The 60,948-nt window shown below is 37.6% G+C and overlaps 2 protein-coding genes and 1 long non-coding RNA gene across 4 annotated transcripts; 2 read left to right on the top strand and 1 right to left on the bottom strand.

The window, feature by feature from the left end:
- The first annotated feature begins 4,937 nt into the window (after positions 1-4,937).
- tmem44 (transmembrane protein 44) lies at positions 4,938-13,590 on the top strand. Its single transcript, XM_038301702.1, has 10 exons — positions 4,938-5,190; positions 5,268-5,394; positions 5,468-5,558; positions 5,758-5,939; positions 7,740-7,826; positions 7,919-8,089; positions 8,378-8,524; positions 9,209-9,277; positions 9,365-9,508; positions 13,352-13,590. The coding sequence occupies exons 1-10, from the start codon at positions 4,958-4,960 to the stop codon at positions 13,535-13,537; spliced, it is 1,437 nt and encodes a 478-aa protein (XP_038157630.1). The 5' UTR covers positions 4,938-4,957; the 3' UTR covers positions 13,538-13,590.
- Positions 13,591-17,539: 3,949 nt separating this feature from the next.
- On the top strand, positions 17,540-60,391 carry atp13a3 (ATPase 13A3). Of its 2 annotated transcripts, XM_038301692.1 has the most exons (34): positions 17,540-17,776; positions 29,525-29,604; positions 34,984-35,070; positions 35,156-35,329; positions 35,953-36,159; positions 38,432-38,502; positions 38,702-38,785; positions 39,489-39,558; positions 39,936-40,070; positions 41,177-41,249; positions 41,496-41,627; positions 41,731-41,910; positions 42,874-43,031; positions 43,549-43,737; positions 43,859-43,920; positions 44,125-44,275; positions 44,542-44,661; positions 44,812-44,829; positions 45,875-46,028; positions 46,245-46,365; positions 46,529-46,653; positions 49,681-49,841; positions 52,059-52,187; positions 52,266-52,345; positions 52,503-52,545; positions 52,645-52,754; positions 53,941-54,037; positions 54,117-54,189; positions 54,282-54,459; positions 54,552-54,730; positions 54,818-54,906; positions 57,266-57,346; positions 58,028-58,120; positions 59,695-60,391. In XM_038301692.1, the coding sequence occupies exons 3-34, from the start codon at positions 35,020-35,022 to the stop codon at positions 59,887-59,889; spliced, it is 3,783 nt and encodes a 1,260-aa protein (XP_038157620.1). In that variant the 5' UTR covers positions 17,540-17,776; positions 29,525-29,604; positions 34,984-35,019; the 3' UTR covers positions 59,890-60,391. The 2 variants fall into 2 exon arrangements, with proteins under 2 accessions (XP_038157620.1, XP_038157621.1); XM_038301693.1 differs by lacking the exon at positions 58,028-58,120.
- Positions 34,684-36,980, bottom strand: LOC119794232. The gene is made up of 2 exons (XR_005282198.1): positions 36,691-36,980; positions 34,684-35,367 (listed from the first exon to the last, which is right to left on the bottom strand). It is a non-coding gene; the product is annotated as an uncharacterized LOC119794232 (long non-coding RNA).
- Positions 60,392-60,948: the final 557 nt, after the last annotated feature.

Consider the following 60,948-nt stretch of genomic DNA (forward strand, 5'->3'; position numbering starts at 1 on the left):
CGGTTTAATGATAAAATGAAATCACTGCCATTCCAGACTATACTAACAGCATAAAGAAAATGTCAAATAGATTAGGATGCACCTGCTGCTTCCATAAAAGGCAGAGTCAAAAACAATGTTTCTTTGAATAACTTATGTTGAAGAGGTGATCATGTTGGGAAATTGCTGCATCCCTAAATCAATTAGTCCAACCTCTCAAACGTGACCTGAGTAAACTGATGACAGCATGTGACCAAAACACTTAGTTATCCTTGTTCACAAAAGAAAAGAAAAAAAAAACCCGGAGTGATGTGTTTTTTTTTTTTTCTTACTCTAGAATGGTGCACCCATCAATCCAGTCCTTTTTCTCTTTTCGACTTGCACCCTCCAATTTTATTTTAAGCTAATAATGCAACTTCTCTCAATACTTAGTCTACTTAGATAATAACCTAGATTTTGACTTCTTGTTTCAGTTGTTCACTTTTGGTCCCATATTTGGGTCACTTCCACACGCAAAAAAAACTACTTTCTAAAAGCATTCTATTTGTGATACTTTGGAAAAGATTAAATCCATTTCCAGGAGATGCATACAGTACATGGTCATTAAAGTAATGACATTTCTGTCTATTTTCCCCCCTATCAGTTTGAATCATCCATATTTCTTGGGGATGCATGATCTTATCAGCATGTCAATATTAGCTGTAAAACTTCTGATATAAAAGGTACTTTTTTGTGACAAATGATTGAGGATCATATTTGCATCGCCAGTGGGTCATGCTGCATTAGTCTGCCATTAGAGGGATGTAAACAAGTGAAATTTTTTTTATAAGTTTCAGAAACAGGTAAGTGAACTGCTGTTTGCCATGACTGCACGGTGTCAGTGATGTGGCAAGAACACTGCAAACACCATTAATGATTGCAAGAGCCACTATCTCAACAGTTGGGATTAATTCCTGTTGGCCAGGAAGGAAAACAGGAAAGTGGTTGCTGACAATAAAACCAATTCTCACCAGCGGTCTCTTGTTCAAGCCTTGGAAAAGGGGAAACATAGATTCATGACAACCTGAGTGCAAAATGCATCACTTTTGAAATGGAGTGATCCCAAAAATACAAAAATATGTATTAATTTCCTTTATTATTAAACAAAAAGTAAAGTCATTATATTCATTTTTGAGTAAATTTTGTTTTCAATGACATTTAATTACGTAATTCATTTTAAATGTATGTTTGACTATTTAACGGGACATTTAATTGTGTAACTGTGAATTTTACAACCTAATGATACATATAGTATTTGAGTCATGTATTAAATCAAATAACCATTTACATCTATTTATTCATCTCAGAATATATCTACTATATATCTCAGGGATCACATCGCAATGTTTATTTAAAAAAAACAAAACAAAAAAACACTTCTCTTGAACCTACATGTGTCTCATAATCCTTCAGGGGGTTCCAACCCTGATTTCAGGAACATCTGCTCTAGAGAAGGCAACCAGATATTTTCATATATTGAGAATATTAGATTTCAAACATTTTTGAAATACGGTGGCTCTTACTCCATGGTCCCAGTCTGAGATATTTTCCAGTCTAACCTTATCAGATACATTGAGAAACTAATTTCTAATAGCACTTGGGTGGGTTTTATTACAGATGTTTAGATGTCAGATCTCAGTCTTGTTAGCATATTAACCAATAACAGCACTTTTGATTGAGATACTTTGATCATATAAAGCACAGAATGGAGAAATTAATGTGTTCTGTCGGTATGTTTAGGGGGAAATCACATCACTTATTGGCGAGTTGAGTTGTAAAGTATTAACATTTGCCAAAAACTGTATTATATTGTGCATCCCTTATCTCTATCCACTAACTCAAATGTTTTTTCAAAGTTTAAACTGTTTGAAATAAGTTGAAAACTTGTCTTCTCCTTCTGGATTTATATGAGAAAAATAAAAGCTCTGTAAATCCCATTAGGCTTACATTTTATTCCCCCCCTTAGATTTAGATTGAAATTATCAACACCTAAAAAAGTTAAGATTCCTTTTCAGTTTTTATTTCCAAAATCCAGTTAAGCAGATCAATAAATATCAATGCAGCTTTTCCAAACATCTGTTTTATTTAAGATCCTTATTTTATATCCTTTTTTAACCTAAAACCAAAATTATTTCATAAAAACTTTTAGGGTCAGAATTATCAGCCCTCCTGTTTCTAATGGTCAATTGTATATCCCCTTTGCTGAATAACAGCTTCCAATCTTTTTAAGTAGATTCTAACTCTGACACATTTTAGAGGAATTCGTGCCCATCTTTCCTTAAAAAAACTATTTCAAGCTCTTGCAGATTTGATGGTCTTCTTGGAATTGACCCTGGTCTTTGGTGTACCACTCAGGTTTTCAATGGGACCCAAGTCAGGGCTTTGTGCTCACCATTCAATAACTATACTTCAGTTTTCTGCAGGTGGCTATTCACCAGTGGGGTATTTCATAAATCTCATTCAGAAAAGTTAGACTTGGAAGCCCAGGTCTGACTCAACTTAGACACAATATCTCAATCTGTAATTACTGTTTTCTCCAAAAGGATAACAGTCTCAGCTAGTCACTGTTACATTGCAAATAAGCAGAACAGTAAACATTTGAGGAAGTTATCAGGTCTCAGGAAATCAGTTAAAGGTCTTAGATACCAATAAATGATGGATTTTTCCCCTTTAAATAGTATTTTCAGGGCTTTAAATTCCCAAAGTCTTAATCATATTTTGGGCCGAAAATGTGAACTGTGTAACTTCAAAATATCTGGGAACAAACAACTGAAATTATGACTGACCCTCATTATGAGGGATGGACAGATCAACAAACATTGTGCCTGTTTGTTTGTTTGTTTTTTGTATTGAAAGTCATTTAATAAAGGTTTACAAAATAAAGTACTGTTGTTAAATCTGTCCAAATAGTGGAAAAGCAGCTTCCCAGATTTTGTTAGCTGTTTGAGAAATTGTGTACAGAAAGCTACATCCGTTTACATCCTTTGCATCAAATGAGGACTTAAGTCCCCCCGTCCTTAAACCTTAGTGATGCCTCTGCTCTAATCTAAACCCATTGCCTGTGGTTCTGCTTCTATGTCTAGTGCTGGTGCTCTGTGGCAGCACAAACCCCTGCTACTAATAGTCCCTCTGAATATCTATGACCAAGCTCACTCTCCCTGCAGATGCAAACCAATCAGTGCCTTTCCCTTACAATTAAGCAGTACTTTGTGTTGTTCTGTAAAAAACAAATTTAGAAATCACTCTGATATGAGCCCAGTTCCTTGATTGTGGGACTGTTTGTGAAATCAGGAATGTAAGCATCTCAGCATTCGTCCTTTCATCCACAAGCACCCTGTGTTTCAAAAACTGATTTTCTTCAGGGCAAGCTTCTGCACTGCCATCCTCCTCCACACATGATGACTGTCAGCCTCGACACAGCAAATCTTAGATATGAGAGGTGAAAAGCTGGGACACCTCTGCAGCAACACACAGACCACAGAAAATCATGAGGATTGAACATTTGGTCAATAAAGTTTCCCATCTGGTAAAAAAATAAAAAACATTATTTGCTAGTTCTGTGATAACATCTGATATAAAGCGTTCTGTTTGACTTTTCCTTGTATGATAATATCCAGTTGATAGCGATGTAGAATGTAATTTTCTTTGTATAACCACATAAATGTTCCTATAATTAGTTTTTAAAATATTCCAGTGAAGCATATGCCAGCCTTTATTAAACTGCCTGGGATAAATGCTATACCTTTTAAAGCAAAGTGTGCCATATTTGAGACCTTTGCATCATTAGTGTGATATTTTTGTTCTTGAAAACCCTGAATCACCCAATCAGATCCGTGTACACACTCAAACCTGACAAGTTAACTTAATTAAAATTAATTGGGGAAACTGATTGCACCAATTGATTCAAGTTATGAAACTAGAATTATTTTAGTGTTTTTAATCAATTCATTGGAGTCTAAGAACATAAAGCAATTATTATATGATAACTCTAATGGATGATGTCTATTTACGCATTTTATTTGGTTTGAGTTAACTTAAACCATTTATTTTATACTAAAATTCCTGGATTTATTCTTTTTTTTTAAGTGTGATATGTTCATATTCAAATTGAATTCAATTGCTCTTTTCTAAATAACTTAAAACTGTAGCAAATTTACTCAGTCCAGCTGGGAAACTGATTGCACAAAAAGTTTAAGTCGTGTTAATGCAACAAAAATTTTAAGATTTTTTTCCTTTTTTTTTTTATTAATTTCAACAACAGAAAAAAACTAAATCAAAAAAAGTATGACTTCTGACATCCATTATGGTCTTAAAATTCACTATCAAATAAACAAAAAGACATCAGAAAACCTGACATACACTTTTACAGTGAACTGAAAACGTGCAAATGATTATACAGAAATACCTCATGTATGATAATTGATACCAATAAATTATCTAATTTTAAATTATTATTTTTAAAAATCCAAATATATGCTTTTTATTTCATTTGTCATAAAATTCACTGAAAAAATTTGTATTTTTTGTCAATTATGTCATGGTCCAGGCTTTAAAGGTGTAAAGGTAGATTAAGCACCAAACACGTGCTACCAGTTTTTGCAATCTATCGTCTATCTTTACGTTTTTTGATGTTTTTTCTGTAAAAAAGCAACCCTTTTTAATATATTGGGGGAAACGCATGTCCTTGTCTATAGACTGACATCAAACCACTGCTTTAAAAAAAAAAAAAAAAAAAAGGTTTTAAATGCATTTTAAACTCAATATTCTCTGAAAAGGCCAATAACTGATAGAAAGCTGCATTGGTTTCTAGTCAAACGATTAATCTTCTTTGCTTTTCCCGGTAATTGGTTCAGATCCTTAATGAGCAGGTGCGTCACAGGTAACCAGCCCTTCCTCAGGTTCCTCCTCCTGCTGCCTGTTAGTGGAGCGTCTCAGCTGCATGGAGAAGGGCGACAGTTCGCAGACTGCGGAGCAGTTTGCAGGGAAAATGGATGAAGGTGTTTCGATCACCGATGATCAGCTCAGAGGAAGCTCCGATCACTTCCTCTCCAGCCTCGGTGCTTTCTGGTTTCATTCCATCGCCACCTGTTTGTCTCCAGACGCGCACAAAACGTGCGTCCCCGCTGCTCTCACCCTGCTCTCTGCCTTCCTGCTGCTGCTCTCCTCTCTCCTGTAAGTCTGCCAGGGTTACACCCCGGGGATTTAAAGGGGAGCCAATCTGCCAATGACCCCCCACCTCTCTGTTTCAGGGTCGCGTGCCAGAGTTGTAAATTAAGAGGGGAAAACGCACCTGAAGCCATCATGGTATTCTACTGCTTTCTGGGTAACCTGTGCAACACTGTGGGAGCAGTTCTGTCCAGGCAGCTGCACATACAGGTAACATAGTTTTAGATTAAAACACATGGTCCATGCATGATTTTAATCTGGATTAAATTATATATGTCCTTAGATTTTTATGGGGGCTTTTGCTGCTGTGAAGGATGCTGTGCACTGCATCCTGTGCTGCCTTCCAGTGTTCCTGTGCTGGAGCTCCCAAACACGTAGGTCAAGATAAAGCTCCATCTTTTCCAAGCATTATGACCTGATAACGGTATGCAAAATAAAATTGTGGCTTCATAGCTCAGGATGTGTAAAGTAGGCCAGGCTGTGTAGGGAAAAGCTGAAAGGAAACGTTATCGGTTAACTTCTTGATAAACACACAAATGAATGGATCATCTGTGTCCTGGTGTTCTCCTGCAGAGCGGAGGCTGAGCGCGATGAAGAAGCGCAGGGGACAGCAAATCTTTGCTGTAGGTGTGCTGATGGTGGTTGCTGGAGGGTTTCTGAGGTCCAGAGTTGATGATCCTCCAGCGCTCAGGCCTGTTGGTGGAAGGAGGCTAATGCACAGCTTCATGCAGTTCTCAAGTTGGAACCCTATAATGGTGAAGTTGTAGAGATGGATGTTTGTGACGGTTTGTGCAATCTAACAAGGAAACGCTCAACACACAGGTGCAGACGGTTGTTTTTCTTGTTGCATTCTGAGTAGTTGACGCTTACAGAAAAGAAAACCTGGATGGACAACAGAAGAAAAACTTTGGTGAACAGTATGCAGTTGTTATGCAATGCGCACCAAACATAATTAGAAACCTTGATCTTTGTTCCCATTTTCTGCTTTAAAAATTATAAACTCCTAAGCATTAACTTTTGTTTTCTGTGGTAAGAAAAAAAAAGTAGCACAAATGGAAGGAAAGTAATTTACATTCAAAAACAAAAAAATATGTTAAATACTCAAGTAAAAACCATGCTGTGTATGTGTATTATCCCAATATGTCAAAAGCATTATCTCACCATGATGGAGCAACTTCCATGTTATTTATTAGGGATGATGTGTTAAGGCTGGTTTATGCTTCACTCTGTGATGCATCAAACATAAACAAACTTTAGTGAAATAAGGTGCTTTTGGTCTCGTTTGACCAAAGCACCTTTTTCACCTTATTGTTTAGTCACCACATGAATCGTGGCATATTGCAAAGTGGATTTCTTTCTGCAATTGTTCAGTAATTCAAATTCTTCCCTAAAGGCCCGATTTCTAGACTTAACATACGTTCTTCTGTCAGCAGATTGTACCACCTGTAGCTCCTCAGCCTAAAAGCTGTACTTTATCTTCATATTTTATTTCTAAAACTGTTTGGAAAAAGAAAGTTTGCACCAATTTGAATTGTGTCGTGTGATATATAAAATCCAAAGTAAACACATTGGAGTTTTTGGTTTACATAGAATAGAATGGAAGAGAATAGAATAGAACAGAATACCCATATATTGTCCCACAATGGGGAAAATTGTGGGGTTACAGCTGCAAAATCATTACAGCAAAATTTTTCACACAAATGTGGACCTTAAAAAGTATCTTAAAATAATAGAATAAGTGACAGAGTTGAAAAAATAAACAAATACTGTACTGTACAGGATTTTGTACAATATAAATCCTATATTTATATTTATTTATATTTATACACAACTTTTTACAGTCCCTAACTATTACTTTTTGTGTGTACATACACTTGTAATAATATTTATATCCTGTATAGCACTTCTGGATAGATGCAAACCACATTTCGTTGCTTTGTACTGGTGACAAAGACAATAAAGTTGAATTTTATTCTATTCTCTGCAAATGGAGAATAATCAGTATGCAGCTGTTGATATTTTTAAATTGGTGGATATGTAAAAGTGGCAGCAACCCCATACATAGATGTACAAAATAACATCAGCCTGTTATTTAAGTGACTAAGTAGAAAGCTGTGCAAAAATCAGCATGAATGTAACAACTTATTAAGGTCGTTGAGAACCGTGATGGTTATCAAGTCTTGCAGCTGCTGGGAGGAAGGATCTGTGATCACGTTCCCTGGAGCATTTAGGGTGCAGCAGTAACGTAAAGTCAAGGAAAACACAAGTAAAGAGCTGATACATATTAGGAGAGATGCACCAACTTTTCACCATGAAGTACTCTTTGGGCAAAAGACCTTGATTTAAAATATTTTGTCTAATTAAAATATGTTATTTATGTTTTTTTATGAGACTAAGTTGATGAAATGGGAACTATTCTATTTTTGTGATTGATTGCATGTCAAAAACTAAATTCAAAGCTTGATTAAAATACAAACCTTTTATTCCATCTTTGGAGTTGAGAAGCATTTTATTTGTAGTTTCAATAGGTAATATTTTTCCTCATCTTTCCAAAGGACAACAAAGAAATTCTTGGTTACATCCTGGGTCTGCTGGCCTGTATCATTGCCTGGACCTCCAGGCTCCCTACACTCTCTACAGAAGTAAGTGACAACCCCACTGGTACCAGAGTATATTCTAGAGAATTTCGTTTTTATTAATTATTTTGGTGCAAAAATGTTTTTGTTTCCATTAGAGGAAAGGACAGGAGGTGACTCAGATGTCCGTTTTCTCTGAACTTCTTTCCTCCATATCTGGTGCCCTCTACGCTGCAGCCATCCTCCTCTATGATATACGGTTCGTATTTCTCATCAGAGTTATGCCTTGGCTGCTGTCGTCCATTGGCTGTGCCATCCTGGACCTGCTTGTATCCTTCTGCACAATTGTCTGAAACCCATTTGTAATTTTGTTCATTTTTTGATAATATATTTTTCAGTTCTTTGCCTAAACTATGACTATGACTAAAAACAGGACTACATAGTGGATGGGATTGTTTCATCATGGCACAAACTAAAGCTGTCTGATCCCTAAGAATTACTGAAACAAACTAAATAACCATAACTTTTGTTCATAAATTTAATTTATTATACAGTAGTGGAATAAGGATTTGTATGCATTTGCTGTGATATGTTTGCTTTTAACTCAGAATTGTCAGATTGTAGTCATGCATCAGTTCAAGACCGGAACCAGACAGAAGATGTTGAAACTATCACCTGACACGGAGAGACTGTTAGGCTTGCACCCTGAACATACTTCTGGCACAAAGCAGCAAAAAAAGCAGCAGAAACCATCACAAACAAAAGTAAGTTAAAAAAAATTTCAGCTTTTTATTGTCATTACGCTGCCACAAGTACAGAGCAATGAAATAAACTCTCTGCATTTAACCCATCTCTTTGGGGAGCAGTGGGCTGCCATTGTGCGGCGCCCGGGGAGCAGTGTGGGGTTAAGGGGCTTTGCTCAGGGACCCAGAGTGGCAGTCTGTGGGAGTGGGCCTCGAACTCAGAACCTCTGGATTCCAAGTGCAATGCCCTAATCCCCCCTAATATCTGTAATTCCTTAACCTGCCGCTCTTTTTTTACTATTAGGTTTCCCTTTATCGGTTTAACGGGGTTCGAGGGTACAGTTTTTGAGGGGTATAAAAGCCTATCTTTTCAACTTCCTCTCTCTCCAAAAAGGAATGGGTCAGACTCATTTATGTTTTCTTGATCAAAATGTCTGATTGTGAGTCAGCCTGTGCAAATATCAGTCACAGTTCTGAGCATAAAGCAAGCTTTATAAATAAAAATATAATATAAAAACTTCAGAGCATTTAAATGCATTCCTGTCAAATTAGGTTTCGTCGCATAAAGTAAATGAGAGAGTGGATGCATACATTTAACATTTTCTAAATTCCTGTAAATATATACACATAGTAAAGGTTATTGTGGTGTTAATTCTTTATATGTCTTTTGGAAAATATTAAAGTTTTTATATTGTTTTCAAAAAGACAAGGAACATTCAGAAGCTGATGGAGATGGGCCAGTATATGGATGTCAGTGGTCAGCAGACAACAAAGGTAAATATTCCATTAATACAGAGTTAAGAGCCTAAAATCTAACCTGAAATCCTTGTTACTGTGTGTTTTTGCTTTAAATTTCCTCAGGTACTTTCCCTTAAAGAAGTGACTTTGTCTAAAGACGGATCAGATGGCAAACTTCCTCACAAGATGATGCGAGTGGTCAGAGCTGGTGGCCTTTCCTCCTCTGATACATCCTATAGCTCCTCATCAGACAGCACTGATCTGGAGGTGGGTGGGATTTCTTAACAAAAATAAGCTGTATGATGTAGCCAATCAAAGCTGGCATTTAAGACATCATTCTGTGCCCTCATTGTGTATAACTGAGCCAGCAAGATGCCTTTGCAGATGCCTGGCAACAATGAAAATACCCATGAAACCTTTCCGCATCTCATCATGGTGGAACCACGAACAGTATTTTTTTTTTTTTTTGGAGGGGGGGTGTTTATGATAGACCAACACAAAGTAGTTAACATATTGTGAAATAAGAAAAGTCTAAGTGTTCTTCAGCATTTTTTAGTAAGTTATCTTAAAAGTGTGTTGTGGTTTAGTATTTCTCTAAAATTCACCCCAATTGGATCCTTAAGGGTACATTTCTACCAGATTCTCACATATAGTGACTGGATATTTGTATCTCTCAGAAAACAGAGAATTACCTGAAAATTCAATTCAGTCTTATGATTCAACTGAGAAGGAGCAGGAATGCAGCTAACTATTGTTGCAAAATGGGTCTGGGAGACTGAAGTTGCTGCGTTTGTTTTTTTCACCATTTTTCTTTTTCTTTTCTTTTCTTTTTATTTATTAAATTATCACCCCCATTAAGTCTAATTTTGTAATCCATTCTAAGGGCAGCCAATCCACATGATGCTTCCACCATCATGTCCTCCCAGTGGATACTGTCCAGGGCTTGGTGCACTGCAAAGCACAATTCAAACAGGACCTCAAATTTAAACTTCTTCCTTCTTAGTGTTGTTTTCACGCTACCGTTTAATTTTATGTTTAAAACATTTTGAAAAACTATGTGACCTTTTCTGTCTACCTCTTAGTTATGTACATTTTTGTGCTAACATTGAGCTTAACATGACAAATCTGAAACATGGATGCGGCATAAATACTTTTAGGAGTTGCCATATATCAAAACATCACATTTAATCAAACATTGTCATAATGCGCACTTCTTACAAGGTGCCACAAGGTGGTGGTAGCCTGTGGATATTAGAAATAAAGTCAGGATTGCACCTGAATATAATTGGAAATAATTGTCAGACTGCTAATGATACTGTTATTTCACCTAAGTTAAATTTGAATGGTGTCTCAACCTTACTGCCTTAAGGAAGTAAAAGGTCCAACTTTGATTTTGGTTGGATTTGACCAAATATTTTACCCTTTGAACCATCAAATTTTCTTCTAGATCAGGTTTTTAGTTTCCTAATTATTTTCTTTAGAAAGCATCTGCATTTTTATAAAAAAAAAAAAAAGAAATTTCTTTTCAGAGTTTCAGACTAAGCGATGACTGTGTATCACTCGTGCTCTGTTGCTTTAACATGTGACTTTAGGGGAAGTAAGTCAGAAGGCAGTCATTAAAGGTTCTGGTAAGCAGACCTTGGTCAGCATGTTAAAACCTAGAACACTATTGAGGGATCTGTGCATGTGTTCAAAAAGCAGAGCAGGGTTTTAACTGTTCACTGCAGAAAACCATTATGCAATGAAACTACAACTCTGCTGAGCACTGCTAAGAAAAAAGAACAACACCCCTGTGTCAAATGGCTGACAATATATTTCTGCTCATATTTTGTTGAAATTGCATGACTACAGCTTGCAAGGGGAGTGGAATGTCAAGTTTTTCCATATCAGCTTGATATAAGAAATGTTTACAAAAAAAAAAAAAAAAAAAAAAAAAATATATATATATATAAGCAATAAGTTTTAATTTGCTGTCTAAACAGAAACCACCCAAAGTACATTCAAAGACTTCATCTCCTCCTCTTTAAAACTTTCAGTCACTTGTTAAGCTTAACAGTAGCTGTTTATTTACTAACATAATGTAGAGCAGGTTTCCATAACTCTATGACTTCTTCCAATGTTTAACCCTCTGCCAAATGAACTGGAATAGGATACTGTTTAGTTTCAACATTATGCCCAATTTCAGCCCAAAAAAAGTGGCTATTTATTTTTGCATTTTCCAGCTTTTTTTCAGCTGCCAGCAGCATGAAATTGTTTAATGTCCTGAATGTTTCTGAGATTTCTGCAGAGTGTTGCGTCTTGGCGGGAGTGAGGCTGAAGGCCTCAGCGATGGGTGGAATTGTTTGAGATCTGCTTTGTGGTCCAATTGTTCTGCTGTAACAAATCTTTGATTAAAGACCACCACAGGGCTGGGTCTGTCTGCTTAGGAAGTGGTGCAGAATGGTTGGCTTGTCTATAGGGGGCCAGTGTTACCCCCCTGCTATTTTTGGAGATGTTTATGGTCTCTTGTCTGATGCCTGCATGCCGGGAATTTAACAGTGTTGGAACAATACTTAACCTCCAGTGTTGTAGGTGTTCACCTAGTGCTTCATGATAATAAAAGCATTATTTAAAGTTTATTTTCAAAAGTATCTGAGATTCCAGATCATTTTCAGATATTGTCTGAAAGTTTTTAACCAAAGATTATTTTAGGTTTTACTACCTTCAGACTATGAAATGCCACGTCCTTTTCTAAACTTTCTCCAAAAGCTGAAGAGATTGTATTGATTTTATGATGAGAGAGAAAAGTACAATTAATAGTTTGAGTGTCACTATATATTTTTTTCTCTTTTTTTTTTTTCTTGTTTTGTAATGGAGATCTTTATACAATATGTTTCCAGCTGCTTTCAAGCTTTGCCATAGAAAGTAAAATGCTTCAGGTTCTGTAAGTTCTGGGTTTGGCTGTTGCTAGGAAACCAACATTTACCTATCTGCATTATGACAGGTGCAAGATTTGTTCACAAGACACGAGGTTGAGTTTTTGTCTGCTTCTCAAGCCTCCAGTTTGATGGAAGAAACCTTTAAATGCTTTAACATACTGATAGATTCTCCCAGATTTCCATTTCCAAGGTTTAAGCTTGCTACATTCCTCCCCATGAACTGAGAGGTTTTTTCTTCTGCCTTTAAGCAAGACCTCATCAGTTCCATTTTGATTTCAAATGAAAGAAAGACATGGAGCATGAACGGGTTTATGGATTCTCTTGACTAAACTGCACAAAGTCCTCACCTGAACCTGATAAACATCTCATGGATAATTAGAGCAGAGGCTGCCTTCATGTCCAACATCAGTGTCTAACCTCACCAATGCAAGATGGACCCTAGAAATTATGGAAGGTTCAAAATCAGCATAAATAATAATCATAAACCTTGAGGAAAGCCTTCTCTGAAAGGCTGATGGTGTTTATAATAAAATATCTATTAAAATTTGAATATTCATTAAGTTCAAATGTCCATGGCAACAGATAATTAAACCCTTTTTTACAATATAGTGTATTTGAAGATGAAGCACTAATGTTTTTAAGTCACAACCATTCAGGAATTCAATCATGCTGAAGATGTGATAACTCTTTAAAAAGTATGTTTATAATTATAATTATTTTTCTATGTTTTAGATTGCTTATAATTCCAACTGAAAGGGAAATATCAAGCTATAGTTACTAAAATTTAAATACAAGATTGAAAAAAATGTAACAAATTAACTTTTAGCATTGTTCTGCTTAGCTGAAGAGCTACAATATTCCTAAATGAATGTAGAGTTTTAATTATTCCTCTTCAATGGGTAGACGATAGTGAATTTTCATGAAAAGTAGACAAAATTATTTGAGATTTTCCTTGAGCCTTAATAAATATTTAATAAGACCATTCCTCACAAAATGGATAGGCAGGTTACAAAGGGCAAGGATGGTGCAAAATTGTTCTGTCACTACTTATGTAAGGACATATTTCTAAACGAAGGATTGACGTGTTATTGTCAAACTGTCCGACTAGAACTGCTGTTACTTATTACACTGCATCGTAACTTGGAGGAACATTGCATAACACAACCTTCCTCCTGTAATTCTGTTTTTCCAGTGGGACTTTGAAGCTGCAGTTACACAGTGGAGTAAACCAGCCTCGAAAGCACAGAAAGGGAACGAGTTCACCCTGCAAGACTGGCCTACAAACCCGAAGCCTTTCAGTGTCTGCGTTTGCTCCATGGCTGGACTTCCACAGAAGAGTCTGTGTTCTGCGAAGGAAAGCAGCTCTGCTATGAGCTGAGCTTCTCTACAAACACATCTGGTGTAATCTGCTTGGCATTAATAAAACCAAAAGCAAATGTTGATTATCTGTGATTTTATTGCAGTTTATGGTTCACAACATAACACAAAGTTACCTCAGATTACCTGTTTGAGATCAGTTGTAGTGCCACATCATAAGTTTTTTTTTTTTTTTTTTTTTTTAAGTTCAGCTCATCATTAACCCTCTCATGCATGAACTATGATAAACTCGCAATGTTTTCACTTAGTGTTTTCATACCTCCTTGGGAATGGAAAACACTTTTATTCTATAAAGAAATATTCTACTCCGCTTATGTGTACTTTTTGCATTTTATACTCTAAAAAAATTAAAGTATTTGCATAGATATATTTGTAATTTACTTTTTAGGTTGTAACATGGTATTCTATTGGAACAGTGGTTCCTCTACCCGCCTGTAGAAACTGAAGTAGCAGAGGTGAATGGGATTTTTCTGTATGGGATGATGCAATAGCTTCCACTAGAATGGACAATATGCATAAATGCCCAAAATTGAAGGCATATATATATATAGAAAGAAACACTTTTAAACAGCTGTACACTGTAGTGATCACGATGAATGAAAGGGTTAAAATGTCATGAAAACTTCAAATTCAGCAGAGGAATCCTAAAAGTGAAAGTTGTTTGGAAGATTGTACAGTGATTCGTTTCAGACATGTTTACCCTACTTTGATGGTTATTGTAGAAAAGATTATATATAAATCAATTTTATTTATTTAGCAAATAATGCAAGAAAATGTTAATAGGATTTTTGATACAGAATGTGATCTGGAAGATAGCTGACCTGTTTTGGCCCTAAATTCTGCAGGGAGGATATAGCTGTTGTGTTTTGTCATAAAGTTTAAAAAAGCAAAATTAAATATGAAAAGTAGCTAAATCTAAAAGAGATTTATAACTAAAATGTTAAATTTGAATAATATGTAATTCTTATAACTGAATTACCGGAAGATACTTAACAATTTCCTCTTTTTTGAGACATACATGCAGTGGTAAATGCCGCCACTCTTTAGCTCCTGAGAACTTCAATCTCTTTTTGAAGGATTACATTGAACAACACCCTAATAAACAATTTCTCTCCCTCCTACCGCAGTCTAAGGTTATTCGGTCACATCCTGTATTTTGCCACTGGTCGTGGATTATCGGCGCTGGACTGGGAAAAGGGTCAGAGGAGCAGATAAGGACCAGACTGGATGGCCAGAGCTTATTCATCCTCGCTATTTTTTATCAGGCCTCAGCCTGTCAGTTGGCTCAGAGCCTTTATGTACAAGATGAGAACAACTTAATCTGTCTTTTTTTTTTACTGGGGGAATTTAAAGAGCTGATAACTAAACAATACAAAGAAAAGAGAGGAACCACATAGAACCCCTCCCTGTTTCATTTTTGAAAGTAACTCATCTGTTTGAGGGAAAATAACTTGGAAACAGCTAATGAAATGTAACAAAGCAACTGCTGATATCAGCATTAGATGCTATATTAACCTAAAGCCTTCCTCTGCACAGACACATGACCCAGAGGATCAGCAGGATAAAAAAAAAAAAAAAAAAAATCTTTAATATTCTTGAAAGACTTTAAAATATTCCACCTTTCTTAGAAATCCGCTTAGGACTTAAATAGAATTTTTTCTGAATAATCTTAAATGCATCAGAAATTAAACTGGACCTCAAACCAGTCAGATTCCAGTGTCCAAAATGAAGTTGACATTGCTCAATCCCTGGGCCTCATCTCTGATGCGCCCAAAGCAAAATATTCTGTTTGGGAAAAAGTGGGGAAGCGTCTGGATTAGCACACTGAAAGCAGCAGCGGGGAGCTGGCCTCTCTGTTTGCCTTGGCTCGTGCGTCACTGTTCATCCAACTGAGGAGGACGAGGAAGACGCAGGAACGATTTGAACCTTCCGGACATTTTGTTGTAAGTGTGGGAGAGAGGGTGCTGGGAAGAAGTTCGTAGCCCACATAATTGGAGAGAAAAAAATCAATCAGAAACCAAGCACTCATGAATCAGTAATTAACTGTTGTTGAATAACTTACGGTTATGTAACAGTAAGTGGAAAGGAACACTTCTCAGAATTTACTTTCAAAGATTAAAATATGTTAGATAAAGTTCAACTTTAGAAGCTTTGGCAATTTTTTGTCATTTGAAATGTTTCTATCTTGATCCATTTATATGAAATAAAGGTTTTATCCCAGCAATGAATTCTACTTTTTTAGAGGTAAAAAAAAGAAAGAAAAAATAGGTTCAAATGTATTTAGCTCCCTTATGTCTGATGCCTCCAAATGGAATTCAGTGCAGCCAGCTGGCTTCGGAAGTCACCTTATTAGTAAATTGCATCCTCCTGAGTGTAATATAGTCAAAAAAGAGCATAAAGGATTTGTGCAAGAATGGCTGTAAATACTCAGTATTAAAAAGAGAAAAATCCAAGAGGCCTTGTGTAGCTCTGCAGCTGCAGATCTGCAGCTCAGGGGTAAGAAGCTGTTAATAGGATTGCTGCTAGTCTTAGACTCTGCATATATAGTCTTTATGGAAAAATAGCATGAAATCAAGGGACCAAATCTGTGGTAAGGGCTTCTATGGACAGACGAAAGCAATTTTAATCTAATATCAGAAGTAGCACTGTACATGATTCAAGGCCCAACGTCAACATAAGACCTGGTGGTCGATTCATGCTTTGGGGATGCTCTTCTTTAGCATGAATTGGAAAGTTCATCTCATTTGTAGGAAGCTGAATGGAGCAACAACCTAAAAAAAATCTTTAGTTTGAGGATCACCCCCGTTTCATTACATATATTGTCAGAGGTACATGGTTAAGGACAATGGCTGACAGATTTAAACATGTTTAAACAGAAAAACACTGCAAACAAAAAATGCTGCGATCAAAATAGAAGCAAAAATTACAATCAACGAATCAAATGCAAACAAAAAAGGTGCAACCACAAACAAAATCTGCGAAGCAAAAACAATATTCCACAATCACTGAAAGAAAATGATGCAAATAGTACAAAAAACAGACTAGCTACTTTTAAATATGTACTATCAATAACTGTGGATAAGTATTTTTCTTTTAATTTCTTCATCCAACTTTTTTTTTTTAATCAACGTTAAAGCTTAACTTTGTGTTTGGAGGGTCTGGATCTGTACAGAGGTTTTGTGATCGCAGCATTTTTTGTATGCGGCTGTAGCCTTTTTTTGTTTGCATTTATTTTGTTGATGGTAGTTTTTTACTTGTCTTTTTAATAACTGCAGTATTTTTTTGTTTGCAGCATTTTTCTGTTGCTTTTTTGTTTTTGCATGTTTTAAACTGCATCATATGCATGTTTGCAGCTTATTTTGCCTTTTGCTGTGCGTTTGCACCTGTTTGCAGAACGTTTCTTTTTGTTTGCAGAGTTTTTCTGTTTTTTGTGCATGCGCGATTTGGAGATGGCGTCACATGTTTTTTGCAGCTTGTTCCATCATTTGTTGTCAGTTTGCACCTGTCGGCCACGATAGGTTAATATTAATCCATATTTATGTATTAGAGTAGCCTAGTCAAAGTTATATCCTAAAACAAGATTAGAAAATTGAGCATGCTCACCCCTAATAGAGAATTGCTGCAGCAGAAAAATGTTATTCAGTAACAAAAAAAAATTTATTGCACGCCACACCTTTCAGATTTATTATTGTAAAGCTTATCTTGAATCCACTTATAATGTTCCTTACATTTCCACAGCCACTGCATAGTAAATTATTATTTTAGATAGGCATAATATAATTCTGAATTTCTCTTGGGATTTTTTGTGCATGCATTTCTTCTGCATGCAAGGCACCATTACTTCAGGCTCAACATCAGGTATAGTTTCTGACAGTTCTTATTATCTGCTGCAGTGACACATGTGAGTGAATGAGCCCCCCTGTTTTGACTGTAACAATATTTACTTTGGGCTGCTGATTGCGTGGTTATCCGTGATGTCAGGAAACGTCACTTCCTGCAGTCACACAGCCAGTTCAGTCCAGTTCACCCTGCTGTAGTGTAGTAAAGATCCGGGGTCCGTCTGTCAACACACGGCGAGGCTATACCTCCCTGCGCTCCCGCTGGCTCTCTGCTGCTGTCCAAACACTCTTCTATTTAACTCGAATAGCTTCACGCTTCAGCGACGGTTTCCCCCAGATAACAGAGACTCTCCTCTCAGTATGACACGAAGGTGATCTTCAGAGTTTCCAGGTGGTTCTGGGTGAGTCTGTTAAGCTGAAATCTGCCTCCTTCATCACCACCATGTGTTACCATCTAGCTAAAGCTAAAGCGGCAATGTTAGCTCAGTGATGCTCCTTCTGCTGTCTTTCTCTTTCTCGAGACTCGTTATATAAACCGCGTTTGTTATTGAAATGTTTCATTAATAGAAAAAAGGGAAGAAGCTGAAGCATGGAGGACACATGGAGCAGGTAGACTGCTAACATGTTAGCCATGCTAGCGTTAGCCAGCTAGCACTGTCTGCCAGTCCAGCAAGTCCAAAAGTTTGGCTCCTGACTCGAATATTGGTATTGAAATATTAAGTTTGGAGTGATTTAGAAATGAGAGAAAAAAAAAGAAAAAAAATTTTTAACGGAATAAAAGCTAATATGTGGGCGTATCTTTTATTTCGGATATTTGTAGGTATTTTTGGGTAACATATTGTAGAGAACTTTAACGCGTCTGAATGATTAAAACCATGCTAGCGGTTTTAAGGGGTGGAAAATTACAGCATCTTGGACGATTAACATGTTCTGGATTTATATTACAAGATTGTGACCTAAAAAGAATTTATCCTATTTTCCCCCAGCATTTAACGTGAGCTGAAGCCGATCTGATCATTTTAAAAATAATGTACTTACAGCATTAAAGTATTTTAGCTGATTAGGAATTTTAACACTTTAAAATAGCGATTAGGATTTTTAATTCAGGTTTAAAGTAATTTGTTTTTCCTGACCAAATCATAATAAGAAATATTTTTAAGTAAATATGCCTCCCAAGTTTAATTTAAAAGGCAGTGAAACATGCTTTTTTTATAACAAAAATACACAAAACGTATTGATGTTTCTGATATCAATACGATTTTTAAAACAATAAATTGCCATATTCAAAAAATTATTAATCTATTTCATTAATGATATTTGCAGTCCTATTACAGGTTATTAGGTGGTTTGAAAAACACAACAGCCCTCTTGTCAGCCTAATGTAAACAGAACGTTTCTTCTTATATTTAAATAATTTATAATTTTTTTATATATCTGAAACATTTTGAAAGATAGAGGATATGTAATCTTTGAATTTAACATCTGTTGTTGGATGAGATCAAAGCTGTGTGGGTTAATAAAACTTGTCACAGAACAGGTTAAAAAATTCAGAAATTTTAGCAAATATTCAAAGGGTTGTCTAAAGAAAAAGATTAAATTGGAAGAATGTATTTATACAGCCTTTTTTTTCAAATTTGACTTTTAGATATTAGATGTGTTGACTTGTCACATTAGTAGGTTTTATCACACGAAAACTGTTTGTTTTTTCTACCTTTTTCTGTTATAACGCTATCTTGGGGGAGATTGCTGTTTAAGCTTAGATGTTAGGTTTAGGACTAAAGAGTGAATTTAGTTTTTTAATGGTTAGGTTTAGGGTCAGGGTTGGGCTGTAGAAATAACCTACACATGAATGGAAGTCCATGGAAAGTCCTCACCGGAATAGAGAAACCCGATATATGTGTGTTGGGGGGGGGGGTTGAAATGGCAGGTTTTTGCCTTTGAAAAATTTCCTGCTGACATCAACATGGGGATGTAGCTCCCAGGTTGTGAAATCAAAGATTTGTTGATTGCAGCAAAGATAGTGGCCATATACTCTTATATCGTGATAGGTTAGTAGTTGTTACCGATTTGGAGTATTTATTTGTCTTTGTTTACTTGTTGTATCAGCAGTGCTTGTATCCTGTAAGCATACGTTTAGTACTGAATCTATGCTGTGGTTACTTGGTGGGTCAGATGCTAAAGGGTTTGGGAACCACTGCCCAAATCTATGCTATGAGAAAGCCCCTAGTGGTTTGTGGTTGTGATTCATTAACAACATGCATCTACTGGTGTCATCCTTTATTTCTAAAAATAGTAAAGGTGCAAACATATTGATACAAATGAGAAGTCTTTCTATGATCCTATGATTGCTTGGGAGTTCATGTGTTATCTGGATCTTTAGAGTGATTAATGAACTGATCACTGTTTTACATGCATTTACCTTGCTGTAGGTGTTTTCTCGCAACAATCATTTGATTGATCTTGCCATATATCAGCTTTTGGTACAACTACGAACATCATTATAATTACAGAATATTAGGCTTTTTGTTAAACAGCTAAACTGTTGATATGTAAACTTTGAAAAACCAGTTTCAAATATCTTTCATACCTGCGGTGTACTTACTCTACCCTAAAGGCACGTTTAAAAGTTTCAACAGTTAATAGTTTCATTGTTTGAAATTATATTTATTGCAAAAAAACAAAAAAAAGATTTTGTTTTGCAGTTTTGTTTTAAAAGAGTAGAAAAGGTTTTTCTACTCTTTTAAAATAAATCAAACTTGTAGGCATCAGACTGGTTCATAATTGGACATTTGCCCAGTTAGGCTGAAATCTAAATCATCTCTTGAAGCAGTGTTTTTTTTTTTTTGTTAGGTTAAGATTATCTGTGACTCTCACAAACAGATTTTGGGTTAAACTCTGTAGCCACTTTCCCACTGAAAACCCAGATTTTTCAAAACCAGGTTGACCCTCTAGCAATCGGCTTTTGGCTCTTTTCCCATTTGAATGAAAAGCTGAGTCTGACTGATGTTCACAGTGTGACAGAAATCAGGGAAGTAATTAATGGAGAGCAACATTGACGGGAGCAAGCGTGTAGTCAGTATTCTTTATTATTTTGCTCCTTTATCTTTCCCAAACCCTCTTACTACTTGATGTGTCCTATTTATCAAATGTGAACTGAGTTGCTTTGGCTTGTTGGATCACAAGCGACTGGCATGGTGTGTTGACGTCCATATCTTGCGTTCAGTGGTGTCAAGTAATTTAGCTGGTCTTTTACCACAGCACGCCGATCAGAGCCGAGGTGATTTTAACACGGGTCGCTTGCCAGGTCATTTGACCCAGGTAGACAGACATGAGTAAGCTGTTCCCATTGCTGCTAAAAGCTGATTCTCCCAGGGTTTAAATTAGTTTTTCGGCCAGTTTTGGTAGGGGTTTATATCTATCGCACCTGGAGAGCTTTCAATGGGAAATTTTCCATGACAATTTCGTGGTGAACCTTCCCTTTTAAAATATTGTAAAAGTAACAAAAAAAAAACAAAAAAACAAAAAACTCAAATTGAATGTTAGATTATTTTAATACATGAAATAACCAAGGACATGCTGGGTACAGATAACTCCTTGATTTTGCAGAGAGGTGCTGATACAATACAAACTACCAAATCTTGGTCCAGTTTCAGTTTTTTCATTCATGGTTTTTTTTCTGGTATGAAATGATCCTGTCTAATGTCATTATCTCATTGAGATCAATCTAACCCGGGATTTCACTGGATCTGATAGCGGCACATGTGCGGCACTGTGCAGTTGCTGTTGGCTTCTGTCAACCACTAAACACCAATGGAAGTGTTTTCAGAGCAGAATAACTCTGTCTGGTTGGACTCGGAACACAGTTCAATCATTGTGCTATAGTAGTGTATTTGTAGGTTTTAAATGGAAAGCTGCAGTGAGCTGTATTCAAATTTTCTGCTGTTATGTTCAAATGAGGGCCGACAAGTTTGAGTGAGTTGGCCTTTTGATTTAAGGCCAATTTATGCTTCTGATGCATGACCTCTGCAACCGTCAAATCTGTCTCTGTGTGACTACGCGTCGGACGATCGCAAACCTCTAGTGGAAATTCACAGACAAAAAGCAGCTGTGATTGGTCCTTGGTATGCCTTTCTGGCTGTCTGTGTGGTCGTCCTTCTCGATTCGGTGCCGCAACGCGCCATTTTTAAAAACCGAGGAACACTATAATGGCTAACTACGACAAAATGTCAATCGAGGAGGTTTGGAAGTACAATCCGTCGAAGTTCTTGCGAGTTCTCGAATAGGCTCCCCCTTGCGCTTTGGCGGGAAACTGCTGTGTGTCCCTAGAAATTCCAGACTGAAGGCGCAGAAGCATACCAGAAAAACTGGTTCGCAACTAGACGCAAGCAACATTTGATGTGTGTGGTTGCAGAGGTCTAATCTGCAACCACACACACTCTGGACATCTTCCCTAGTACATATCAGCACAATGAACTTTTCTCAAATCAGGCAAATCCAGCATGTTTGATTTTCTATGGCCAGTATCCAAATGCTTGGTGTCTTAATTTTGCCTCGCTAAGACTGTCATCAGCTCACTGAGGCAGGTGAACATGCTACAGCCTCTACAGAGAGCAAGCTTTGAGAGAGAAAAACGATTGATCGTCCACTCGATGCTGGTTAGGTTAAAACTTTTAGAATTACAGTTGACTTATGTCGATACCTTGACGTTTCAGGAGCGAATGGGTTGCAGGTACAGCGTTTTAAAACACATCTGCCTCCCTATTTGCATGAAAATATGAACCCTGCACCTTTAAGACTGAACGCATTGTTGCCAACTCTGTGACATTGTTGATACACTTAGCCATATTTCACACACCTTTAGCGACAAATGTAAAAACCATTTCCTGTCTTGCTGGAGATTTTGACAACATGAAAGCAGATTTTGGTGTCTTCAACAAAAAGTGAGCGTTCCCTCCCTCCTCCAAAACACAGAGTCAGACGCAGCAGCTGCAGCCCTTTTCTGCAGTCGGAGAATGAACATGAGCCACACATGTGCAAAACTTCCACCGAACACCCCTGAATTACAAAGTGGGAATGTAAAAATAATGCTTTGCATACTTTTTTCATTACACCTGTTACAATAAAATAGATCCTCCTGGGATTTAATTGATACACAACCTCATCCACTGACTGCCTCTTTTAACTCTTTAAATTAAATTAGATTAGATAAAATTGATTTAGCTTCAGTTCAGATTGAAATAAATTTCATGAACTCTAGAAATTGTAAGAAGTTTATATTGAGTTTTAAATGTATCTAGTTTTTATTTTTATTCTCATGTGTGATGTTTTCTAAGTTGTGATAATCAGCTAACAGTTTTAAAATGAAGGAAATCGCCCAAAGTGATCTGCCGATATCCACACATTTTATTTACCTCTGTAAAGGTCTGAAAATAAATGCTCTAAACTTTGATTTATATTTGAGAGCATTAATTTCAGAAGTTTTTATCATTTCACACGTACTGATTAATGCCTATCAGTAAGATAACTTTAAAATATGTTATTTTTTTTTATTTTTTTTTAGATCTTATAGCAACTAACAGTTATTTAAAAAATCTTATTTAAAAAAAAAAATCTGTATAGATCAAAAGCTGCATGTCAGGCTTTTTTATAGATCGGGAATCGGTCAAACCCTGCTATCGATGCACCCCTAATTCTGTTACCTAATTTAGCTTTACAACTGCTGTCATTTTCTGTTGTTTACTCATCCTGCACTGGAAAAAAAATCAAAATCTAGATAAGTAATTTGTTCTTGAAATAAGTGCACTTTTTCTTGGATTGAGGAGGTAAAGAAGACATTTTGCCAATGGAACAAGATAGTTTACACTTGAAATAAGAAAATTCAATTGCATTGTCTGATTTCGAGTGCATATTATCTAATTATCTTATTTTAAGAGTACATAAATCATCATTCCATTGGCAAATCTCATTTACCTACTCAAATTAAGGGGAAATACACTTTAAGAAATTTTTATTTATTTCTAGATCGTTTGTGCTTGCCAAGGGGGTTGCTAAGGTGGGGCTTCAAAGATAAACTGATGTTATAGCTCTGATGGGTAATGATTGTTATCCAGCTATACAGTTTTTTTTTTTTTTTTCCTCTGCAATATCTTAAGTTTATGTCCCTGGAAACTTTTGTCAGTTTAAAAACAAGCTATTACACCCCTGTCTTATAACTGCATTAATATGATTTATTATCTGATAGTGTTCATGATGTCATCCTTAGTAATAGAAACCCTTAGGTTTCAGAGTTGCAATATAGATATACAGTACACAGAGGCATTTCAGTTTTCCCAGTTTAATAAATGTGGCACCGATATGCCTTTGGCCTTTTTAGCCTCAAGACTTTTCACAGTTGATCTCCAACTTATCAACCAGTGAAGGAAGCTCTGGCATGTGGATTCAGAGTAGTGAAGATAAATATCCTTACACGACAGAAGTTCGCTTCACAAACCAACTTTTTTTGATGTGGGAGCCCTGAAGCAGGGTGATGGAGCAACACATCTGTCTTGAGCTGATATAACACTTTGACTCCAGTATTAGCAGGATAGCCCAGGCAGCCTGATCATCAAAGTAAGAACACTTTCAGTAAGGATTCGAGAAACTAGATTTTCACAGAGGTGTTCCAACTTGATATTAGAAGTAACTCAAAGGCTTTTTGTTATGACCTCTTTTTTTTTCAATTATATTCAACAACATTTAATAAATAGAAAATTGTTGTCCTGTACTCTTCTTGAATTGGACTGCTTAAGGTGCCGGTACATAGGAAAAGATCTGCTAGCTTGAGTCTAATGTTCTTTTTGACACCATGTTGGTTCCTCTGTTCGTGGATCTTTTTTTTTTTCTTTTTTTCCTGAGATTGGTTCAAAGTGGTTTTACTTCTGTTTTAAAGCTTTCTGTCTAAGGAAAACCAGCTGAGGGCAACCCCCCACACCAAGCATGATTGTAGCAACGGTGGAGAGGAAAAACTCAATTTTAACAGAAATAAGCCTCCAGTAGAACCAGGCTCAGTGGGAGCGGCCATCTGCTGAGGCCGACTGGGGTTCAAGGAGACAGAAGCAGAGATACAGAAGGCAACTGTCAACCAGCTCCACAGACGGCCCCGTCCAGGAAACACACAGCCAGGCAGACAAGCTCCAAGCCACCTCCCATGTCAGAGGTTGAAATAGAGCACATGCAGGTAGTCACAGTCAGAGAAACAGGACTACACTGGAAAAAAAAGGCCAAAGTCCAGCATCCTAAAACAAAGGTGTTGATGCCAGCAGCACAGCTGATATTTATCACCAGGATGGTGTCACAGCCAAGCCGGATCAGACCAGATCAAACTACTATGAGAAAAAAGCAGGGAGAGCATAATGTTAGAAATTAAGCTAACACATGCTGCAGAATGGGATAATAGAGATAGAATTAGGGCTGGGCGATAATTCAATAACGATATATATCGATCGATAGACGTGTGGCGCAATAGAAAAAAAGAGGGTCGGTAAAAAGTTCGATAAAAAAGAAACGCAGTTTTCCTTCCTTCTCATTGTAGCCTAGCATGTAGGTTTATGCTAGTCACTGCTTCCTCCCAACCAATCACAATCACGGACCCAAGCATGCCGTCACCAAGCGCCGCCCTCTCAAACCACAACACAGAGCACATGAAGCTGTGCAGCAAGGAGAGGTGGAGGAAATTGTTTCAAAGAAGGGTTTTTGTAGTTCGGCAGTATTTCGGTCATGGCAAGTCGGACCAAAAACAAACCACAGTCATCTGGAAAATGTGTCGGGAACCAGTGAAAACCAAGTCTGATAACACAACCAACCTTTTTTTTTTTTTTTATCATCTCAGCCGCTCACACCCGCAGGAGTACGAGCTGTGTAGGCCCCGACGCGGCTCTCCTCCGAGGAATCTTCAGAAAATATATATATATTTTCAGTTCTGGGCAGTTTCCCACGTAGTTCTAACAATTGAGATAAAAATGCTGAGGGGCCAGAAACTTGAAAGTAATAACTCAGGTCAAAGCAGGAAACGGGGGCGGCGGCGGTGGGGCATTTTTTTATTTGTTATATTTATTTTGGTCACTTTAGTTTATTCTTTGTCAGTATTTAATAACATAACTCAGGTCTCTTAAGTTATTTTTCTTTAAAACAATTCTGTTATGGTTAAAAAAGTTGGTTAAATAAAGATTTAATTCGAAGTTTGTGTTTTTTATTAAAATTAAATCCTTTAGCAATATTATAAAAAGTCCAGGCAGAGCTGCACATAAAATATGGTTTCAAATCTTTTCAATAATTATCGATATCGATCAATATGCATTTTTTTTTATCGATAAGCTTTTTTTCTATATCGCCCAGCCCTAGATAGAATGATAAAAAGTGGACATTTAAAGGACCCGTTAGCTGTTAAAGGTCTCTTTTCCAGCTAAGTCTATTTGCACAAAAAACAATGTGGTCAATATTTACCCACTAAATTAGCTTTGTTTGTTTATGGTCCAAAATTTTCCACTGCAGTGAATGGATTATTCTGTCTGATTCTTATGAAAAATATTTAAGCAGTTTCCCCACCATATAAATTCAAAAAAATTATAGGAATGAAATTAGGTTTTCATGCAATACAGTTGCAGTTTTACAAAATTTCTGCAAAAAAAAAAAATGTTTGCACTATAGATGTGTCTGCATATAGTAATTCTCCTCTGACAAAAGTAACAAGGACAGTTATCCTCAAACTTCATGTGTACCCATTTAATCTTTAGTGAGGAGTATTTTTTTTTCTCATGCATGAAAACTAGATTCTTTAAACGATTTAGTCAGTTTGATTTTCAGGCACAGCTTCTCTCACTCAGGTTCAGTTTTCATCAGGAAAACCCCTTTTTGAAATCAAAACATGTTTAATCTCTCACGGTGGGAGAGGAAGGTTTTTATAGATTGCTGAGCGCTTTCCCTTTTAATCCAGAAGCATGTGGTCAGATTTAAAGGTTTTGATCGGTGGGATTAAAATTTTTTCCCTAAAGCCTTTTGCCTGCATCTTTCTTTCTCATAGAGTCAAATGTTAAAAACTCAACATCAATATTAACCTTCCTCTATTTTAAATATTGATAGATGTTGAGATGCAAACCCTGCAATAAGTGGGAACTTTTTGGGGGTGGTGGTGTGGGGGTCTTTCTTTCAGATGTCAGATTATGCTTTTGCTTTGTATTCGTTGAACACATAGGCATTGTTTAATTGATTATTTATTTTTAATGGGGAAAATGCATTCTAAATTTCCTCATAGTTTCAGTAGCCAATGGTGGAAGGACAGATGGTCAGAAACTCTGAAAGAAGAAGTCCAATGGCAACCAAGACAAATATCAGGAGCTCAATGGTTCATGATGGTGAACAAAGCTTGGCTGCAATACTCTATAATCGAGGGGAAGTGATAAAGAAAGAACACAGAGTGCAGAGTATGATGGCAACAAAACACTTTCCTCCAAATGCTTCCATGAATTATAGACTTCTGTCATTAGGTCACAGTTTATTGTTCACTTTTCCCTGTCTCTGAGTTAAAGAGGAAAGGGGAATATATCTGGTTTTTGATTAAGGTATTGTTGACCACACAGTGAGGGCAGATAGGGAACTAATAGATCAGAATGGTATCCTTTTATATCTTTCATTCAGCTGTAGAAAAAACGCTAACTCAAAGTTATGTTTGAGCGGCGTTTGATTTATTTTTATTCAGTGGACCATTTACATTTAGTGAGTTTCTTTCACTAATTGCTTTTCAGGAAAAGTGATACAAATCTTGTTTAGTCTTGCTTGACAGGTTATAAACGGAAGTCTGTTTCTAAATTTGCATCACGCTATCATTGCTTATTAATACAGTAGTAGACTAATCAAACAAGAGTCAACATTATGGCCTTAGGTTTGGCTCTGGGACTATAAATACCACTCAAATCACGCAGACTCCTATAGACCCTAAACAGGGGCCCCAATGTTCCAGTTCAAACAGTGATTCCCTCTGTCTCCTTTTTTTCTTTGCAAAAAAAAAAAAAGAAAGAAAAAAGAAATACATTTTGTTTATTCCTTGGCATTGTAATGAGAGGTTGGGAGGTTTATTGGGATTGAATCACCTGACTACTGCCTCAGTTGTGTTGTAACTGTCCCTTGATTAAGTTCTACGGGCATTATTCATCATCTTTGCAACTGCAGGCCACTAAAGTTCAATTTAGCTTATAGGGAATTAATCACTGAATATCAAATGAAACCTCTAATGTTTAAAGATAAGTAGACCGAAACAACCAGACATGAGCAGGTCTAAGCAGAGATGTTTATCTGCAGTCAAAGAAATGATCTTATCAAGGAGGATGTATGCGGTGAAGGAGGAAGATGGTGACGTTCTCATGATCAACTTAAATAGTCAGACTTCAGAGAACCAAAGGAAGAAACCATAGCGAGTAGTTTGCCATGTTATACATCACAAATGTAACATTACGTTAGAAAGATTTTTCTCTTTTGGGCTGCATATAGCGATTATTTTGTTAATTAATCTGATAACTATGTTTCAGAATCACCAACTATTAATTAGAGCAGTATGTGCTTAATATGTTTATTTTTTTTTCAGCATTTTAACCAGTAAACCTGCTCTATCTTTTGAATTGATCATGAAGGTTTCTCTTTTTAATGCAAAGTACATATATTTTTTTTTATATAGCTTTGGATCAATAACTGCTTTGAGTCTTTATCGAAATGGAATTTGTTAAAGAATCTATTTACTTTACAATTACTAAGTTCAAAATTATTTCAATAATCAATTAATCAGATTAGATTTTCTTTTCTGATACAGTTAAAACAACTATGACTTTTCTTTCTTTATTTCTATACCTTCGCACACAAATGTAAGCAGGTAAACATAAAAGCCATTTTAAATCTTTCAATGTATTCATTTACTCCTGGTTATTTACCAACCTCCTTTTTTGCCGCTTAAAAAAAAAAGTCAATGTTGAGCAAAAAACACTGATAGGTAAGAGGCAGCTGTTTTTCTTCAATATTTTGCTCCTTAGATACAAAAAAGAAAACTGGGCTATTCTTAGATATTTAAAAAAATACATATATATTAAATGTTGTAAAAGGGGAGGGGGATCCAAAGGATATATGTTTATCACTCTTTTTAATCAATAATTCATTATTTTTAACTAAAAAAAAACAAACAATTATTGATGTAAAGAACTAAAGGTAACTTTTTAGATGGACTATGTTCTGATGTCCCACACCATCTCTGTGTTGTCCAGTCTCTCTTTTTTTTTTAACAAGCTAGTTAATTAATTACAGTAATTAACTGTAATTAATTAACTAGTTAACTAGAGTTAACTTGACTAGGGATGACCCAATCGGAGATAGATATCGGAAATTGGTCCAGTATCAGCCCAAGAAACAAATATCGGAATATATCTGCCTCCTTCTGAAATCAATGAGATAAGCTAGAAAAACTGCACTTCAATCCACCCGTTGGTTAGTAGCAAATAGGTCAGTTGTTCTCATCCCTATTGTTCTTTTTTTTAATGAACATCACTTGATCAGGCCTTTTCTAACCCTCCAGCCTAGAAATAGTTAACAAAAGTATGATTTACGCAGGTATTTTATCAAGTCAATATCGGAATCAGTCAAAACTCTAAAGCTGTAGTATTGTAACTTTAGCAGAAATTAATCAGATGTATCAGTGGATCTCTAAACTTATTTTGTTAGCTGTTTGTCCTCGTGTTCTTCTGTAATAAAGTGTCTTTTTGACTCCAATGCTCCAGAAGGACGAGGGGTAGCTATTTGATTTGCATCTGAATTGCAATGTGCTAAAGAGGAAGGACCTCCATGCTGCTTAAATACATCAGAGCTTCAACTAAAGATGTCTCTGCTGTGAGCGGAGAGAATTGACAAAGACTAGGTGTCGAAATGTCTTTAGAAAAACTAAGAGCTTCCCTTCCAATCTAAGCCTGTTTTGTGACTGTATCTGATTGTTTATTCTCTCGTCTTAGATGGCAATAGAATATTTCTTTTGAATGGAAATGTTTATCCCAGTTAAACTCCAGTTTTTCAATTTATTACATGAAATGTTCAAAGCTGTATACATTTATGATGAGCTGTTTTATTTCTCCTCTTCTCAGGGTTCCAGGTTGGTGTTGTGAGAGAGCAGGCTACCTGTGGGGGGTGGACCGCCTGGGACATTGTGTCCCTTGTTCTCAAGGTAGGAGCTAGCCTGTAGCCAAACGTTGTTTTTCTAGGGCTAAATCCACTTGGAGCTGAAGATTTTTTCCACACAGAAGTGTTTGAGAGTGAAAATAAAACCAAAGGGACCATAAATGGTAGTTCTATTGCCACACCAAGGCACGGGCTGGTACTGGTTTCAAACTCTGGTATGAAAAAGTCACGGTTTCAAAATTGCTCAAGTTTTCCATCATGCTGTTTCTGAAGTATAAGCATTTTATTTTTTATACTCTTTAACATTTTTCATTACAATGAAACGTACAAATAACACAGCTCTTGGAGCACTGATTTGTCGTTAAATAGTAAGAAAGAAAGGGGGATAAAAGAGAACATTACAGGATGTTACACCTAGTTATGCTTCTTTGCTCTTGTATGTCAGCCATTTAGACCAGTGTTTGTTGTAGGAATGTCCTTTTCTATGTGAAAGATAAAAAGTGAATCACCACTTCCCACCAGTGGTCCAGCTGGGGAGGGAGTTTCTTTAGCAAAGAGTGTGTAATATCTTTTTTGCTTGCAATTGATGGAACTTTAAAATGATACTTATCTTCTTTCTGAAACACTTCTCCAAATATCAGCCCCAGCAAAAATATTCTGGGGTCTTTGGGGATGATATATCCCAAAATCTTCCCGGTGGTCTGACAGATTGCATCCCAGGAAGTTGCCAACTTTGGGCAGGAAAAATACATGAGAGTGATTGAAATTATCTCCAACATTGCTGTTCCTCTCGAAATATTAGCATATTTGGTTTTAAATCCTATCAGGGGGAGTGTGCTCAGGTTGTGAGCAGCTTCAGCTTCACAAATCCTCCCCCTGCACACCCCTGGGAAAAATGGCTGAATTTAGGGGAGCAGCTCAAACATTTCCCCATTCTTTGGTCCTTTCAGAGAGGGCGCTTCATACACCATACACAGCTCCGCACTCTAAAGCAGGCATCCCCAAACTCGGTCCTCGAGGGCCGCTGTCCTGCAGGTTTTAGAGGCTTCCCTGCTTTAAAACAGCTGATTATAATGATTACAGTAGAGCAAAAAACTGTTAATCAGCTTTCAATTAAAATCAGCTGTGCTGGAGCAGGGAAACCTCTAAAACCTGCAGGACAGCGGCCCTCGAGGAACGAGTTTGGGGATGCCTGCTCTAAAGCTTTCTAATGTCAGATATATGGGAATACTTAAGCTACTGCAAGAAAATAGTTTCCCTACATGCTGTCTGACAGTGGCAACTAGAGGAAGCTAATATGATGGCACGTTTGTGGGAGAATCAGGCGCACTGTTCGCTAAAATAAAGGTGAAGTGTATGCCGGCTAGAAATAGAACAGAATAGAAAATCCCTTTATGCCCCATAACTGGGAAATTCTGGTGTTTACAGCAGCAAAATTATTATAGAAAAAAAATTGAACAAACTATCTTTAGCTGGACATTAGCTGGACCAGCTCTAAGCAAACTACTATTTAGAGACCCTCTATTTCTTCAATCAGTAGCTGCATTATCGTATCTCTCAGAAACCTATAATAACTACCTGACTGTTGTTGAAATTTTCTTAAGATGCAACGTAAATTAACCGTACTTTCTGTAATGTATGAATTGTTATACGCTGCCTAAATCCACACTATATACATCTGATTTTAACAAATAGATGATAGTCGGAGGCAGATACATTATGAGGTGAAAAAGTAGTCCAAGCTGTGTGGTTGCCCATAATTATTTTAGGGAAACAGTGTAACTGAGGGGGGGGAAAAAAGCTTGATTAAAAAAACTATATTTGCATTTTGTTTATATCTGGCTTTGTAATCCAGGGTGGAATCATTGGCAGCTTGGTTATACATTAGCTGTGGGAAAAAGACAGAGCTAGTCTCTTTGCTCTGACTGCATGCAGGGCAGCTGCAGGTGTCTGTGAGACAGCACTTAGAGGAGCCTCTGCAGCTCTCAGTAGTGTGGTTAGAGAGTAAGGGTAGAACTGCAGCTTCCAAGTTTGCTACAAAATACAAATGTCTCCATTTGCTTTTGGAAAAAGTGTTGCTTGAGAGATCTGCATTGTAGCCACCAGTAACCTTCAAACTTTAACCAATTTAACAACAAGACCAACAGGAGCCGGTGATGTTGTTTTTTTAAGATATACATTAACATTTGATGATATTTAAATAAATTTTTAAACTGTTATGATTGGAATAACAGTGACGGCCTAGTTGTTAGGGCATAACCAGTAGGCCTGCTCCCTGGGCGCCCCACGATGGCAGCCCGAGGGGATGGGTTAAATGCAAAGGTAAATTTCTCCAATGTGAGATCAATAAAGTTCAATTATCATTATTAATTTATTATTTTTAATGTGCTTTTTTTTTTTTTATTCAATCTGAAGGTTTCCTGACATATTTGGCTGTGGCTGTGTGCCATGATCAATTCCATGTAGGAAAAACCTTGTGCATTGAACGTACTGCAGCTCTGGCATTACTTGTTACACAATCCAACTTGAATGCATCACCCACTGTTAGAAAGTAACAAAACAAACTCCTGGGTTCTAGTTACTCTGGGGCCCTAAGCTGTTGTCCTGTTCGGCGTTAGTAAAACAAATACCACCACTGGGTTGCTATGGTAGACTGTTTGCTGGTTGTGCTTGTAACAACTTGTCCACTGCTTTTTGGAGTTGCATTGTATATTAAATTACTTTCAACTCGTGGAGAAAGAACCAAATCCCTTCATATCTGTGAATTTGTATACACTTGGTCATACTTGTAATCTCTGTTGCTTCTTTTTGCATTTAACATTTTATAATTCTAGAAGTCAAAAATCATGACTGTGCATTTAAAGTGAGAGCCTGCAAGGGAGGGATTTTTCTGCATGACACCTGTTATCAAAAAAGGTCTACCTCTGATACTTAAAGGCAACTGTGGCTATAGAGATTATGGTGATGAACAGCCCACAATTGGGCAAAGCATTTTATTTTTCTCTTTTCATTAAAAGATTTCAGAAATAGAGATATAATCATGGCATACCAAGGACCAATCACAGCTGCTTTTTGTCTGCGCACTTCCGCTTGAGGTCTGCGCGGGTTTGCGACTGTCCGACACACAGTAATCATTGTTTTATGAATATTTTTAACTGCTCCAATCATCACTGCTTTTTTTACCCAGTGCTGCAGGCTTCTCAGTTCAGTGGTTGTTTGTATTTAGTTTTTTTATTGTTGAAATAAGGAAATATTCTTAAAAAGCAGAATTGTATTTTTTGTATTTGATGGAGGAAAAAACAAAAAAATCCAACAGGCAGCAGCTGGAGAGGTGGGGACACTGTCTATCTCTATAATTCATATGATAAGAGAAAACTCTGGCTGCCCTGATTCGACTCATTTTGATGGCAGTTTTATTTCTAAACCTTTGAATAAATTGATACCAGTAACCGCCCTGATACTTTGAGATCCTTTTAGAGGTTTGCTCTCGTTGTGTTCCTCTCTAAATCTGTCATCCAGGATAGAAATCTCCCAGTGATGTACTGTTGTTGGTATTTCCACTCATTGCAGGATTTTGGGAGGGAATGTTCTGCCTGTGCTGCACCCACTGCATAGCACTGGCCAGGGGAGGGCTGCCATTGGAAAATACAAGGAAGGGCTTGGTCGTAAGTAAAATATCCCAGAGTATATCAGAGAAAGGTTCTCCTGGGTGTAGCTGCCTGATAAGATCTGTGTTTGAGCTCAGCCACACAGAATTTCTGGGTGTTAAAGGGCCAGTGAGCGGTTGACCCTGTAGCAAACATGTCCACAGATATTGTGCTGCCACTTTGCTGCAGTGACGTGGGAGATGGTGTTTTATCATCTTCCTCTATATTCATTTAACTTGGTATCTTCTAAATCTGCTTTTGTGTCATTTTTTTTTACTTGGCATCATTGTAAATTTCTGGTCAAATCTTAAAAGGATTTTATGTTGCTGTTTCTTAAAGGCCCGTATTCACCCCAACTCTACAGAAGAACTAATGTATTTGCCTTGGATTACTCCCATTTTATCTTTCTTTTGCCTCAATCATGGAAACTCTCCATTCTTTTAAGGATTTCTTTTGGCTTGTGTGGATCTATGTTAGCAAATAATCAATCCAGTTCACTTGGGTGTGAAAAACAAAGTTTAACACTAAGACTCCCAGCATCCTGATCCTAACAGAACTCCTACTGGCAGTCAATTTGACGGGGGACATTTTACCCAATGGAATGCAAGCGTAGTGATGAAGTCATCGACTGAATTGGTTCTAGTGTGCGATGTTAATCCATCGGGGATATGTAGACCTTAAAACAGGTCATATATAGAATTTTTTTTTTTTTTGGTCAAAGGCTGTATTATGTGCTATTATTGTTTGTAGTCTTAATGTGTATTGAAAATAAATCCAAAAAAAGTATGATCATGGCATATGGCACAACACCTGAAACCATTCTACATGGCAGCAGAAGAGAGCAAAGAATTTTATAAGAATAATTGAATTCCCAATTTGGACATAAACTAGGCTAGAACTGGCTGGGAAGATGGATGTCTGCCAACAGTGCAAGTTCAGACAAGTAGAAGCATGTCTTATATCTTCATTATTTCAGTTCTTGACCGTAAAAAACTCAGTGTATGAACAATGGAGCAAGAGGCTGATATGAATCTTTTTGCTATTTCCTGCTTTTCTGTTGTGGCATGCTTGGAGGTAACTGGATGACTTTTCTTCAATATTACTTGTTGAGAGTCAGGCTGTAGATATTCTGGGTTTCTTGTAACTCCACACAGCTCTTTAAACACTGACATACGGAGAGCATCCCCTCGTTCTCTGTCATCCCTCCAGTGTTTCTAAGGCTTTGTTTTTCTCTGCTCTTATGATGAATCAATATTCCAGTTAGGTTTTTTAAATAGCTGGTTTTGTACTTAATCCATTGAATCAGTTTCAGTGATCTGTATTAAAACAGAAGAACATAAAGTAGTCATCATATTCAATAGTCAGTCGTAATCCATAATCTATTAGCTAGTAGCTGCAGAACTTAAAGGGCATGTTTTGAAACCTTATCAGTCATAATAGTATTTATTATTATTGTTTTGATTGATATGGTTTAAGCATTTCCCAGTTAAGGGGTTATTCTTCTTTTTTTTTGTGGGGAAACAATAACATCTTCACTTTTATTCCCCAACTAATTGTCAAACACATGCTGAACCCATTCTCCTCCTGAGAGCTCCTATCCGACAAAATACCAGAATCTGATGAGGAAATTCAGCCGATTGAATGTTGATGGATTGTAGCTCTGAAGGACTGGGCGCTGGTGCACCAAATTATCCTTTCATCCATCGTGCGGTGCTCTAGCAGAAAAGAAGCTGAAATGTGTCCATTCTGATTGAGATCTTCTCTGTTAATGTTTACAGTGACTAAGGAAGGGGCTTGGCAATCTGTTCAGCAACATGGAGAAGGGGGAGCTGAAGATACTCAACAAGGGGGAAGAAGAGGAGATGGTAAGTCTCTTTGATTTGATAGCGCTGTCCATAGGAGATTTTACTCTCCATGTTGCAATCCTTTTTTTTTTTTTTTTTTTTAAAGGAACTACAAGGCTACCAGTTCTGCCGTTGGCGGCTGGCCCTTGTAGGCTTCGGGGTACTTTGTACTGGGGGCTTCCTTCTCCTGCTGCTCTATTGGATGCCGGAATGGTGCGTCAAGTCCACCTGCACCCATACCACAGCCCGTGACGCCGAAGTGGTGTTGCTGCGCTCCACGGTAGGAAAAGAGTCAACGCTGCCTTGGAAGGAGGTTTACTAGAATAATGAAAACACAAACACTGAGCCAGGATGACCTTCTAGGAGAAATAAAAACATAATTTTACACCAAGGTAGTAATTACACCTGTAGTAAAATCTGGTTCTATCAGCTGTAGATAAATGTTCTGATAATCACTGAGTCATGTTAGATTAATATTATCGTTCCCTTCTGGTGGCAGCAACACACCCACTGCACAAAGGTTGAAACCTAACCCCCCCAAACTTTACAACAGAATAACACCACTGCTATCATGAACTCTACTGGGATTTAGGAAAAATTGGGTTTTATTTAATCTTTTATTTTTTTTTTACTCTGAAACACAAGTTCTGAAAAATTAAATAAAAAATAAAACCTTAATAGCTGAAGACAGAATCTATGTGCTTTTTCAGTCTTATTTCAGCCTGACTGTGTCCATATTTACATCTCCCACCATCCTGGAGCATTTCTGCTCAGTCCTCTACTATACATAATTCCTTCTGCTCTAAGAACTAAAACAGCAAACTTTAACCCTCTTCTTCCACCATTCTGTCTGCTCTTTGCTAATGTGAGTTTACCGGCTGCTCTCTGTTTGCTGTTCACCAGGATGAGTTCCGGCGCTGGTTCCTGGCCAGGGTACGAGTGATGCTTGCTCCGGGGAGCAACCCCTTCCACAGCCTGGAGACCCAGACCACCTCCCCTCCCTCCTCCCCCTCCTCCACACCTCTGGCCAACGGACACACTCCTCACCCCTCCGATGGCAGCCCTGCTCAGGAGCTCATCAGAAGATTTTCTTATTACCAGCCCACACAGGTGGCTAAATATTCCATCACAGCATGATAATAGTGAAAACTCTGAATATGTAAAGCAAAACCAACAGAGCCTGCAGCTGATAGTGTTTAACTATTAAACTAAAAACAAATGTAAAGTCTTCACCACTGAGGTGATCCTTGAGAAAAAGTTTGTTATTCTCATCTATCAGACATTACTTGATCTTTAAAGGAGCAGCAGGCACTAATTCATTATTTTAGATAAAAAGAACTAAAAATATAGCTTTATGAGAATCTAAATGTATGTTTTAGGTAGAAAATGTTGTGAAGCATCTCACACCATCTGTCTGCCATGTTCTCCGGTCTCTTGTTTAGAAGTGGGGCTGGCCGGGCGGCTCTCTGTAAAAACTGCCACTCAGGGCTTTGACCCCTCCCTGCCCATTAATCGCCACTGAGTAGTATGGGAGTAAAATGGCGGACAGTGTCCAGCCGATGGAAATGTTCACCTAAAGACAATCATTTGCCCAAATTAAGTTGTTTAGCTAACATCATTTTAAATGTATGAGTTCCTTACCTCTTGACTACACTTCCTCCTCTGAAAGTTGCTATGCTTCAGCATCCGACACCAAGATGTTAGAAGCAGATTAATAGGTGAGGGAGGGGGGCTCTGTGTGTAGAATTTAAAGGTCTTGTCAACAGCAGCTCGTGCTAGTTGCTGTGCTGCTAAGCTGGCATACATTCACTGTCTTTATGCCGGTGATGTATTTGGTGACACCTGTGATTTAATGCAAGAGAAACAGTTATAGGAAGTAAAGAGGTGATGAGAAATTACAACGAAGTTGCTTCATTTCCAAAAACATGAAATTTGAGCTCAGGCTTTGGATGAAACCTTGTTTCTTGAATAGAGGTGTTACGGCTCCCCCCCCTTTACTGGGGAGAGAGGGAAGTAACTTGACAGCCACAAAAAAATTCAGAGACCAAGTGAATGTTAGAAAAGAAAAATCGGATTTATTGGTTACAGAAAATCCCAAGCAACTCATACAAATGGTGGGGGAGAAAGGGACGATTAGGTGGTGCCAAATCAAAGAAAATAATAAAACAAAAACAGGGCCTACCTATGGTCTAAGCTACATAAAACAAATGAAACAAAACCCCTGCTTAACTAATCTAACAAAAAGATTCACCAAAACTTTACAAGGGCGGCATCCACCTACTTACCTAGTGTGTTTAACAGAAAGTTTCCTACGTGATGAGATGTACAGGGTACCCCAACCTTACCTTGTCCACTAACTCCCACCACAGACCATTAGACACACAGAACAAAACATGCAGCAAGCAAGCCAAGAACAAAAAGGGGTAGGATCTCTAAGTGGCTTGCTTATATAGGACCTCCCTGGATCCTGATTGGTCCAAAGGTGGAGGGAGATAAAAACAAACAGCCTGGCAGGCATGTAACAGAGGTCATTTGTTTAAATCCCTGTATGGAATGGTTTCTCCTGGGGGACTTCCTCCCGCTGTCCAATAACACAACTATTGGTTTTTTAGTTTACTCCAAAGTGTTCCTAAGTTTGAATGCATGCGTCCATGGTTGGTTTCTACAGCAAACTGTACTGACTGGCCTTTCCGGGGTCGACCCTGTATTACCCAATGCCAGCTGTAATATTTGCCATTTTACGGGTCACTGCAATCAAGCTCTGATGCTTCCCTATCAAGTATTGGTGCTTGGGTCAAGAGGGGCAAACCGACCAATTGCTAATCAGCTATTTAAGACTGCTATGTTGCTGCTGTCACTGTTACAAATGGACCTGAGATCAGATTTAAAAATAAAACTTACCTCTTGCTGATGAAGAACAGAATTTAGCTTTAATAACCACAATTGCATCAAAAGCTGTTAGGTCTGATGGCAAAATATATGAGATCCTGAATATGAGCACAGGAAAGTAGACAAACAAAAGCAATCCTCTCATCAGATGATTTTGTTAAAGTCTTTTTTTATAGATGGGGAGATTAGGAATTATCCTCCCCTGTCTGACTTTCATAGCATAATGGGAGGGGTAATCGGCACATCTGCTTTTGGTTTCCAAAGTCTAACCAACATTTTTTTAATATTGTAATCATGGATATTTATTTTCTGATACAGATTTCATATCACAACTGATTATCCACCATTCATACCTTCAGTTGTTTGATGTCATCATATCTTTATCGTGAGCTGAACATAAAGATATCAGTTTTCAGCAGAGGTCAGGTTTTCCAGGTTGTCAATGAATCTGTATCTATTTGTTTAAATCTAAATGATATGTTTTTTCTCTTAGATCCGCTACTTTACCTTCCATAGCACAAAGTATTACTGGAACGATGAGATGCAGAACTTTAGAGTTTTAACGTAAGAATTTTTATGTTTTATCAATTGTTTTAATAAGCTTAAGTTAATTTTTTTTTAATTCTTTTTTTTACTTTGACTAATTTGACACCATTGTTTGCAGCCTTTTTGTATGTTAATCTTGTATTGTCTGTCTGCCTACCCTGCTGTGTTTAAAATCTGACTTCTGTCCCTTTTCTTGTGGTTAAACTGTGTTGTTTAGCGGCCTGGAGGATCTTGAAGCCAGTTGCTCCACCATCCACTCGGAGCACAGTGCAGGCCTGACCAGGAACCAGCAGGAGTACAGGTACATCACACCTAAATCCTCCCAGCTGTTCTGGGTCCACAGGTCCTATTAGAACTACCGAAACCCTTTAAACTTTCCATGTTCTAAAGTAAAGAGATGCTGCCCTTTCCTTGCAGTTATCTCTCTTTTTATTTAGAGCCCTGTTTTCTTTCTGCCTTAGTTGTCTTCCTACAGCCCTTTTTCTTGTGTACTACCTCCGGACGTTTTCTTCATCCTCATGTAGTGCCACCATCCCTTCTTTCTGTAATTCCTTGTTTTCCTACCTCCTTTTCCTTGTATTTTGCTCAATTTTTTCCTTGTTTCTTTCCTTCCCTTTTCAATATATTGCCATTCTTTGCATTGCCTCACTTCCTTGATCCTACCTCCCTTTAGGCCTACCTTCTTCTCTCTTTCCCTCCTGTTTTCTGATGCCATATTTAAAGCCTTTCTGCTGTAGAAATATCCCATAAACTCTTAATGCATATTTTTCTCTAAAATCTCTAAAAAGTTTAACCTTCAAATGTGGACAGAATACTTAAGTTAACTTGAGTGTAAACAGCTTAGTGAAGAAATGTTTTCATATACAAGGATGTATCAATTGTTCACAATATTATGAAATAAACGTCTGCAGTACGTAGTAAACGGCTGTAAGACGCTCTCTTTAATATTTTTTTGCGTTGCTGCCATGTTGTGCGTCAAATGTGTTTCTCTTTTGTTTTGTCAGGAAACTGTTTTTTGGAGTGAATGAAATCGCTGTGAAAGTGCCTTCAGTTTTCAAGCTGCTTATCAAAGAGGTAAAAGCAACATAATCTCTTCATTCTAGGCTTTGCTTCTTGTTCCCTTTCTTCCCCATTGTGTCTAAAACTCAGCTGGCAGAAAAAACACACAGTTATCCCACTCTTAACGAGTTTTAGGTCGTTTGGACTTTTATTCCTGGAGATCTGACCGTTTCTTTTTAATGCTCCAAAAGCTACATCATGGAACAAGGCTTATTTTCTCTAAAGGTTTTCACCTAGTCACCTCTTTCCCTGTTCTATTTTTTTTAATTATGTATTTTACTTTTTTTTTTTCTCTTTTATCGTTGTTTTCTTCCTATCCTGCAGAAGAGCATCTTTGTTTTTCAAGCTAACTTTAGTTTGGTGCCTCTCCTCTTCCTTGTCTCCTCTTGCAGGTCCTCAACCCTTTTTACATTTTCCAGCTCTTCAGCGTAATCCTGTGGAGTGCTGATGAGTATTACTACTATGCTGTGGCCATTGTTTTCATGTCGGTTATATCCATAGCTACCTCTCTGTACACCATCAAAAAGGTAAGACTTTCTAAGCAATGAAAACATGCATGTCTAAATGCAGCTGAACTTCTTCTGCACGTTAGGGTCTAATGATACAACTATGAAGGAAAAGAAGAGCAGATGTTTAACATGTAAAACATTTACTGAGTTAGGGGTCGTTTACTTTCTTAAATGTTGACAACTGTGAACGACCCCTTAATGATGCTTTATGAAGAGTCCTGTTTACTTTTTTTTTTTTTTTTTTTACATTCTGTAGCCCTCATGTTAGAAACTTTTAGTCTTTTCCTTTTTTGTTTCTTCTCCAAAATTTTAGATTTGTTCATATGATACAGACAGTTGTAAGCTTGTTTTGTATACACTTATAATAAATGGTCTAAAGTCTGAATAGCAAACCTTAATTTTATATCAAAATGCGTTTAGTTTTTCTAGAATATTTGTCAGACGTTGGATGATCAGTTGTATTTAATATTTAGGGCTTACGCTGACAGCTGTTATTATTTTTGCTCTCTGTTGAATAAATGTTGGATTTACCAACGAATACAAAGAAATTTTTCCAGAAATAGAAAAAGTATTTCTGATTACTTCTATACAATTTAAAGTTGGAAACTTTAGCATGTTATGAAAAACTGTCTGCAAAGACTAAATGTTTTCTGATAGGGGCTACTAATAACTTTGGCTTTACAAAATAAATACATTTCAGTCCTTTCATTTAATGTTTAAGAAATAAAAGCTGTAATTAAAACACATTTCCTGCAGGATTTAGTCTGCTTCGAAGCAGAGCAGTGGTTAGCAGAACTTTAGCATCTTTAAAAAAAGCCACTGAAGTCTTTCAGCTCATCACTGGTATCAGAAGATCAGACATTCTACTGGGCTTCTGTTTTAAAATACTTAATAATAACAAGATCCCAAATCTCTCAAATTTTAAGTTTATGTATCTTTCAGGACCTTAGAATATTTTTCTAACCTGCCTTATTCGTGACACAAACTGATGATTTATCTACTTATGGTTCATCTCCCAGTTTTTAATGAGACAACTAAAGGTGGAGCAGAACTGTAATGGCTCATCACACCACTATATGTTGAATTTAACATCTTTCCATCCCTTTTTTTTCTCTTTTCTGCAGCAATACGTCATGCTTCATGATATGGTGGCAGCTCACAGTATTGTCCGTGTGTCTGTTTGCCGAGCAAATAATGGTAAGCTAAATACTTTTGTTTTTGTATAATTTTTTGAAAATATAAATCAATACCTTGCTCTCCTGTTCCCATTACATCCAGATGTTGATGGGTATAATATATTTAGAATTGTTTAAATTCACCTTTCAATCTTAAGTGATGATTTGATGTGTTGCTCTTCAATCAACCACATCCCTGAACACTCATGCTAAATTCTGCTTTGTTCTCGTTTCTGTTTTATTTTCATGTGGCTTCCACTTCTTACAGATGTTGAAGAGATATTGTCAACTGATCTGGTACCTGGTGATGTGGTGGTCATTCCAAGCAATGGGACCATCATGCCATGCGACGCAGTGCTGGTCAGCGGCACCTGCATCGTCAATGAAAGCATGCTCACAGGTGAGACTGGAAAACCCGTCTGTAAACTGATGGTTAACATTGCAGTGTTTTTGTTTTGAGTTGCATTTGCTGCCATTCAAACTAACAGTATACTATTTATCAGGCGAGAGTGTTCCTGTGACAAAGACCAACCTCCCTAACCCCGTACCAGGAGAGCGGGAGGGGGCGGACAGTGCCTACAACACAGAGGAGCATAAGAGACACACACTGTTTTGCGGCACCGACGTCATCCAAACCCGCTTCTACACAGGAGAACTGGTCAAAGCTGTGGTGGTCCGCACAGGTCAGCATTAAGGCCTGAATGTCTTTCTGGACGTTAGCATGGGAATAATATAAAGATGCATGTCAGTTTATTAGGAGTCAAAATGTTTCATTATTTCAGTAATTCGGTTTTAAAGGTTAAAATTTTAAGTAGGGATGCAAGTTATTGATAAATAAATACAGTTAGGTAATTAATCCACTGATTAATTTATATATTATTTTGGATTTTATCAATTCATTGTGCCAGCTGTATTAAATACCAACTGAATAAACAAAAAAATGTTTTCTTGCAAATTACTCAAGAAAAATCTATAGGATATAACAAAATAGAAACCTAACTTACTGATAAAATTATAAAATGTGTGAAACTTAAGCTCATAACTGAAGGAGTTAATAAAGTGTTAAAGAGTTTAAATACAATTCATGTTTCTACTTCAGCATGTCTTAAATCTGGAATTAACTTCTCTTGCCAAGGCTCCACTTAAGAGTGAACAGCAGCACCACCTAGTGGATGGTTTTAGCATTACAATAATGAGATTTTATGCTTTGTTGATTCAATAAGATTAAAACTTGTTTCATCCGATTAATTGATAATTAGATTTTTTCCTCTATACCCCTAGTTTTTATATAGTATTCATTCATTACTCTCAGTAAGAAAAGTTCAAGGTTTGGACAGTCATAGGTGTCTTTAGCAATGACATAAGGATGTCATTGCTAAAGAAGATATATAAATATACATTTATCTTATTATTCTGATCTATTAAGGTGTCTTTGTGCTAATTTAAAGTCTTTCGAAATGTATTTGCAACTAAAATTAAATGTAGTTTCACTGCTCATCATAGCAATAACTCAACATATCAGGACCCTTTAAAACTCTGTTATTTTTCAAATGAAAGACGCAACAGAGACTTTAGACTTAAGTTGTATCATTAGTACCTCTTTCTGAGGCAGATGTGGTCTGAGTTTTTCTTGATGTTTTTTCCAGGTTTCAGCACAGCCAAAGGCCAGCTGGTGCGCTCCATCCTTTATCCCAAACCCACCGACTTCAAGCTGTATCGCGACGCCTACCTCTTTCTGCTGTGTCTGGTGGCCGTAGCTGGGATCGGCTTCATTTACTCAATCGTCCTCAGTGTCATGAACAAGGTACTACAGAGGGAAGCCAAGAGAATAAAACCTCTCCGTACATGAGAGTCGATCTGTCTATTTCACGTATGCTATGTCCATACCGTAAGCAGCAAGAGCAGCAAAAATGAGTTTGATGCTTGTACAAGTTGCACAAGTTCCAACTCCAGCAGTGCGCGTCAACCATTGACTTTGCATGTTAACTAGCTGCTTCTGCTGCCTCGGCTGCTTCAGGTATGAACGTAGTATTAGAGTTGAGCTGTTCACTGCCTGAGGTTTAAACAAAAGACAAAACTTAGTAACTTCCCTCTTTTGAAACAATAACTTTTTGAATATGAAGCTGCTTTTGAAATATGCTGTTAAGATTATTTTAGAGCCCTTTATTTATCTGTTTGTCTTTGTGAAAATAATACACATAAAGTTAGAACTTGCTCATTTTAGGAACTGCCATCAGTAGTTTACTAGTAGTAGCGATCTTCCCAGCTCTTGGAGAAACCTTAGGACAGCAGAAAATTGTTTGACTTTCTTTGTTTTCCAGGTGCCAGCAAAAACCATCATCATCGAGTCTCTGGATATCATAACCATCACGGTGCCACCAGCGCTGCCAGCAGCCATGACAGCTGGGATTGTGTACGCCCAGCGTCGTCTCAAAAAAATTGGCATTTTCTGTATCAGTCCGCAGCGGATCAACATCTGTGGGCAGATTAACCTGGTCTGCTTCGATAAAGTAAGTCTTTCACTGTCTTAGATAAAAAAAAATAAAAAAAACACATTGACCTGAACTGCCGCTAAACTGGGATATTTATAGAAATCAATTCATTCTAGTTGTGTTATTTTCTTTTTTTCAGACGGGCACTTTAACAGAGGATGGATTGGACCTCTGGGGATTCCAGAGAGCAGAAAGTGGCCGGTACGTTGGTCTGATGGATAACATATGGAACATCAGATTTTACTCTTTGGTTAGTTTGTGGAAGGTCTTAAAATTGCTGAGATTTGGTCAGCATTCAGGAAGATCATATATTTATGACATGAATCACTATGAAGGAATTTTAAAATCCATTTTAACAGTGTTCTTGCCTTTCCTCACTTAAAATGTAATCTTTTCCTCCATTAGTTTTCACCAGTCAGAGGAAAGTGCCAGCAAGGAGAATCTTGTCAAGTCGCAGTTTGTGGCCTGCATGGCCACCTGCCACTCGCTCACCAAAATAGATGGCCAGCTGTCTGGAGATCCACTGGACCTCAAAATGTTTGAGGCTACAGGCTGGGTGAGGGTCTCTATAAACACAGTCATGTGTAAATTAAAATGTAAAATGAGCCTCTGTATGCTTTTTATTAATTGTAACATTAAATCATATATTTACTTCAAATGGACACAACTTTGTTAAGAGAAAGCCCTTAATTATTTTCCTCTGTAGTTCAATCTACAAGCTCAACCGTCAGATCAAGGAAATTCTTGAAAAAGAAAGCAGAAGATTTATTTTTCTTTTTTTATAATCTTTTAATTCCCTAAATTTCATGTGATCATTTCCAGATCCTGGAGGAAGCCACAGAGGAGGAAACTGCTCTCCATAACCGCATCATGCCCACTGTGGTCCGACCACCCAAGCAGCTGCTGCCCTCGCAGCCTGATGAATCAGCTGAACAGGACATGGTACGGGCAGAAACTAAACACCTCAACAGCTGCAATTAATCCACTTTATAGCAGTGATCTTAAGGAATATTTCCATCTTTAGAAGGATATTTATGAAAAAGGACATTTTTACACTAACACCTGGAATTTTTTGTTTTTCTGCTGTTAAAGGAACTTGCTGAGCTTTCGGTGAGTAGTCTGTTTTTTGCCTGTGATCATTAAGTTTAAAGTTTTCAATGCTGAAATCAACAAAAAAAGCTTCATCTTGAATTCTTTGGATTTTAATGTACTTTAGAATTCCTTCCAAAACCTTATTTTTCTGCATGTGTGAGAGGAGACCAATGCAGAGGAAGTGCTCCCATCCCTGAGACTGCTGCTTGTCTATTCCTTTTCTCTCTTTATCCTCTGCAAAATAAAGGCTATTATTGCAGCAATATTTTTTATATGTTGTTTCCTTTAAGGACTGACATAGCAGTATGTTACAGCTCTTATTGTTTGATTACTTTTTTGTGCTTATTTTTTGTGTATTCATAAATAAAGTTCATGTGTTTTATCGTGCCAAATTTTAGTTTTAGTTGGCCTCTATTGTGCCGCTTCAGATGTTTTTTTTAGTTTCTAGTATCTTGGCATTTTTTCAGTTAGGATGGAATTTTGATGTCCTTGAAGGTAGATTATCTTAACTAAAAATGTTTAGGTTCTCATGTTTTTTTTAAAGAAATAACATGTTTTTTTTAATATTTGAAGTGAAATTGGTCCTTTTTCACATTTAGCTTTTGGTTCTTGAAACAATCATCCATCCATTATCTTACACGCTTGTCCCAATTGGGGTCGCGAGAGGTGCTGGTGCCTATCTCCAGCAGTCAATGGGCGAGAGGGTACACCCTGGACAGGTTGCCAGTCCATCGCAGGGCAACACAGAGACACACAGGACAAACAACCGTTCACACACACACACTCACACCTAAGGACAATTTAGAGAAGCCAATTAACCTAACAGTCATGTTTTTGGACTGTGGGAGGAAGCCGGAGTACCCGGAGAGAACCCACGCATGCCCAGGGAGAACATGCAAACTCCATGCAGAAAGACCCTGGGCCGGGAATTGAACCCAGAACCCACTGCGCCACTGAGCAGCCCTGAAACAATCATCCTGGGGAAAAAACGATCAACTGCCGTAGTCTGTATGTGTAACTAGTATTTGTTTGTAACTAAAGTCTTACACTTTCCTGTGTTCAGTCATTATATGAGATAGGTATTGTGCGGCAGTTTCCTTTTTCCTCGGCGCTGCAGAGGATGAGCGTTGTGTGTCGTACTGTGGGGGAGAAGTGTATGGACACCTACATGAAGGGAGCACCAGAGGTGGTGGCCAGTCTGTGCAAGAGGGAAACTGGTGAGGTGCTTCTAGTCTTCTCCCCTGAGGAGTCAAAGCAAATTATCAAGCATTTCATTTAAACATGTTTCTGTATTTTTGTTTTACATCCCGATAAAACTTCATAAAGTTCTGTTATTTTATATCATTTAGGGAAAGCTGTAATTTAAACAATAGACAGCTGTGAAAATAACCAATTATCCTTTGTGTTACCCCCCTATCCAAACTGTTTTCCAGTGCCAGAAAACTTTGCCCAGGTTTTGGAGGGTTACACTAAGCAGGGTTTCAGAGTCATTGCTCTGGCTCACAGACGGCTTGGATCGAAGCTCAGCTGGCACAAAGTCCAAAACGTCAACAGGTAGTTTGAACTATGACTATCAGCTTTTTAAAAGGATTTAAAAAGGAATCATTTTTGAAAATAAGTAGTAAATTTGTTCACTTTCCAATAGTTCTTCCCTCGGATGCAAAATGTGTTTTCACTGTCTTGCTGCATATTTAATGTGTTTTTGTTGTCTCACTAGGGATTACATAGAGGCAAACATGGAGTTTCTGGGTCTCATCATCATGCAGAACAAGCTAAAGGCTGAAACACCAGGGGTGCTGCAGGACCTCAGCCAAGCAAACATTCGCACCATCATGGTTACTGGTAAGACCTGGAAAAGGCTTCAAATATAAATAAACAAGAGACACAACTAATAAAAACAGCTCAGAGTGCTTTAGAGAAATAATCAGTGTAGATATTTCCCATTATCTCTGCTGATAAAATGTTCTGAATCTCTCTGTCTGCCTTAAGCTTAGTCGTTTTCATTTAGGGCTGGGCAATATGGCCTAAAAATAAGATCTGTTTTTTTTATTTTTTTTAATAGGATTTATGGTTTTTTTTATTTTATTTTTTGTCCCTAATTACTAAGGAAAGCAATAAGTACAAATGGGGCACCAAGTTTTTGGCATTACTACCGTTGCGCGCTGTTGGCAGCAATGCTTCTGTTAACAGCTAGCTTGTTAGCTATCTGGACCGGGAACCTTTGAAAATATGCATTTCTATATACAACCCCATTTCTTCTAATACAACTGCATATAAAATAAGCTCATCACCCCCCTTCTTCCACGGTGTCATGTCAAGGTAGTTATCCCGCCAGAAGTTGTACTCCCTCACTGGGAGCACACACAGAGTAGGAGCTGGTTGGATCCATGGGGACTCAATTCAACTATGCCAAAGAACTTTAAGCCCTGCGGTTCCAAACAACAGAATTATTTTATTCCTTTTTTTTTTTTAGAACAAACTTCTCACTCACCTGTGGTTATGATGTTTTTTGTGGTTTCGTGTGATGCTGTCGCTTGCAAAACTGCAACCTAAGAGTAATACTGCAGCTACAGAAACTCTGGGAAGCAAAAAACCTAAAATCGATTTTTATATATATATATATATATATATATATATATATATATATATATATATATATATATATATATACAGGTGCTGGTCATAAAATTAGAATATCATGAAAAAGTAGATTGATTTCAGTAATTCCATTTAAAAAGTGAAACTTGTATATTATATTCATACATTACATACAAACTCATATATTTCAGATATTTATTTTGTTTAATTTTGATGATTACAAATGACAACAAATGAAAATCTCAAATTCATCATATCAGAAAATTAGAATATTACTGAAGACCAATAAAAACAAAGGATTTATAGAAATGTTGGCCAACTGAAAAGTATGAACATGAAAAGTATGAGCATGTACAGCACTCAGTATTTAGTTGGGCCTCCTTTGGCCTGTATTACTGCAGCAATGCGGCGTGGCATGGAGTCGATCAGTCTGTGGCACTGCTCAGGTGTTATGATAGCCCAGGTTGCTCTAATAGTGGCTTTTAGCTCTTCTGAATTGTTGGGTCTGGTGTATTGCATCTTCTTCTTCACAATACCCCATAGATTTTCTATGGGGTTAAGGTCAGGAGAGTTTGCTGGCCAATTAAGAACAGGGATACCATGGTCCTTCAACCAGGTACTGGTAGCTTTGGCACTGTGTGCAGGTGCCAAGTCCTGTTGGAAAATGAAATCTGCATCTCCAAAAAGTTGGTCAGCTGCAGGAAGCATGAAGTGCTCTAAAACTTCCTGGTATGTGGCTGCGTTGACCCTGGACCTCAGAAAACACAATGGACCAACACCAGCAGATGACATGGCACCCCAAACCATCACTGACTGTGGAAACTTTACACTGGACTTCAAGCAACGTGGATGAAGTGCCTCTCTTCTTTTCCTCCAGACTCTGGGACCTTGATTTCCAAAGGAAATGCAAAATTTACTTTCATCAGAGAACATGACTTTGGACCACTCACCAGCAGTCCAGTCCTGTTTCTCTTTAGCCCAGGCAAGACGCTTCTGACGCTGTCTGTGGTTCAAGAGTGGCTTGACACAAGGAATGTGACAGCAGAAACCCATGTCTTTCATACGTCTGTGTGTGGTGGTTCTTGAAGCACTCACTCCAGCTGCAGTCCACTCTTTGTGAATCTCCCCCACATTTTTGAATGGGTTTTGTTTCACAATCCTCTCCAGGGTGCGGTTATCTCTCTTGCTTGTACACTTTTTTCGACCACATCTTTTCCTTCCCTTCGCCTCTCTATTAATGTGCTTGGACACTGAGCTCTGTGAACAGCCAGCCTCTTTAGCGATGACCTTTTGTGTCTTGCCCTCCTTGTGCAAGGTGTCGATGGTCGTCTTTTGGACAACTGTCAAGTCAGCAGTCTTCCCCATGATTGTGTAGCCTATAGAACTAGACTGAAAGACCATTTAAAGGCTTTTGCAGGTGGTTTGAGTTAATTAGCTGATTAGAGTGTGGCACCAGGGGCCATCAATTTTGAACCTTTTCACAATATTCTAATTTTCTGATATGATGAATTTGAGATTTTCATTTGTTGTCATTTGTAATCATCAAAATTAAACAAAATAAACATCTGAAATATATGAGTTTGTATGTAATGTATGAATATAATATACAAGTTTCACTTTTTAAATGGAATTACTGAAATCAATCTACTTTTTCATGATATTCTAATTTTATGACCAGCACCTGTATATAAAAATCGATTTGGCAAAATCGATTTTTATATATATATATATATATATATATATATATATATATATATATATATATATATATATATATATATATATAAAAATCGATTTTGCCAAATCGATTTTTATATATATATATATATATATATATATATATATAAAAATCGATTTGATTTTTTTAAATTGCCAGCGACAAAAATTTTGAAATAATTAATTGAATCAAATTTTTTTGCCCAAGCCTACTTCCTTCCTCTGAAGTTACCAATTAGACACAAAGCCCAGAAAGCTTGTAGCTCTATGAAATTACTCAGTTTTCTGTTAATTGGGTTACTTTGCTTTTAATTACTGATCTAAAAGTAGGTCAGCTTCTCTGCTACATGTATTCATTGTCATTTAAAGCTTATTAGACATTAATGCTCCTAAAACATTAATGCTTCATATTGTTGTGGGTGAACCAGGAGATTTTTCTTTATTTCTTAAGATTCATGTTTTTTTAAATTGATACAGAATTTGATCTTTTCTTAAAATGTGACTGAACAGTTTCTAGATAACATAAAAAAAACGATTGTTTCTTCAACTCTCCAGGTGACAACATGTTGACGGCAATCTCCGTGGCCCGTGACTGTGGAATGATCCCTCCTGAAGACACGGTCATCATTGCTGATGCCTTTCCTCCTCATGATGGACAAGCTGCCAAAATCACGTGGAGATACGCCGACAAGCCCAGCAGGACAACTAGACTGGAGGTAGGAAGGAGGAACCCCGGACTGTAAGAGGCAGACATTGAAGTGTTGATGACAAGGTATTGACTTTTTTTTTTTTTTTTAGCATATTTTTCAGACCAAAACTGAGGGTGAATATAATGTTGATGATGAATGTAATTTCAAGCGTGCTCAGTCATTGGGAGAAAATAAGAGTAACGTATACAGGAGACCAACAGAGAGTTGGAACAGTGGGTTTGAACCATTGACCATTGTTTTTTGGCTGGAAACAGGCAGATCTGACAACCCTGGCAGTGAAGGATGGGTGGAGTTTCTAGCTAGACCTTTAAGAATATATTAGATAATTTCATGTAACAGTGGTGAAAAATTTATTTGGAAATCATGTTCATTTAGAGCATTATATACCACTTAAGGCCCAAGGGGAGACCCGGGACACGCTTGAAGGACTTTGTTTCTTGGCTGGCCTGGGAACTCCTTGGGATTCCTCAGAGGAGCTGGCCAAGGGGCTGGGGAGAGGGATGTCTGGGCCTCCCTACTGAAGCTGCTACCCCCACGACCCGACCCCAGATAAGAGGAAGAAGATGGATGGATATACTACTTAAAATTTATAAACTAATAGCTGGTTATGCTATATGTACCAGAGGCGTAGCAAGTCGTTTTCTACCGGGGCTGCTGCGGTCATATGAGCATCACCCTGCAGCTCAGAAACTGAGATCTTGAGGTCCGCTCTCTAAAAGGGGTGTATATAATAATCATTTTGTATCGATGCATCGATCCAACAGCCAACGATCCGATGCATCGATACGTCCGCAAGAGTATCGAATTTATGTTTTTTTTTTTTTTTTATCCATTTGCGTAATTCTTCCTCCCGTGCTGCGGTGGGGCTAAATCTAATATGCCCTCCTACCTCGCTTCCTGGTTATACTCCTGCAGCAGTGTGTTGCAGTGAGCTTGACACAGACATTTTTGATTTATGCTCAATATGGAAGCATGGTCTGTGGTACACACTGTGGGTCTAGATACGGCTGAGGCGGTGAGGAAGTGGTGGCGAGTTTAGTCCGACGACGGAGGGACATGAGAACCAAAAAGAGTGGGGATCCAGGTGGAAAAAGGCTCCCAGCGCTCTCGTGCACCTCGCTCTTCTAGCGGGTCAAACTGCACGAGTTGTTTTGTGCAATTTCGGTCATAAAAACAAAACAAGCCAGCCTCCTGTCTGCGGCACTTTTTGCGGTGAGCTACAATTTGGGAGAGGAGCAGCGGAGCATCTGTGTAGGGGGCGGGGACGTCTGGAGCCGAGGTATTGCATTGCACTTATTGCACTGATTTTGTGCAGTATTTTTTGATGCAAAGCCTTTCAGAATCTATAACGCAGGGGTATTATTTTTTTTTTCAGTGAATGAGGTTTTAATAGGAATAGGTGGAGTGCAACTTTTCTGCTTCTGTTATTTGCTGTTGTTTCTCAAAAAATGCATAACGATATTACAGCTTTCATTGATTTATTTCAAATTTGAAACATTTTCTAGCCTTTAAGGTAAAAAAACAACAATTAATCAAATCATATTGTGCTGTATTCTTGAGTATCGAAATTAATCGAATCAATGGGTCAGGAAATCGATACTGAATCGAATCGCCATGATGGATGTGATTTACACCCCCTACTCTCTAGGCATGATGCTCCTTGGTCCTCAGCATCACTACCTTCTCCTGAGCTTGAACTGGTTGATGGTTCAACCACACAAAGCCATTCTAGATGTGGTGGAAACATTATCACCATCAGTGTTTCCATCAGGCTCCAATATAGAACGTTGAGCTAGCTCCAAAAGGGTTCTTCCTCTGATGTCAGCACTCAGAGGTGGGTTTTTACTGGCTGTTAATCAGAATGCCACTTGAGAACTACTAAATGTAGGATATTGGTGATAAAAATTAGCCTGTTTGATTCCTAATAACTCAGAACCACCTGGTATGTACTGCTGCATGGTTTTAATGCAAAATTATATTAAATCAATATCATATCATCAACACTTTAATGTTCCATCCTCTCAGGTTGCACTTTGACAAAGATTGTTTTGATTTGTATGTGATTGTCCCTTAAATAAAGCTATTTGCTATGAAATTAGATGTCCTAATTTTTCTTTTCTTTAAACATTCATATGGAAACACAAGAGCTGTGTTTTTCTGAGAATCTAGTTTTTAGAAGAAACTGGTTAAACAGGACTTTAATGTATCTGTCATGTTTAACAGGAAATCAGCATCAGCCTGGAGCACGAAGGCCATGTGGAGGAACCTAAAACACAAGAACTCTACCACTTTGCCATGAATGGAAAATCATTCGCTATCATTGCCGAGCATTTCCCAGACATGCTTCAGAAGGTGTGAAAAATCTCCCACGAAAGTGAAAATCCCTCCAGTAATTATAGAACGCTGAAAATGATCCCATGTTGTCTGTAGCTTGTGCTGCACGGGACGGTGTTTGCCAGAATGGCTCCAGACCAGAAAACCCAGCTCATTGAGACACTACAGGGAGTAGAGTGAGTATTTAAGATAAACACATGATGCTGGGCTTTATTCTGAATTCTGAATGCATGAGTGGTTCTTTAAATCAATGAGCTGGGGGCGTTGTGTTAAAAGTAAGACCTGTAAAAGCTCCAATAATGATCAGGAAATCTCTGCTCTATTTTTTCCTAGTTACTTTGTGGGAATGTGTGGAGATGGTGCAAATGACTGTGGGGTATGTAAACTGACTGTTGTAGTTAAAATAGAAGCTGCTTAGTGTCTATATACATGGAACTCAACATGTTAAAAAGTTTTTCTTTCTCTGAACCAAAAGGCGCTGAAGAGGGCCCATGGTGGGATCTCTCTTTCAGAGCTTGAGGCCTCTGTAGCTTCCCCCTTCACCTCCAGGACCCCCAACATCTCCTGTGTCCCGAGTCTCATCAGGTTACTGTTCTTTCCCTTTTAAAGTCCTTCCTCCACACATTCTAACTGTGGCAGTATGTTTAATTGGGATTTTATAGAAACAGTATTTCAGGATAGGCTCCTTTTGGTTGTTTTTGTTTTCTATACAAAGACGAGAGCTAAAAAGTGATGCATACGTTTTCATTAAGTAATTTTTGCTCTGATTCCTCAACATAAACTCATTTATTATCAAATGCGGCCCTGGTGATTACTTTGGAAATCTACCTTTATTCTATCAGTCCTACAAACCACCACTGCACTTTCATAGGAGAATGGAGAGCTAATGATATGATTATGGTGGCTGCGTCATGCTGTGGGCACTTTTTAGTTTAACCCTTTATAGGGCAAGTTAATGTTTTTGATCACTTGCATACCCCTTACAAATGGAGTCCCCCCCCCCCCAGTCCCTCAATGAGGTCTAGAAGCACAATATCTCTATCCAACCATTCAGCAAGGATCCTGCTACATTGCTGTGCATCTTATTTTGGCATTTGACCAATTAGATGACCCTTTAAATGATATAGTATGATAAATGTAAATTAAGTCGGAAAAAAAAGTTAACAAGTCAACAAAAAATGGTAAACAACTAATTAAAAAGTAAAAAAGTAAAGTTTAAAAGTTAATAAGCCTAGTTAACAAGTATATTTTGGTTTATAAACTAAAAAAATGGGTCAGTATCGGCATTAATGCCTCTAATGTACCAAAAAAAATGTGTTTCTTTCACTCCCATTGTGTTTTTTCATGAATTTCTTATAGAAGCACTTCTGTTATTTTTCTTAATATATTCTGGCAGGTTAGCCTTTCTTGTTATTACATTGACATCCATTTTTTGCCATCAAAATATCCTTACTTTTTTTTTTTGGCTTATGGACCTGCAGTCTTAAATTACCAGGTTCCCTGGTACCACTAAGAGCTAAAGGTGCATTTCCCATATTTACCTTTAGTTAGGGAGTTGAAATGAAACCCTGAATAGTTATATAGTTGCATTACAGGCAGTGTGACCAGATCGTCTGCTGTGCAGACTGCTGCTGCATACACAGTTCTCCATGGGATTATTTTCTTATAAATTATGGGTAGTAAACAAACAAAGGAATTCTCGGGGAACAATTTGCCTCTTTTTATCCTTTTTATGATTGAATTGATGGACCTTGTCTGCTTGCCTTCACAGGGAGGGACGCGCTGCTCTCATCACCTCTTTCTGTGTGTTCAAGTTTATGGCCCTCTACAGCATCATCCAGTACATCAGCGTCACTCTCCTCTATTCGGTATGTCAACTATTAGCAGCGATGAAAGCAGGGAAAATCCATCCTGTTTACTAATATGTGGGGTTGGCTTTGCTCTTAGGTCCTCAGTAACCTTGGAGATTTCCAGTTTCTCTTCATTGACATTGCCATCATCCTCCTCATCGTCTTTACCAGTAAGTATAGAAGGAGTAAAACTCAAATTGCAAACGTTATCCTTTTTAAATATTTATTTGATCTCAATATCCACCATAATTTTTCTCCTCAGTGAGTCTGAACCCAGCCTGGAAAGAATTGGTGTCACGTCGCCCCCCATCAGGACTTATCTCAGGGCCTCTGCTGTTCTCTGTGCTGACTCAGATCCTCATCTGCTTGGGCTTCCAGATAATTACTTTTCTTTGGGTCCAAAAGCAGCCCTGGTACGAGGTGTGGCAACCTGCTACAGAGTAAGTGTCTGATTTAGAGCGTCTTATCAGGGAAAAACGCCACATTATGGTTTTTAAACTTCGCTGTTCAACATTTTTTTGTCCGCACTCAGCGTCTGCAACCGATCGGACCACTTGAATGCGTCTGAGCACAACAGCACAGAAAAAGACGAACACAACATCCAAAACTTTGAGAACACCAGTCTCTTCTATGTCTCCTGCTTCCAGTATCTCATTGTTGCCATTGTTTTCTCCAAAGGCAAACCTTTCAGGCAACCTAGCTACAAGAACTGTGAGTACCCATCTTCTTTGTCCTCCTATGCACCATGCTCTCATATTTAGCATTATATATCATATAATGTTATGGTCTTTTCAACAGGGCCTTTTGTACTATCTGCTGTGAGTCTGTATTTTTTCCTGCTGTTCATCATGTTTTATCCTGTGGAAAGCATCGATGGCTTCCTAGAGGTAAGTACAGATGTTATTACTCAGCTCTTATACATTTTTACATTCCCTTTATATATTTTGCAAATACTGATTTTTTTTTTTTTTGAAACCCTGATAAAGTTGTCTTAGAAAAAGTTAATAATGTATTCTGATTCTAAAACTGTATAAAAACCCAACATTTAATTTGAAAAAACAGTGTTAAGATATAATAGCTTTAAACAAGGTTGCTTTTATGCATATGCTTCCTTATTTTTAGTTCCAGGCACAGGTTTTCTGTAGGATATATGTTCATGTAATCAATTGGCCAAAACAAACCGAAGATTTATATATATTTTCTTCTATAGTTTGTAGGCTTTTATTATCATCCATTATCCTGCTGACAGACCCAGCATTGATTCATTTTAGTGTTCTGAATGAACCCATCAGATTCAGTTTTGGTTTTAAAAGCGGTTCGTGACTATAATGGTGTCCGTGGGGTTTCAAGGGGGGAAAAAACAGGCCCAGAGCATCACAGATACTCTAGTGAGCAAGGCCTGAAAAGACTGTTTTTGGGATGTTTTCACACCAGTGCTTTTTGATCCAATTTAAATGGAGCACAACTTTTCTCTTTCTAATAGGCACAGTTTTGACAGGTACGAACCCTTGGAGCCTACAGGCGATCCCTGCTCTGGCTCACTTACATGGGGAATATGCCAAGGCAGGAAATAAACTCATGATTAACACACATATATGTATATACAGTAAGGAAAATAAGTATTTGAGCACCCTGCTATTTTGCAAGTCCTCCCACTTAAAAATCATGATGGGGTCTGAAATTGTCATTGTAGGTGCATGTCCACTGTGAGAGACATCATCTAAAGAAAATAAACCAGAAATCAAAATGTGATCTTTAACTATATATTTGTATGAAACAGCTGCAAATATGTATTTGAACCCGTCTATTAGCTAGATTTCTGACCCTCAAAGACCTGTTAGTCTGCCTTCAAAATGTCCATCATCACTCCATTAATTATCCTAAATTAGATGCACCTGTTTGAGGTCGTTAGCTGCATAAAGACACCTGTCCACCCATACAATCAGTAAAAATCCAACTGCTAACATGGCCAAGACCAAAGTGCTGTCCAAAGACGCTACAGATAAAATATTACACCTCCACAAAGCTGGAAAGGGTTACGCGGAAATTTCCAAGCAGCTTGGTGAAAAAAAGGTCCACTGTTGGAGCAATCTTTAGAAAATGGGGCTCCATGCAAGATCTCAGCTCATGGGGTCTCAATGATCATAAGAAAGGTGAGATTTTAGCCCAGAACTACATGGGTGGAGCTGGTTAATGACCTGGAAAGAGCTGGGATCAGTTTCCAAGGTTACTGTTGGTAATACGTTAAGACATCATTGTTGGAACTCATGCAAAGCATGGAAGGTTCTCCTGCTTAAACCAGCACATGTCAAGGTCTGTCTTAAGTTTGCCAATGACCATTTGGATAATCCAGAGGAGTTATGGGAGAAAGTCATGTGGTCAGATGAGACCAAAGTAGAACTTTTTGGTCATAATTCCACTAACAGTGTTTGGAGGAAGAAGAATGATGAGTACCATCCTAAGAACACCCTCCCTATTGTGAAGCATGGAGGTGGTAGCATCATGCTTTACTCAAACTGTGTTTCTCAGCGACAGTCCAGAAACCTGACTGATCTAGAGAAGATCTGTGTAGAGGAATGGGCCAAAATCCCTCCTAATGTGTGTGAAAACCTGGAGAAAAACTACAGGAAATGTTTGACTTCTGTAATTGCAAACAAAGGCTACTGTACCAAATATTATATATAATTATATATTGTCATTTCTGGATTTTTATTTTTTAGATTATGTGTCTCACAGTGGTTATGCACCTACAATGACAATTTCAGACCCCTCTATGATTTCTAATTGGGTTAACTGGCTAAATAGCAGGGTTTTCAAATACTTATTTTTCTCACTGTATACTTTATGGTTGGAAGAAATGTGACTCTGTCACAAGATCGGTACACCCTCAGAAAGAAATTTTAATTTTAATTTATAGAAACTCCGTAACATAAATAAAGTATTTGCAAAGTCTGTATGAATTTACAAACATAGTCAGATGTAACACACAGACGGTATGCAATCGCAATAACACTGTTTTTTAATTTTTTTTTTAGTTTTAGTACGATAATATTCTACTGTAATAAAGTGTTTTTTTATTTATAATCCTCTTACAGGGATGCCAACATATTTTACTCAACATATAAATATGGACTCTTTTTTTATTTTTTTTATTTTATTATCTCAATTGACTGATTCTGGTGAGGTTGTCCCAGTTGTAGTATTTTGGTAACAGCAAATTATTTTTTTTTTTTCTGGTCCTTGCAGATCGTCTGTGTCCCTTTTGAATGGCGGCTTAAGCTTTTCCTTATAATCTTAGCCAATGCTGCTGTGTCTGTTTTGGTGGAGGTAAGGCAAACACACACAGACACATGCTGTAATTTAAGATGTTTTTATTTTTTGTCATGTTCAGTTTTGTTTTTTCATGCAATGTGCTCATCTTTGCCCTTTACAACCTTACAGCTGGCCCAACCTTTTGTTGAGATATGTTTTATAAATGAAGCCTTTTTCTCTTCTTTGATGAAGTTATTTAATTTATTTCCCCCAGTACTTAATCTACATTTAGTATCATGTTTGTTTTAATCATAGGTAGAAGTTTTTTAAAAATGGAATTGATCAATAGTTTATGCTGACCTGCCCTGAGCAGCATCCCAGTTTCTCTCCTTCCTCTTAGATGGCTGCACTTACAAACAAGCACTGCTTACAAAGATCCTAGATGTGCCTTCCTCTGAGCTACAAGTGCAAAATCTACTGATCTCTGAAGCGAATGAACTAATTCAGCTTAACTGATTCTGCATAATCAGAATTTTTCAGTTCTTCTGACACTGATGAATCTCTGTAAATTCTTCCTTTATTTTTATACCAAATGTAATTGTTTCACAGCCTTGGCAAAGTAAAAACTGATCTCCTAATGCTCTGCTGCAAGATCAGCTGAAGGCCGTTAATCCTAAAATGATAAAAGCACGAGCTATGGGACGGTAAATTCGCCTCTTTAATTCTTTCCCTGCCCAATGCACTGTTATTCCTTAGACCTTCATCCTTGACATCGTCTTATGGAAGCTTGCGTTCAGCAGAGACAAACAGGCCAACTATGGCATCACCCCTGCCGCCCCGACACCACAGGTTGGGAAAATCTGACACCTTCTTTAGCTTGTTCCTCTTCATGTGTGGTGTTTCCTCTCTCTGTCCTGACTTCCTCTTTCTGTGTCACAAAGCAAACTAAGACATGCATGAAAGCAACCCCCAACCTCATTACCTCCAAATGGAAAATTAATGCAAATATTACTGAAGTTCTGCCAGCTTCTCTAGAAGCTACCAGGGTGTAGCAGTTTAAATAGCGTGTTTTTTTAGTATAAGAAGTATTTTTTTTTTTTTTATTGTGAATGTTACCCTGAAGGTGGTGACATTTATTGCATCACAACACACTGTCATGACTGTATTATTCCACCTAGCTGGTCAGTCTATAAACCAACTTAGAAATTACTATATTGATATACACAATGGAGAACACATTTGGCTGCTTTTTCTGGTTTCCTAGTAGAAAAATTTAATATTTTTATAATAGATTTGGACATTATGTTAAATTAAAACAAAATAATGTGTCAGAAAAAAAAAAACCTGTATATCATAACAAAAACGGTGAACAATTTGTGAAATGTTGCAAAATATACAGCATAAGAGGTCAGATTTAACAAGAACTAAAAGGGATTTCCTTTAGAGTCTCAGAAGGTTTTGATTTGTTGGATCACGTGTGAAAACGCTCCAACTAATTGCTGCATGTGGCTGATTTCAGGACGCTTATCAGTAAAGTTCTGACCTGCTGATTCTATCGGTTTCTAGGTTTAAATGTCACAAACTCGAGCTAATACCAACAGGTAGATCGGTTAGCATTAGGTTTAAATATAATGCTGTTACTGAACAGCTCAGTAGTAGCAGAAACATTTAAAAGCGAGGTAATAAGTAGGGAATTTTATACTGCTTACAAATTAATGCTCAAAATGAAACGTATGCGCAACAGTTCTCCTTTTAAAGTTTTTTAGCTTATTGTGTGTTAATTACTATCCAAAATAGGCATCTTCCAACATTTTTATAGAATTGTTTTTCAATTCATTGCAGCTTTAATATCTTCCTGTACTTGCTACCGTTTCCCCTCTTGCTATGCTGCTTGCCAGCTTTTGCTTTAATATCTAAAGCTTGTTTGCTGTGCTTAGCCTAGTTTCCCTGTTAGAGTCCAGTCGAGCATGTCAGTCACCGCTATTCATATATGTCCTCAGGTATGTTACAATTTGGAGGGAAGAAAAATAGCAGCCTGACGGTTCTTTTTTCTTTGACTCCTTATTCTAATCTTTAAAGTGTGTCTGTGTGGCCATCTTTAAAGATCTGTGTTAAGTTTTCCATGAGCTTGTTTTTAAGAAGTTAGCTCAGCTTTGTTTTAACTGTTGATAACCAATTCCTTCAGATCAATTTCATGCTGAATTTTAGTTAAAGCAACATGCATGTATGGATTTTACCTGTTATCACAGAACTGAGTCCTTGAGTCTAAATTTTTGCATGCAGTTAATGTAGCCTGGAAACAAACACGTGAGCCACAGATTTGAAGTAAGCTGAACATAGATCAAAAGCCTCTTCTTTCTCTTTTCTTCTTTTAATGTGATTTTTAAAATCTGTTTAATTTCACAACCTGGGGATTTTTTTAGGGGATGATTGACCTGCAGGCGTACAGGTGTCTATCCTGGCTGTGCCCACGCAAGACCACACCTAAAGCTCGATACATGCATCTCGCCCAGGAACTAAGCGTGGACCCGGACTGGCCCCCAAAACCAACCACCACTACTGAAGCCAAGCCCCGACCTGAAAATGGCTCTGCCTATCAAATCATAATCAGCTCCTAGCATCTTCACGCCCCCACAACTCTGTGGGAACCTCGTCTCTCACACAGGACACCTGCATATGAGGAGCACTAAGGGAAACGCACATTCACCTTATCTTTATTGCCTTTACTCTTCATGGAACAAAAACTACATCATTTAACACAAATAGAAAAAGAAGTACATTCATAGCTTTCAAACTACTGCATTTCACGTCACAATCCACGCAGACACACTCGGTATCATTTTTTGGGGGAAAAACATCACTGCTGTTAAACTCAAAGGCCTTTATTTATGTTGTCTGTCCAGCCTATCAGAGTAGCATTCAACAGAGGCCTGTAATCAGACTAAAAGTTGTGTATTGACCCCTTCTGGTGGAGGTCTAGCTTCCTCACTTTTTGTCTGGGATGGAAACCATATAGAGGTCACTTTACAGATGTGTGTTCAGTCATAAATCTAGATCATGTCATTAGATTGTTGTCGGATTTTATTACATTTCCTCAAAAATCAATACAAAATTAAGGAATACTGCAGAAAAAACAAACAACAATCACTCTGTAGTCGTGCATCAAAGGTTTGAGGACATTTCACCCAGTGAGAAAGACTTTAAGATTTACCCATTCAAAAATGTTTTGGATGCAACAAAACGGAGGCATTTCAAAGGAGAGAAGAAAGTGAATGCACTTTAAGTTTAATGGATAAAAATACTGATAGATTTAATTTGAAATGCCCATTCTCTTCTTAGAGGGGTATCAATACAGGCTCTGATTACTACCGTGTAGCAACCATAAACTATTATAACTATATCAGCTTAACTAAAAAATAAAGAAAAAATTGTTTGTCTGAATATTTTAACAGTGCTTCTTGGAAGTTTGTCTAATACTGTTGGGAAAACTCATTTATATCTCCCTAAATAGTGCCACACCTAAAAAGATGATTAATTTGTGTGCTGCACAGCAGAGTTAAGTGTCTGTTAAACACATAAGGAAAGTGTTAAAATAACATCCTCAAAATCCAATCAGCTTCCAATGGGATTTTTCAGGCCCCTCAGTAGTGGGTTAATTGATGAATTTAAAAATCTGT

Source organism: Cyprinodon tularosa, unplaced genomic scaffold, assembly GCF_016077235.1.
Source record: "Cyprinodon tularosa strain WSP-4 unplaced genomic scaffold, ASM1607723v1 ctg471, whole genome shotgun sequence".
In the NCBI taxonomy this organism is placed as follows: Eukaryota; Metazoa; Chordata; class Actinopteri; order Cyprinodontiformes; family Cyprinodontidae; genus Cyprinodon; species Cyprinodon tularosa.

Coding starts and splice junctions, on each gene's coding strand:
- tmem44 (XM_038301702.1), top strand. CDS start 4,958: ATGGAGAAGGGCGACAGTTCGCAGACTGCGGAGCAGTTTGCAGGGAAA. Junction 5,559..5,757: donor GTGCTGGAGCTCCCAAACAC/GTAGGTCAAGAT, acceptor GTTCTCCTGCAG/AGCGGAGGCTGAGCGCGATG. Junction 7,827..7,918: donor TCCCTACACTCTCTACAGAA/GTAAGTGACAAC, acceptor TGTTTCCATTAG/AGGAAAGGACAGGAGGTGAC.
- atp13a3 (XM_038301692.1), top strand. CDS start 35,020: ATGGAGAAGGGGGAGCTGAAGATACTCAACAAGGGGGAAGAAGAGGAG. Junction 54,038..54,116: donor GCGTCACTCTCCTCTATTCG/GTATGTCAACTA, acceptor CTTTGCTCTTAG/GTCCTCAGTAACCTTGGAGA. Junction 54,190..54,281: donor CCTCCTCATCGTCTTTACCA/GTAAGTATAGAA, acceptor TTTTCTCCTCAG/TGAGTCTGAACCCAGCCTGG.